We start from the raw sequence: 70,356 nt of genomic DNA, 5'->3' as shown, positions 1-70,356 counted from the left end.
ATGAGATAGCTATGTAATGTAACCACATCTTAAAGTTGAAATTTGCCAATTAATTATGTACATATTCGTTCCAATGAATAGGGCGAGGGAGACTAGTATGGGATCTACCCTTTAAGTATGATCGTAGGATCAGCCTCAAAACTTCATATTTAGACAATCCAAAAAACTCTAAAATTGTTTGACAACTTACCTGTGGGGTGTGTCTACAACTCCAAAAAAAAATCAGCTCAAAACTCGATTTACAGTTAGACAAATCCGACTATGAATAGTGTCAACTTTGGGTGAATAGTATTTGACACTATTCACATCAGTTTTTCTCTTTTTTTGTTTCTCTAAGTGTAGTTCAAATTAGGAGCTGAAACTTTTTAATGTTGTACATCAAACATGGGTTTGTGTGTGCAAATATTTTCAGAATTTTCAAATATGTTTTGTATCTTCAATACGATTGATCTCACCTAGGTGCAGATCCTATATTAGTCTCCCCATGAATAAGGTTGTCCGCATTGTTAGTATCATAGCAAGTATCATACATGGCAACTAGGTAATTTGGGTGAGGTGTCATGACATTAAATAAAAAAATAGAAGATTAGATATCACATCATGATACCGTGTCATATTAAATATTGTACTGCATTGTGTCATACATGATAATAAATAAGGCAATCTAAAGTATTCTAGTAGCCTATGATGTTATGCATGATGGAAGTAGGATCATACTTTCTACTGCAGGCAGCCTAATAAGATGCACACTTATTTCGGACAACTTTAGCCATCAATTCCGCCAATAATAAAATGTTATGTGACTTACTAGAAATTATGCCACTGGAAACATTTTTCGGTTATGAATTCAATGATATAACTACTGCTGCATACTATTGGTTAAATTGACTATCAAAGTTAAATCTCAAAATATGCATGCCCTCTGGTGGGAGTATAGAGATGTCGATTTTGTATGTGAAGGTGATACGCTGTAGGAACATACGAGAGTCCATCAAGCCGAAGTGTATCTCTTTCCTCCTCCACAAGAAAAGCCCCCTCTCCTCCCGTCAGCGCCGCCGCCGGTCCGCCCCATCTCCGATGGCCTTTGGGCCATGGAGGTGCGGAGGCTCGGGGCCCCGCCGGCGGGAGGGACCCCGTTTCCGTTCTTGTTAGATTTAACGTCTTGGTTAGAGTTGTGTGGCGACGGCGATGTCCCTTAGTAGGAATAATGCCTCCCACGTTCTATCCCCGTCCCAGTGATGCATCTAGCATCGTCGAAGGGTGTGTGAAGGTCCGTCGGATCTCGCGGATTCGGTCGGTGCTAGTCTTCGATGGATTTGTTTCGATCCGGTCTTCGTTCGTCTTCGCTTGAGTGTTTATAGGTTTGATCTTTCTGATCTACGACTTTCTTCATCGGCGATGATTGTTGCTCTGGTGCGCTGGTCCTACGACTTCCCGGCTGTCTACTACCACAAGATTTGCCCCGCTCCAGTGAGGAAGGGATGATGACGGTGGCGCGCCTTCGGCTCACTCCAATGCTTGTAGTCATCGCTAGGTGGTCCACGAGCATGGTTGTATTTTTTATTATCTCTGTCGTTCTTTATACTGTCATGATTAAAGATAAATAGATTGAAAGTTTCTTGAGGAAAAAACTGATAATATTCAGGTCATCGGTCGTCACCCACACATCAGGTGCAACTTTACCCGCTTAATTAGAACACTCCATTAACTTGTGCATGTAGTATACTGCAGACTTTGTCAAAAAAGAAGATATAATAGCAACCATTAATTCGCCATCCACGCGCCGGAGAAGAAATAAAGCAGAGTTGACAATTTGACATTTATCCAGCATCGCATATGCATGCATGTACATGAGAAAAAGTGGACATTTAGCGTGTAATGTAAAAAAGGGCAGCGACTCGACTGGTAACCACCGAGTCTACCCAGAGATGGTAAGCCACCTAGTGCTAGTGGAGGTCGCAGTACCGTGTGGTGTGGATGTATAGACCCGTAGACCGGGAAAAACAGCCAGCGAGCCGGCCGGCGACCGGTCCAGCGAGCAATAGGTCAAACTCGCGTCCACGATGAGATGGAGACGCATGCGTGTGGGCGCGGCCGGGCTCGCGATTAAACCCAGCTTGACCGACCGGACGGAAGCTGTACTCGCCGCTAGGTGGCTAGGGTAATCATCACATCGAACGGGCGGATCAAACACGACGAGTAGGACCGGTGGTGGATCGATCGGTCCCGCACGCATTGACGGACGACGCGGTTCGCGACTCGGGGTCGTACCCCGGCAGCGGTAGGGTACCCCTCTCGCTAGGTGGTACTACTACTAGGCACGTAGTACGCGCGTGGTCGACCCGGCCGGTGCATACGCGCGGACCTCACATGCATGCATGGTGGGGACTGGGGAGTGGTACGGCCGCGTGCTGGTCTCGGGCATGTGCCGGCCGGTGGACCGCGCGCCGCGCGCGCTCTTGTCTCCGGGCCACTGAGCGGAGGAACGTGGAGAAACCGAAGCCGAAAACATGGGGATGGGGTCGACGTGTGGAACGGAGATAGTGGGGAGCCCTTCCGAAACGGCCGTGCCGCGGCCGGCGGATGGAGTTGCCGGGAGACACCCAGTTCTGCTACTAGTATTTGTGTTTTTTAGGGGTTGCTATCTTTGCCAGATCCTATTTGACGTGTTTTAGCCCCAGGCCATTCGCGCACAGTGGTTTGGCGAATCTACTTTTTAAGGGTTAATGTGGCCGCTTTATCTAAGTAAAGTAGCTCGAAATGTCATTCGAGATTACATCCAACACACAGTCCGAGGAACCCCGACCCAAACTCTGCATAGTTCATCTAATACATCAACTTTACCTCATTTATGTGCGGCAACATTCGCAGTTCCACTAACCCACAAACTTTAAACTCGCTTCTCGTAAGCAGCATTTGTATATGGTTTGGCGAATCTTCTGGTGGTTACTGTATTGCCTTTTATCGGTTTTTGCCATTTAGGTTGTTGTATATGGTCTTCTATCGGTTAGCACCATTTTTTTGTTTGATTTTTTTTCATGTTTTCTGATTTTTTGGTTTTAATCAGTTTTCAAAAATGTGCACTTTTCTGAAAAGAAGTTTGGATTTTAAAAAATGTTCATACTTTCAGAGTATTCGCGTTTACAAAATGTTTCACAATTTTAACTAATGTCCATGCTTTCAAAAAAAGGTTCGCTTTAAAAATATTTGATCTAAAAAATGTTTGGGTTTTACAATAATGGGCAAAAGGTATATCGTTAGGATTCAAAAAATATTTGAGTTTTCAAATGTTGAAAAATTTAAATAAAAGCTAATTTAAAAAAAATTAACCTGTCATGTTCGCGTGTATGAATAAAATTGCAGGCGTTTCTAAGAAAAAGGAGCTCTCGCTATTTTTGGTAGGTTCTCTCTTCTTGGGCTGGTGACAGTTCAGGCCGTTTAGGTAGTTGGATTGGGCCAGCAAGTTAGACTTTTCTCTCTTTTTCCTGTTCAATGCTTTTCTCTGTCTTCATAGCGGGGTTTGTTCTCCGGATCTAAACTTGATGCGAGTTGCACCATGCTTGTCCGAAAAGTGCTTGCAGCTACCGGGCTCCAGGGCTCTTGATATTTGAAAATTTTGAAAAACACACTTCAGTTGCTAAAAAAAATCTTAAATCAAATACGTGAATACATACACACATTCCTAAGGCCCGGTAAAAATCTAAAAAAGAAATACTTTGTATTTTGAGAAATACAAAAAAGAGAAAATTCTGACAAAAATGGCACCCCTTTTCTCTTTTTTGTTGAAAGATAGGGCTTTCCCCCCTGCCCCAACTTTTATTAAAAAGCAAAGGTAAAGCCAACACGACCAGGACAATGTACAGCGCTCGGCAACAACCAAAGTAGCTGTCACAGAAAGGACATAGCGAACTACCCCTATTACAAGGCAAAATAAGAGTCCAGCCAACGCCAGGAGAAACCAAAACACGGTGGACTAAAGTTCTGGTAGTTCAGATCACTTCATATCTCCCAAGCTATTCTAAGCAATTCCCCTCTTCGCCGATCCAAAAGCCTTAAGCACTGGAGAAGAGGTGCACCCTGGGCATCGGAGCACAAGATCTTCCATTGTCTCATCAGCCCTCCCACCATGTCCATGATGCAGCGAATGCTTCGCCATTTTCGCCCCTGAAACACAAATTCGTTGTGCAGAAGCCATAAGCCCCACAAGGTAGCAGATGTGGGTAATGTTGATAGCTTCATATATCTTTTTCTTTTTCCACAAAGTAGACAAGGATAGAAAAGAAGATGGGACTAAGATACCCAACCCTTCAGCAATTATATTCCAGATTTGATTGGCTACCACACAATCAAAAAATAGGTGATTAATCAATTCATTTTCCCCGTAGAAAACACAGGTAGGATCTTCCACATGTCTTCTCTTGGCTAGATTATCTCTAGTCAAGCACTTATTGTTATAGGCTAGCGAGAGAAAGACATGAATATTAAGGGGGACTTTGATTTTCCAGATAGCATCTTTAATATCAGAAGATATCCCTCCAAAGTTAATCATCTTGTAAAAGGATTTAACTGTGTAGATCCCAGAAGGTTCAAGATTCCATCTAGGAGAGCCTGGGGCAATCCCAGGGGTAAAGTTACTAACTATCTCACACAACTCATACCATTTTTCCATAATGCTATCATCTACACACCTCATGAAAGTCAACTGTAAAGTATTGCCATCCCAAACCTGGGTAATGGTGGCATCCTGTTGTTGACAAATGTCAAACAGCTCCCAAAATCTAGTTTTAAGGGAGTATCCCCCAATCCAGGTATCATGCCAGAAGGCAATGTTCTCACCATTTCCAGGGATCCAACTAATGAAAGTTTTGGCTCCATCAAGAGCCTAGGTTAGGCTTTTCCAAAAGGGAGAGCCTAATCCAGGTTTTCCCTAATAGAAATTGGGTTTGTCAGTAGCATATTTGAAGTTAATGACTTTCTTCCGGTTACTATCCCTCCCATCATAGAATCTCCTTCCCCACGAGGCAAGGAGGGCCATATTGTATTCTCTAAGGTTAGGAACCCCTAGACCCCCAAATTCTTTTTTCTGAGCAATCGACCCCCAACTAGACAGATGGTATTTATGATTGTCACCCACATTGACCCAAAAGAAGTGAGACATCTGTGAGGTAATGGCATCAATGGCCCACTTAGGGAATTTCATAACAAACATCAGGTAAGCAGGAATGCTGGCTATGCATGTAGTTAGGAGGATAAGTTTGCCCCTGTAAGACAGATGTTTACCTAACCAGCCAGCAATATTTTTAATGATCCTATCAATAATATGTTGAATGTCCTCCCTCCTAAGATTTTTATAATGAAGAGATACCCCAAGATATTTGAATGGAAAATCTCCAAACTGACAACAGAAAATTTGGGCAAATTTGTTGGACATTTCCACAGGCACATTGATGGTATGGAGATCACTTTTATTAAAGTTGATTTTCATACCAGAAAGGTTTTCAAAGCAAGTCAAAATCCATTTCAGGTTCTTGGCATAAGCCATAGAGTCTTGCAAAAATAAGATAGTGTCATCAACATACTGTAGGCTGATGACACCCCCAGGAATCACCTGGGGTAGGAGACGAGCAATTAGGTCAGCTCTGGCAGCTTTGGCAATCATTTTGGTAAACACATCAGCAACCAAATTAAAGAGCAAAGGAGAGTGAGGATCCCCTTGCTTTAGCCCCTTCCCAGCCACAAAATGTGGCCCATTAGTTTCATTGATTCTGACTTGAAAGGTACCTTGATAAAGAGTACTAAAAACCCAGTTAACCCACTTGATCCCAAAACCCCTAGAAAGGAGCATCTCTCTAACGAAATCTCAATTAACCCTATCATAAGCCTTCTCATAATCCAACTTAAGAATAAGGCCACTACTCCCAGACCTGTGAACCTCATGAATCACTTCATGAGCAATCACAACACTTTCCAAAATAAACCTCCCCTTGATGAAGGCAGTCTGATTAGAGGAAATTAGTTTATCACATAAATAAGAAACTCTGGTAGTCATAGCTTTAGAAAAGATTTTAACAGCACGGTTACTAAGGCTAATAGGCCTAAAGTTTTTCATCTCCCTGGCCAAAGGAGTTTTGGGGATGAGGGTAATCAAGGCAAAATTGAGTCTGAAAATATCTAGAGTACCAGCTTCGAAATCCCTGACCATCCACATGAAGTCATTTTTGATAACATCCCAAAAAGTTTGGTAAAATAGAAAAGAAAGGCCATCAGGGCCAGGAGCCCCACATGCATATGAGCTCTTGATAGCTTGCTTAATCTCTTCTTCCAAAAAAGGTTTTTCTAAATTAACTCTGTCAAGCTCAGAAACCTTCTCTTCATCTTCCCAAAAATCAGCCTCAAGATGAATATCAGGTTTAGTCTCAAAACTAAAAAGTTTCTTATAGAAATCAGTGGCCACTTCCAACATATCAGCAGTAGAAGTCACTACCCCCTTGGGGCCATCCAGTTCTGCAAGATGGTTTTCCCTATGTCTATGGTTTTCCAGAGCTTGGAAGTAAGCATTGTTCCTATCTCCTTCCAAGATCTTTCTATCTCTAGATCTTTGCCACAAGGCAGTTTCTTCCTTTTTCCAAATCTCTTCCAATTCCTTTTTAAGATTTCCTAGTCTAGTAAAATCACTAGGGGAAAGGTTTTGTGTCTCAGGAGAGACATCTAGCTTGTCAAGCTCCTCAAGTAAGACTTTTTTCCTTTTCTTAATAGCAGCTTCAATGTTAGCACTCCACCCTTTAATTTTCTTCCTAAGGATCCTAGATTTAAGCATCCAATTTTCTACAGAAGAGATATCAGAGGAAACAGATCTCCAAGTACTCTCCACAACCTGATTGAAGTCAGGTTGGGAGAGCCACCATTTTTCAAACCTAAACATCTTAGATCCACAATGTCTCCTCCCCCCAGTATCCAATACCAAGGGAGCATGATCACTTCCTACCCTAGGGAGGGCAACCAGGGAAGACATGATCACTGCCTTTTCTCTTATACATTGTCAGAAATTTGTTTTTTTTCTATAGCCCAAAACAAAGCGAGATTTCTATCAAAACTTGCCACGGGTATTCAGAATGTGTATATGTAACCCCAGAAAAAAATCATATTTTTTTAAACTTCCAAAACACAAATTTCAAAAATGTTTAAATATAGAGAGCAGTGGAGCTCGGGTGCTGCAATCCCTCTCTCCATGCTTGTCCTCCTTTCCCCGCAGGTTCGCACCAAGTGCCCCCATGCCGGGAGTGAGCTTTTTCTGTTCTGTTCTAGGCCCCGGTCTGTGTGGTCACCATCCGTCAGGTGCAGCACGTACGCTACATTACATCTATCAGATGGGGCGAACAAGCGTGCAAACAGTAGCTGCACTAGTCTGTTCCATTCGCACAATGCCTTTGTTGAATAAAGCTCTCATGATTTCCCTAAAAAAAGCAATGTTTTATAGCACCTTTAAAGAAAAGGCCCAACTGGTTTTAGGCGTAAGTGTAGCTCTAGCTGATTCCTCCACATTTAGCCCCTCGAAAGCCTCTTCAAATTTGAACTCCTCGATTTTGACTTTTTGATGAGGAGTTAGCAAAAGGCGGTTCCTAGACAAACTCCTAAATTTACAACTTCCTAAATTACGCAAAATTTCATTGCAAACACAAATTGTAACTACTCAATCAAACAAAAATATCACATCATACATAGCATTACACAAATTTAGATTTTTTGAACAACACAAAACTACTTTTGAAACTAGATAGCGGCGTCGCCTCTGGCGCACGGGGGAAACCCTAAATGCGCCGCCAGCCGCCCCTTCCCGCTCCTCCCCCGCTTTGCCGCCGGAGGGGACACCGGCGAAGCCCGCGTGGTCCCCAGGGAAGGTGGCGGCAGGGCATCCTCGTCGTTCTCACGCAGATCTCACGGCGGCCGGTGGAGCGCGGCGCTATTCCGCCGGTGGCTGGCGCCTGCTGCCCGTGGGGCGGCGTCCCTCACGGCGGCGGGGCTGCCCCTGAACGACGCTTGGTGGTGGCCACGTGGCGGCGCGCGGGTGGGCCGGATTTGGGCTTCTGGTCTGCGTCCTCGTCGTGGCAGCGCTTGCAGTTGCCCTCGGCCATGAGGCGTGGTCCGGGACGGGCCGAGCGCCGGTGGTGCTGGCCAAGACGCACGCTGGCAGCGCCCTACTTCATCTCGCGTCATCTCACTGGCCAATGGTGGTGGTCATCTTCTTCGTCAGAGATGGCCGGCCAGAGGCTTGCTGATCGGATCTCGAGATCCATCATCTAGTCCCGGCTGTGAGTTGGGGAGACATGGTTGCCGGTGAAAACCGAGCCGTTCGCAGGCGATGGCGGCGTTCTACACCGTTACCTTGATGGAGGCATCGTCGTGTAACTACTGTTGACCTACTCGTGCTGCTCTAGGGGAAACTCTAGGATCTGGTGTTCCAGATCGGAGATGGCGGCACTGCGGTGTCGTTTATCTCTTGGGAGCATCATTTGTGAAGCAGCGCTAGAAGTCACAGGCAGGAGGTGGAGCGGCTTCGTCTTGCACGGAGCTTCGGTGGAGATGTTAAGTCATGCCTGACCGACAGGTGCTACGCTTTGTCATGCCTGGTCGGCAGGTGCTACGCACGACAGATCTTTCAAAGACTTCAAGCTGTGTCGGCTGGTGGTACTTGGCAGCATGGTGCTGAGGTGTATCAGTGGCGACCGCGACGTGCACAGCTGTTTGCGCGCAGGGAGGAGGTGCCGTTGGGCGCCGTGGTGGCGTCGACGATAGCTAGACCGAGCAAGGTTGATGCATCGGTACAGTTCTGAAGATGGAGCGGTGACAGTTGGCGCCGGCGGCCTCTGAGAGCACGCAGGACCGGCGAGACCCATGCCCGGCAGGCGTCCTGGATGGGTCCTCAGGTCTTAGATGTTAAGTTTGGCTGCAATGTCTGTTTGGTATTAGGCCCAGGCTATCTACGCCCCTTCATCAACTGGATAGGTGTAGCGACAGTTTGTTGCTTAGACGGCGGTTTCAGTCTTACTGTGGTATTACTTGTAAGGTCTTGTGAGAATAATTAATAAAATGACCATATGCATCGCTCAGATGCAGAGACCGGAGTCATCCTTCTTTTTCTTAAAAAAAATTGAAACTAGATAGCATGCTAAACTAATCAAATTCCTCCGCTAGCTTGTCCCAATCCACCTCATCGTCGCCAGAGCCGCCGGAGTTAGAGGAGACGGGTAGGCCTCGTACCATGCAAGTTCCTCAGCGACGTGCTCCATGTGCTTCGCTCTGAGCCCAGACATATAGGCCCCATCCATGCGCTCGCCTCAAGTTGCTCAAAGGCATCATGACTCTCCCTCACCTCGCGATAGGAGATCACTTGAGGATTGACGATGACGGTGTCCATGACGCCGCGACTGCCAAGGGGGGAGTTCACATTCGCCCGACTGCCGGCTCATTTACCTAACTGTGGTTTGGCGAACCTTCTAGAGGTTACGGTATGGTCTTTTTCGGTTTCGGCCATTTAGGTTACTGTATGGTCTTTTATCAGTTATCGCAAATTCCATCTTTTTTTTATCTCTTTTGGCTTTTTTGTTTTTCTTGTTTTCTACCCCCTCCGTTCCTAAATATTTGACTTTTTAGAGATTTCAACAAGTGACTACATATAGAGCAAAATGGGTGAATCTACATTCTAAAATATGTCTATATACATCCGTATATGATAGTCCATTTAAAATATCTAAAAAGACAAATATTTAGGTACGGAGGAAGTAGTTTTTAGTTTTAATTAAAAAATTAAATGTTCATGTTTTTCATAAAAAAATAGAAATCTAGAACTTAAAAAAATCAGTACTTTTAAAAATATTCACATTTATGAAACATTTCACAATTATTTTAAAAAATTGTTGCTTTAAAAAATGTTCGCTATTCCAAAAATAGTTAAAATCTCAAAAAATGCTCATTTTTTTAATAAATGTTCAAATAAATGAATTATTGGAATTCAAAAAATGTTCAATTTATTTTATTAAATACTCAAGTTTTTTTAAATAGTACCTGTAATGTTTGCGAGTATGAATGAAATTGCGGGCGTTTCTGAAGAATAAAGAAGGAGCTGTCACTATTTTTGGTAGGTTCTCTCTTCTCGGGTTGGTGACTGTTAAGGCCGTTTAGGGTATTTTTTTAGGCAATTCAGGCCGTTTAGGTAGTTAGATTAGACTCGGCCAGCAAGGCAAGCCCATGAGTTCTCACCTTTGTGGAGTCCGGGTGCAGGAGGGGAAAAAATTCTGATCTGAAAAAGGCTTTTCTGTGTCTTTTTAGCGGGGTTTGTTCTCCGGATCTGAACTTGACGCGAGTTTCAGCATGCCGCGCCTTTCCCCGCAGGTTCACATCGAGCGCCCCCCTGGATCAAGACCATGCCGGGAGTAAGCCCCTAAGCTTTGTTCTGCCCTTGTGGGTGGTTACCATCCGTCGGGTCGGGTGCAGCACGCCTAGCTACATCCATCAGGTGGGCCGAACGAGCGTGCAAACAGTAGCTGCACTTGATACAGACACTGAGACACAGCACAGAGCTGGCATGCACGGCCAAGGGTTCTTATTGAGCAATGTTTTCTAGCACCTTTACAGAAAAGGAGCAGCTCATTTTTCAGGCATAACCATAATCCCCGGATAATTTTGTCCTGGCCTCAACGCAAGTTGCAATATCGGGAAGAAAAAGTTGCAACATCGTAAATCAGGTAATGGTTTATTTTAGTGAGGGGACAAATTAGGTAACGGCTGGTTTATCTGACCGTGTCGTTTTGGCAAATGATCGGATCAGATTACTTGTTTATTCCTCCGCCCATTTCTCAAATGGAATGGCCTACTCTACTGATAATCATACAAACTTAACCCACGTCCACGTCCCTCACACCGGCCCTTGCCTTTTCCTAATCCCCCTCTACGCTTTGCACCAAATTTCCTGCAAAGGTGCTAACCCCTCCCTTGGTGCAGTTCAAGAGCCATAGGAACATCACAGGCGATGAGCCAGGCCAGTTAGTTTCTTGCCCTTGGCCGGCCTACTTTCTGCTCCTTTTCCCTAGCTAGTGATATGATATTCCCCTTTCCCAATATCTTAACGACGACGATGGAACAATGCTGCAGCCTCCTCGCGTTTTTTGTTGGCGGAATTTGTGCGATGCTTCAGAGGCCGGAGAACTGGTTTTGCTGAGGCTGCTGGTGAACGGACTGGAACTCTGTTGCTGTAGAGCTGACATTCTCTGGCATCATGAAGTTCCTGCAATTGAGAGAGTGTACGCCGAGGGTGAGATGTGATTCTGAGTATTATGCTGTTGCTGAGCGAGATCGTCGTGTTTGTCTTACTCGCGAGGGCGTGAAGCCCAGATGGAGCTGAGGGCGCGGAGGCGGCGATGGTACTCTCCGAGGGAGACGAAGCACCGGGCCGTCTGCCTGGTGGTGAGGATCCGCCGCATGTGATGCAGGGTCTGCTGTCTCAGATTGTCGGCCTTCACTTGCAATGCCATGTTGAGATATTAGGCCAGTGAAACGGGTTAACTGGCAACCGAGCTGACAGGAAATCTAACGTTTGTTGCACTATCTACATGATAATACACTTCAGAATGCAATGATTGGTGGCGGCAGCATCAGATGACAATGAAAGATGATGCAAAGCCAATGTTCCTGCTTGAGACATGGGCTAGTTGGAAGCTTCCTGCCGGTTGCATATTCTACAACTCTAGGGTGTGTGATGCCATTTCTCTCCGTGATCTACAATCTATGCTATGTAGTAGGATCTTAACGCAGATTATAATAAGAATATATAAAGGTAGTTTCGTGTTTCTTTTTAAAGCCTTTGGATGTCTAAACTGCTCCAAATATCTACTCCACCAAAGTAAAGTTTATCCACAAACCCCGGCCTAGATATCTCAAGTGGAGCAATTGGATGTCTCGATCTCCTTTTATTCAGATACGGGGGGAGAAGAGAACCTACAGAACGACAACGCCACTTATTTTTCTACTATCTCGTGGAGCAGCATGATCCTACTTTAATTCAAGGCTCCTCTGCTTCATCTCTAAGTGCTCAAGTTTAGGTTGTTGTGTCTCTTTCTCTATTACAACTCATGGACTGAACCCTTGCGATTTTACAAGTGCAACAAACATATATGGCATGCATGATCCAAACTGTTCTATATATATTTGTGCATCTGTTGAACAACCAGCAAAGATAGGTCGGGCCGGAGTGGATGCACAGACGTGGCCAGAAATGGGAGTAGGACACACGGAATAATTTATACAAGGCAAGAAGGTGAACGTCATATTCTGATATTCCTACTTGGGCTTTATGAAGAAAGTGATAGGTGTTTATGTCTCTTAAGACATTCGGTTTATATGTAATAATAAATAAAGAACCTTGTCCAAGACTCAACCAATTGCTCAAAATATTGGTCCACAAACATCAGTCAATATACTAGTTTATAAGAGACTAATTATGCAATCTGAAAAGTGCTAATGATGTTTATCTGCATGATCTAGCCAGTTGCTCAAACAAAGTTGACCATGGTGCACAACCACATCTTATATATCATTAGTACTCCCTCCGTTCCAAAATAGATGACTCAACTTTGTATTAACTTTAGTACAAAGTTGAGTCATCTATTCTGGAACAGAGGGAGTACCTTTTATTTATCCGAAAAGTTAGACAACATTCTGTAGGACCAGAATTTCAACAATAATAAATTAAGTGATTCAGCTTAATGGTAAATATACTTCCCATATTCAGTTTTCAGTTCCAACTATTTTAGTTTGCTCTGTTGAATTATTGTTCAGAAAATCAAAGGAATGTATTTCTCTTTGTAAGTTCAGCAAATGGTTAATCATGCAAGAACATGGGATTTTAACGGCAGAGTGCATGAACTGCAACGAAGAGAAAAATACTGACCTGACGATAAAAGCTCTCAAGGTTGTCGAGCCTGTCAAGAGCTAGAGCCATGAGACCGGTATAGTTGGCAACATCTGCACCGTCATTGAGAGGGCCAGCGCCCACCGCGTCGGCCAGTGACTGGTGCAGCTGCTTTAGCCCCTGCTCGAGCGCCTCCTCGGCCTGCTCTGATGACTGCTGCAGGTTGCACATCCCCAGCAGCTGCTGCTTCGTCGACGGATCAAGCTGAGGTATCAGCATCTGATGAAAAGAAAAGGCAAGACTCAGCATGTAACATTGCCTTAATCATCAAACAAAGGTCAGATAAATTAAAAGCACTACTGTGCATTCTTGTAACAACTTCGCGCTAGACCTTGAGGATTTCAGAAGGCCGGAAGCCGGCCATCCAGAGGAAGCACCGCTCGGACTGCGTCGCCCACATGCCGGTCATGAGGTGGAAGACGTCGGACCTGGCGAGCACGGCCCTCAGGTGGAACAGCTCGTCGTGGTGCCGCATGCAGTCTTCGACAATGGTGCCGAGGTTCGCGTCGAGGACCTGGGCCTGCAGAGCGCCCTGAATCTCCGCCATGTACTTGTTGTCTTCGTCTAACCATCGGGCGTACTCCATGTCGAACATCACAGCGGCTGTAATAGCAAATCAAGAAGTTGTTGAACCTGACGTGATAACGTTGTAAAGCTTGTAAATTGTAATGCTGCAAGGGATGAGATGCTTACCGGAACTCATCTCTCCGGGCGCGCTACATCCTCCCGTGAGCAGACCCTGAAACGATATATTAAAAGCGTTACAGCATATGGCAACGATAGTGGTGAATACTGTTAGCGGTTCTAGAGAAATGGAACCTGTGAGCGCCCTCTCTGAATCTCTTGCTCGATCTGCTGAAGCCTAATCCGGCCTGTTTCTAACTGCTGAACATAAGCCTGCAAAATAAGTGCAACTGTTTTTGTGAGAATGTGTTTTTTTTTCATCCAGTGATTTTTTCACTGATCGTAACTGTTTTGCACCTTTTTTCTCAGCCTGCTCTTCCTCGCAGCTTCTCTGTTCTGCGCCAATCGCCTTTCAGTCTAAGAAATAATAGATGTGCAAGTAAGAAGAGTATGGCACAATAATGAAATGCGGGGCCATGCAAGCAACAAACTGAAACCAAATGAATCTCACCTTGGGATCTACCAACTTGCCATCTTTTCTTGTGGATCCATGCTTTCTCTGCATCAGAGTGGTAGACTTGGAAGTTAGAACAGTGTGCAATGCTAGGTAGTTAACTAGTTATACAGTAAGATACCTGGAGCTAAAATTCCTGTAGGGTGTTGCTGCCCACCTATAATATAACCTATTCACTAGGAGCTTTTTTACCTGCACGTCTCTCTCTTAAAACAGTAGCAGTGTCTATAATAGTTCATCTTTGTGAACTATTGAAAGAGAATGTGCTACTACTATTGTGGTTGTTTTATGTTCCAAGGAACAGTTCAGGTGGTTATCATGTTGCTTCTATCCATCAAAAGGAGGGACATAAGATCACTATGATGTCGCCAATCATCTTTTTGGCGACTTATTTTTTTTGTCTTGGACCAGCCTTGACCATATGATATTGCCTACTCTCCAGCGCTTCTAGAAATATGCCATTTCCCAGTGCCCACCCAACGACCACCATGAACTCGGTTTTTCTATTCAAAGGCATATCTAGAACTGAAAGGATGCTCAAGCTCAAAGCACAGACTGAAGTTTATGCTTCTGAAAGCAAACCGCTTGAGGATGCATTGAAACGCTTAACGAAGAACTTGTCCAAAAACGTAAACAACCATAATGAAGACGACAAAGTATTGCATATATCAACGTTGACACTGTTACGTACCTTATCTTGGGCTCCTGCATGTTGCTGAAAGCTTGGTGCAGTGGCTGGTGCAGCCCCAAGTCCTTGACTGTAGTTGTAATCATCAATGGTCACCATCAACGCCTCCTGCTGGTCCTGCTGCTGCTGCCCAGAGTCGGTCCTCATGCTCACTGGGGACACCAACTCGGCCTGTGACATTGTGTTCTGCGCGGAGCTGGAGTCAGTGCTCCCTACTGACTGCGAGTTCCCCTGTGAAGCAATTAATCCAAGAAACAAGAGGAGGCCGGCAGGCAGACGAAGACAGTGAGCTAGCATGCAAGCAGTTAATTAACCAAGAGCAACTTCCCCCCCCCCCCCCCCCCCCCCCCCCCCCGCTGCTGCGGTCAGAAAGGAACTGTAGGAGCCTGCGAATGATCTAGAGAAGCAGTGCTTACACTGTATGGCTGCTGTAGATGACTCATTGGCCAAGAAGGGAAGATCTCCAGCGTGGGGGGCCTAGCCGCGAGATATCCTGCCGCTGCTGCATACATACAAACGGAATTAAAGGCCTTGTCAATCGCCCTCTCCCACAAGAGGTTGCGAAAATGTAGGCAAAGAGAGGAGAGAGAGAGGCGAGGCGTGGGGGGTCGCGGGATCACACCATTTTTGCTGTTGCCGCACCTTGCCCAAATTACATGTGGTTAGGGCTCATGGCTGTGTTTGGCAAGGCAAAAGCCAGGGCGTGGTGTGCCTATCTATCTATGCCGTGTGCTGTGGGAAGGGAGAGGGGGGCAAGCCTTTCTCGCATGCAGGCGGTTAAGGTTCAGAGAAAGGGGGAGAAGAGATCGATCGGAAAGGCAGTTATAGTCTCTTACACTTGGTGTGGGCATCACTTTCGATCATGACAGGATCGATACCGGCAGCGCAGGTGCCATGGATAAGGGCCTCCTCCAACTCGCCAAAGTAAGCAGCGGCTGCCGGTTGCAACTCCCTCCTGGATCACAAAGCAGCAGGCGCACAGAATTTAGAGCCAGTGATACGGTGGTATATAGATAGGCATATGCAATATATGACAGAGCAGATAAAAACTAGTGAAGCTTTTTCAAGAATGTAAAGGCAACATGAAAGATTAGAGAGGTGGATAGATAAGGATGAGAGCCAAAAAAGAGGGAGGGTAAGAGGAAATCACTCACAGGATCCAGGCCTTAGGCATTAAGAAACTATTTGGTTCGTGGGAAGAGGTGTAACCCAATAAGCACAAGAGTTGGATATATATAGCAGCAGAGTTGGTTATAAAGGTGGTTAAAAAGAGGTGATGGGGGGGGGGGGGGGGGGGGGGGGGGGGGGGGGGGGGGGGGGGGAGAGGAGGCCTATATTTTATAGCAAGCAAGAGCCGGAGTTGAAAACTAGTAGATGCAAAAAGGAGCAACTTTAGCTTGTGTGTTGTCTTCGCAAGTACACTAGCGGTTGAAGAAACAGCAGAGAGAGAGAGAGAGATAGACTAGAGAGCGAAGGAGGAGCAGTACAGGAAGTTGGCAGGGGGAGGAGCATGGCCTTGGATTCCATATCCAAGAGCTTGGCCGAGTGGTACAGCTCTACCACGATCACTGGCCATCCCCCAAGAACTCTCTCCTTCACCCTGCTGCAGCATGGCAATGAGTGGAAGAACTCTACTCTGCAACAAGTGAACAGTAGGCCAGTGAGAGCTATGCATGTACGTAGGAAGTACGATGTATTCAAGTATACAGCGAAACTATAGATAGATTGGAGAAAGAAGAGGAGCATACTATATGATAGGATGTTGCCTCCTCTCCTGTCTGTCTTCTCCCACACTGTCAAATCGAATCGCCCTTGGAGTTTCACCTACCACTGTACCGCGAAGAAGATATTGTGTCCTTTTGAACATGCCCTACGAGCATGTGTCTCTTTTCAGATTCCACAGGCTAGAGAGAGACGGTGAGAGGAGAGTGGAGATAGGGGAAGGATGTGGTGGGGCTTTCTCTGTCAGGAGACCTGTCTCCTACTATACTGCCCCGTAACTGTAACAGCACTTCATCTCTCATTGGGCGCCCTCTGGCCTCGCTGCTGCGACGGCAAGTACTCCCAGCAAAAAGATCATTGAGGAGAGAGAAACAGAGAGACAGAGAGATAAGAGGAGGGAGTACACAAGACTTCTTTTTCTAAGTGCAAAGTAGGGGGTTTGAGCAGTTCTACAAATGCGTAAAAAGAATGTATATTTTGGGGGCGCATGAAATGTGCTCATTTGAGATTATCCTTACTTCCAGCTAACAGGTCAGCATCACTGCCTTGTCACGCGCCAAATACTAAAAGGATTTCCCCCTTGAATAGAAATTTAGTTTTAACGTTGCCGTTTTGCTCTGTTTGCAAATGCTTATGGATCGCTATCGATTACGAGAATATGTTTTATTGAGAAAGTTGCCCCTTAATTAATACTGCCTATTAGTGCTTAACCCTTTGGATAAAGTAGGGGCCACGAGTATATATGAAAGCAAGTGCGGTGAAGCGAAAGTGCATTTATACTCACTGGAAAGCTCTTGGCGTCTGAGTTCTGCGCAGATTTGCTTAATCCTTTGGCCACGGAGAGGCCGGGAAGATCATTTTGCGTGCCTTCCACCCCCTCAACCTCCGAGGACACGGTTCCTGTCTGATGCACTTGGGGCAGAAGAGAGAAATTTGCAAAGAACAATCAAGTTAGGAACAGATTGCTTGAAGCGCAAAGATGAAAAGAAATGGCAAATTCATGGCACAATCCTTGACCATTAACTTTATACTGTTCACTTCCACAATATGTTCTGTAACCAGGAACCATAGGCATCACATCACAGGAACAGAGCAAGTGATCCACACTTGATTTATATGGATATTACTGGTTATCTGGTCACGAATGTATACAAAAAGAATATCTGAATACCTATTTTCCATGAACAATCAACCAGTCATTTCTGTAAATGTGCAGCAGCCCTCTCCTTTTGGGGGGTCAAATACAGCAAATGCAACAGTCAGTTTGCAACTTTTCAAAAAAAAAGGCTCAGAATTTTTTTGCACAAAAGGTCAAACCTTGGAAGTGCATTTGGTTCTGAAATCATGGTACAAAGTACAAACAGAAATCACTGGTAGGTTAAATAATGGTAGCTGAACCGTGAGCACTGTGGCAGGCAACTGGAAGCAACCACAGTCCTCATCAAATCACAGGTTCAGATTTCAGAACTGCAAGTTGGGTATCATCATTAATAACAACATAAAACAAGACAGATAAAGGGATTGAACACAAAATTAAGAAGAAAATGGAGAATTTCAACTGCTTGCAACTTGTTGATGCCAATTCAGATTTCCTTCTTTTAGGAATCCAATTCAGATTTCTTATGCCAATAACATTTTCCTCAAAAGGACCGTTAAAAGTAAAGCCAGAGAAATCACGGCTACATGAGAATCGTCCTAGTGGAGGCTCATGTGGCTGGGTTAATAAACTCAACTAAGGTCGCAGTGATGATTTACTTTAAACATTCCGTTATGTTAGATAATTATAACCTTTTATGTGCTGACTTCTGGATGTATATTACTCCCTCTGTAAACAAATACTTGTATTTGTTTATGGAGGGAGTATACTAATTAAGATTGCTCCAGTGTTCCAGACTCTGTATCTGTAGCTCAGCTCGACACCTGTGATCATGTTATTAATAGACATATAAGACAAATCCAACATCTCCAGCTTCTGCCTCCTGTTATGCAAACTGCCGAGGCCACCATCGCATCATGTCATGTGCAGCATCTTGATGTGACTATGTGAGAGTAACACAGAGACAGACGATACCTATACGATTTTGTCATGTCACCCAATTCTGCATCACCGAACTTGTGCGGTTCTTCAGGTAAGTCAAACAGACAAACAGTTACGGTGCGATTTCCACGGTACTAAGAGGCCCAATGCATGCATCAACATTTGGTTCTACCCATTCGTTCACGGCCAATAAACCTAGTTCATCGGCTCATCCACCAGCCCGGCACTACGGATTCCGCACAAATAATTCGAAATTAAACAGCGGACACGCGGACAAAACGTGTGAGCCGCGCTGGCTACAAATCAGAGTATGGGAACCACGCTGATCCGCCTTCGACCAGGGCACCCCAGAAAAAATTGCTGCGCCGTGGGGAGTAGGAGGAGGAAGCCAATACCTTCCCGGGTGGGCGATGTGACGCGATCGGCGGCGAGATTATGGCTCGCATGCGGCGAGGAGCGGAAGCGCGATGATGAGGCAGACGATTTTTGCGGGGCTCGGCTATGCTGCGGGGCTGGCGGAGGCGCATACCGGCGTGTGGCTTTTGCGGGCGGCGCGGGGAGGGGGAGGCGGGGAGGAGAGAGACGCCGCCTACGGGGACAGTTGGCGGAGAGCCGGAGACGGAGCAGAGAGACATGTTTGGGCGGCGCCGTTTGGCCGTAGTGGTTTGTGGCTGCAATCTTGGGCCTCTTTGTTTCGTACGGCGTTGCTGTACTGGGCTCTTGGGGCACAACCGAGCCGCTATATCGGCCGCAAATTTTAACTTGTTATTACTTCTTTGAATTCAGATGTCTCAGAAAAAAAACTTCTTTGAATTCATTCTAAAAAAAACTTATTTGAATTCAATCTCTCTCCTTCTTCCTGTTCTCACAAAAAAAATACCCACCTTCCACTTTGCTGACTGCTCCAGCAACCATGTATTTTCCCTTAAAAAACTTTTTGATAGAAACACCAATATAGCATAGCCACACACCATCACACGCACGGACTCCGCAACACCTATTGAATAATGAAATCACAAAGCTTCAAGATTGAGATTTTGACCTCCTTTTAATCGCAATTGCAAAGGAGTACTTCGTTGTTACTTGATACCAGGTTTGAAAGGATTGATATAGTTGACTAAAGGGAGGGAGGGGGGTGAATAGGCAACTAACAATTTTTAGCTTTTCTTTACCAATTTAAACTTTGCATCAAAGTAGGTTGTCTAGGTATGCAACTAGGTGAGCAACCTATATGATGCAACAATAACGAGCACTCAAGAAAGCAAGAGATGCAACACAATATAAGCTTGCACAAGTAACGGTACAAGATAACTAAGAATGGAGCCGGTGAAGACGAGGATGTGTTACCGAAATTCCTTTCTTTTGAGGGGAAGTACGTCTCCGTTGGAGTGGTGTGGAGGCACAATGCTCCCCAAGAATCCACTAGAGCCACCGTATTCTCCTCACGCCCTCATACAATGCGAGATGGCGTGATTCCACTATTGGTGTCCATGGAGGCGGTGACCGGATCTTTACAAACAAGGTTGAGGCTCTCTCCACAACTGAATTGGAGGCTCCCAACGAAACCATGGAGCTTCACCACAACGGAATGTGGCTCTGAGGTGACCTCAACCGTCTAGGGTGTTCAAACACCCAAGAGTAACAAAATCCACATGAGAAAGTATGGGGGTAGCAAATATCCTTTGGTGGAAGTGTAGATCTAGGTATCCTCCTTCAATTCCTAGCAAATCAACAAGTTTGAGTGGCTAGAGAGAGATCGGGCAAGAGAGCTTGAGTGTCATTAATGGTGGAGTGAGAGAGGCAAGAGGTAAATGTGGTAGGTGGAAGAACCACCCTTATATACCAAACCCTAAAATCCAACTGTTACTGCGAAAACAGCCCCGCAGCGGTACAACCGCTCCTTGTCCTGGTACAACCGGGACTCACGGGTATGCTGCAGAAACCCTATCAAGCGGTATAACCGGGTAGACGAGCGATAGTACCGGTTGTGGAGAACAACCGGAACAACCGCCCAGCCACTGCTCAACCACCACTTTGAAACAGTAGGGTGTCACCCCTGTGTGTGGTGATCGAGCGGTATAGCACCGGTGCAACCACCTGGCCCTGGTCACTTGGGTGGCTAAGTCCCAAGCGGTAGAACCGCTTGGGGCACCGGTGGTACCGGTGTGCGGGGCACAACCGAGCCACTATCGCCCAAGTACCGCATCAAAACAAGAACCAGACCAGTTGTTGGGCGGTACTTGGCCTGTACAACCGCCAGAGACACGCCCCAGTCAAATTTAAGCACGGTGGCGGTACCACCGCCCGGGAGCAGCGGCACAACCGCTTGGTCATGACTGATGTCGTGGAATTGTCACGGCAGATGTCCTAGTGAAAGGACTTAGTCATGGAGCCATCGCAACTAGGTTAGCTTAAAGGGGTTAAACGGGATAAAGGACACAGGAGTTTATGCTTATAATATTATCAATTTGAGTTTATTCCTGCATACAAAGAAATCACAAGTGCCATGGCGGTTTACCGCAGGACAGGTCATAATATCCCATATAATACCACTGGTGACTAAAACAGTCCATAACCAGGGTCGGTTTAATCATAACCATATATAATCATAATAAAAATAGAATACCTGTGATATTTGCTCACACTATCGGCTTATCATACCAGCGCAATAAGGGTGACAACCCAAAAGATTGAGCATATAATACCTTGCTCAATTATCATATATTGTCGGCTTACAACGCCATGTACAGCAAGAGGTAATATCCCAAAACTTGGAGCACAGTGCTTCCAGGTATATAAGATCTTTATATACTGGCGACTTATAGTTCAAAGCCAGGCCGGGTAAATAAACACCGGATAATGTCATCATAAGGCATCATAACCTTCATTGATTTTCAACCATGTATTAACATGTCACAAGAGATGAACCTCAAAAAACTTTTCAAATATAAATAAAAAAACAAGGCTTTTCATAGGCTGCCAAGCCTAAAAATCAAGTGCTTTCAAAGGGCCGCACAGCCGCTGAGTTAAACCTTCATGCAAACCTTATAAGCCTGTCCTCACATGACCAATCATCGTTTTAACTTTGACAAGTTCAGGGTCTGTATAAGATTGACTTGTCAAAAGTATGGCGAGTCATTCCAGTCAATCTGGGCGGAGTGACATACTTAAAAAAGGCAGGTCAACCCGGGTTTTTAGGTGAATACACCTGGCTTCCAAGCCTATTACAAGGGTCATAAAAACTCTTGTCCGTTGAACAAAGAGCCCCCAAGTAACAATTTATTCCAGGTATATAAGCCGGATCCACAAGGATAGTCATAGCTATACTCAATGAGTAGGAAGCCCCCAAGTGTTTTATAATCATGGCATACAAGCCGGACCAAAAGGGTAGTCATAGCTATGCTCCATGAGAAGGAAGGCCCCCAAGTGTTTTATAATCATGGCATACAAGCCGGACCAAAAGGGTAGTCATAGCTATGCTCCATGAGCAGGAAGCTCCCAAGTGATCATGACAATAAAGACTCATTATTCTCAAGAATGAAACAATAGAGGCCCTGAATTATCAGGGATGTCGGCTTTATTATATTCATCATAATATATACATTATCATAATATGTGCATCATAAGAGCCAGTGGCTCATGTGTAGTAAGGCCGAAGATGAGCAACATTCCATGGCCGGCGGGTCTCCTCCTCCGACGTGCGTGAGTCCTTGTGGTCTCGAACATCGATAAGGTAATATGACCCATTGTTCAGATTTTTGCTGACCACAAAGGGCCCTTCCCAAGATGGGGATAGCTTGTGCATATCAAATTGATCCTAGATAAGCCGGAGCACCAAGTCACCTTCCTGAAAGGTTCTTGTTTTAACCCGGCGGCTGTGATAACGGCGCAGATCTTGTTGGTAAATCGCCGAACGAGCCGCCGCAAGGTCACGCTCCTTATCTAACAGGTCAAGTGCATCCTGAAGTGCTTTTTCATTGTCAGCTTCAACATAAGCCGCCACATGGGGCGAGTCGTGACGGATGTCACTAGGGAGAACCGCCTCTGCTTCGTAAACCATGAAGAAAGTCGTGTAACCCATAGATCTGTTGGGGGTAGTATTGATACTCCATAACACTGAGGGTAACTCCTCCACCCAACAACCCGGCGTCCTCTACAAAGGAACCATAAGCCGGGGCTTGATGTCTCTCAGGATCTCTTGATTGGCTCTCTCAGCTTAACCATTAGACTGGGGGTGAGCCACTGATGATATGTCAAGCCGGATATGCTCACGTTGACAAAATTCTTTCATAACACCCTTGGATAAATTAGGGCCATTATTAGTTATAATGCTATGGGGAAAGCCAAAACGGAAAATCACCTTTTTGATGAATTGAACCGTCGTCTCCACGTCACACTTGATAACCGGCTTTGCTTCAACCCATTTTGTAAACTTGTCAGCCGCCACCAAAAGGTGAGTCTTTTTATCTTTGGACCTCTTGAAAGGCCCAACCATATCAAGCCCCCAGACTGCAAATGACCAAGCAATCGGAATCATCCTCAATTCTTGAGCCGGCACATGAGCTCGTCGTGAAAACTTCTGACAACCATCACATTTACCACTAGATGCTCAGCATCAGTATGAGCCGTCAACCAATAAAACCCATGACGGAAAGCCTTGGCTACGAGAGACTTAGAACCGGCATGATGACCGCAATCTCCTTCATGAATCTCTCGTAAAATTTCACAGCCTTCTTCATGGGAAACACAACGTTGAAACGCCCCTGTGACACTGCGGTGATGCAACTCTTCATTTACAATAGTCATTGACTTAGACCGTCGGGTAATCTGACTGGCAAAAGTTTCATCCTCAGGTAACTCGCCCCGGGTCATATAAGAAAAATATGGAACCGTCCCAGTCGGGAATAGCATGGAGAGCCGCCACCAATTGCGCTTCTGGGTCAGGAATAGCAAGATCCTCTTCTGTAGGCAATTTGACAGAAGGGTTATGCAGAATATCCAAGAAAGTATTAGGTGGCACCGGCTTATGCTGAGACCCTAACCAGCTTAAAGTGTTATCCGCCTCATTTTTCCTGCGATCAACATGTTCAACTTGATAACCCTTGAAGTGACCTGCGACAGCTTCAACCTCTCGACGATAAGCCGCCATGAGTGGATCCTTGGAGTCCCACGTGCTAGAAACTTGCTGAGCTACAAGATCTGAGTCGTCGAAACACCTCACCCGGCTCAAGTTCATCTCCTTAGTCATCCGAAGACCATGGAGCAAAGCCTCGTACTCAGTTGCGTTGTTAGTACAAGGGAACATCAACCGGAGAACATAAGAAAACTTATCACCTCATGGGGAAGTCAAGACAACTCCAGCCCCCGAGCCCTCCAATTGCCTAGATCCATCAAAGTGAATAGTCCAATATGTGTTATCCAGATTCTCTTCAGGCATCTGCAACTCTGTCCAATCATTTATGAAACCGCAAGTGCTTGAGACTTAATGGTTGTTTGAGGCATATACTTCAAACCATGAGGTCCAAGCTCAATGGCCCACTTGGCTACCCGACATGTGGCTTCCCTGTTCTGAATAATATCCCCTAAAGGAGCAAAACTAACCACAGTGATAGGATGGCCCAAAAAATATTGCTTGAGTTTTCGACTAGCCATGAACACCCCATACACAAGCTTCTGCCAATGTGGATACCTCTGCTTGGACTCAATAAGCACCTCACTGATGTAGTAAACCGGCCGCTGAACCGGATGCTCCTTGCCTAATTCCTTCCTTTCCACCACAATGGCTACACTAACAACTCTTCTATTGGCAGCCACATATAACAACAAAGGCTCCTTATCAATGGGAGCAGCAAGAACCAGCGGCTCAACCAATTGTTTCTTCAAGGCCTCAAATACTTGATCAGCAGCATCACTCACTACTAGAAAAAAGCCCTATTAGTGGTGCACCTATTTTCGTTAGTAATGGCGCACTATAGGTGTGCCACTATTAACACGCCACTAGTAACAGATAGTAATGGCGCACCTCTTGTGCCCCACTACTAACCCTTACGTGCTCCACTGGTATTCCCTCTAGGTGCGCCACTAATAGCCTTATAGGTGCGCCACTAGTAATAAAGAAAGGTGCGCCACTAATAAGGGCTGAAATGCGCCACTAGTAATGTATTTGGAAAACAAAAAAATCCAAATTTACAGAAAACAACCTATAAGGAAAAATAATTTAAAACAAAAAATGAAATAGAATCATAATTTTTATTATAGTAAGAATATTACAATGTCTTTACAAGTATCCAATAAAAGAAAATTTACAAGGAAATAAAAGAAATTCTAAAATTAATCTTCTAGTAATCTTTTCTTCTTTTTCTTTACTTTATCCCTGCAAAGAATGATAGAAATATGTGAGAATGAACATTGCAGAGAAGTGAAATTGAGCAATTATTTGCATTCGACATCGAAGATCTAAGATACCTTGAATCATAGACATGGGTCATTTCATGAAGCCAAGAGTCTTCCATTCAGGATGCATAGTTCCCTGTCAGAAGAACTTAATTATTCAGTAAACACAGTCCTAAGCTTTTTACATGAGACAAAACATAAGGTACATGCTTGACCTAAGCTACGACCACGCTAATCCTGCTAACAACACAAATGCAACTAGCTAATCAAGATTACTACTAACATAATTCACCGAAAAGAGTAACAGGTGATGCATCAAAAGGAATCTGGCCAGATCCGATCACATTAGACAAGCCTAGGTATGTGGATCCAAAACAAAGTGTGCGGATCTTTGATAAATGAAAGTTAAGGTTAATAATCTAAACTTTAATATTCTGAACTTTGTTATAGTTTAGCCCAAGGAGACATGTTCTATTCCTAAGAAATTAACTATTTAGTGACATAAACGTTGTGATTGATGTGACGATGAAGGTGAAGGAAATATGCCCTAGAGGCAATAATAAAGTTATTATTTATTTCCTTATATCATGATAAATGTTTATTATTCATGCTAGAATTGTATTAACCGGAAACGCAATACTTGTGTGAATACATAGACAAAGAAAGTGTCACTAGTATGCCTCTACTTGACTAGCTCGTTAATCGAAGATGGTTATGTTTCCTAACCATAGACATGAGTTGTCATTTGATTAATGGGATCACATCATTAGGAGAATGATGTGATTGACATGACCCATTCCATTAGCTTAGCACCCGATCGTTTAGTATGTTGCTATTGCTTTCTTCATGACTTATACATGTTCCTATGACTATGAGATTATGCAACTCCCGTTTACCGGAGGAACACTTTGTGTGCTACCAAACGTCACAACATAACTGGGTGATTATAAAGGTGCTCTACAGGTGTCTCCAAAGGTACATGTTGGGTTGGCGTATTTCGAGATTAGGATTTGTCGCTCCGATTGTCGGAGAGGTATCTCTGGGCCCTCTCGGTAATACACATCACTTAAGCCTTGCAAGCAATGCAACTAATAAGTTAGTTGCAAGATGATGTATTACGAAACGAGTAAAGGGACTTGCCGGTAACGAGATTGAACTAGGTATTGAGATACCGACGATCGAATCTCAGGCAAGTAACATACCGATGACAAAGGGAACAACGTATGTTGTTATGCGGTCTGACCGATAAAGATCTTCATAGAATATGTAGGAGCCAATATGAGCATCCAGGTTCCGCTATTGGTTATTGACCGGAGACGTGTCTCGGTCATGTCTACATTGTTCTCGAACCCGTAGGGTCCGCACGCTTAATGTTACGATGACAGTTTCATTATGAGTTTATATATTTTGATGTACCGAAGGTTGTTCGGAGTCCCGGATGTGATCACGGACTTGATGAGGAGTCTTGAAATGGTCGAGACATAAAGATCGATATATTGGACGACTATATTTGGACACCGAAAAGGTTCCGGGTAAGATTGGGACAATACCGAATCACCGGGAGGTTATCGGAATCCCCCGGGAGATATATGGGCCTTATTGGGCCTTAGTGGAAAGGAGGGGAAAGGAGCAAGGGAGGGGGCGCCCCCCCCAAGCCCAATCCGAATTGGGAGGGGGGCCGGGCCCCCCTTTCCTTCCTCCCTCCTTCCTCTTCCTTCCCTCTCCTACTCCTAATAGGAAAAAGGGGAGTCCTACTCCCGGTGGGAGTTGGACTTCCCCCCTTGGGCGCGCCACCCTCCTTGGCCGGCCCCCTCCTCCACTCCTTTATATACGGGGGCAGGGGGCATCCCAGAGACACAACAATTGATCATTGATCTCTTAGCCGTGTGCGGTGCCCCCCTCCACCATAATCCTCGATAATATTGTAGCGGTGCTTAGGCGAAGCCCTGCGACGGTAGAACATCAAGATCGTCACCACGCCGTCGTGCTGACGGAACTCATCCCCGACACTTTGCTGGATCGGAGTCCAGGGATCGTCATCGAGCTGAACGTGTGCAAAAACCCGGAGGTGCCGTAGTTTCGGTGCTTGATCGGTCGGGCCATGAAGACGTATGACTACATCAACCGCGTTGTTATAACGCTTCCGCTTCCGGTCTACGAGGGTACGTAGACAACACTCTCCCCTCTCGTTGTTGTGCATCACCATGATCTTGCGTGTGCGTATGAATTTTTTTTGAAATTACTACGTTCCCCAACAGTGGCATCCGAGCCTAGGTTTTATGTGTTGATGTTATATGCACGAGTAGAACACAAGTGAGTTGTGGGCGATATAAGTCATACTGCTTACCAGCATGTCATACTTTGGTTCAACGGTATTGTTGGATGAAGCGGCCCGACCGACATTACGCATACGCTTACGCAAGACTGGTTCTACCGACGTGCTTTGCACATAGGTGGCTGGCGGGTGTCAGTTTCTCCAACTTTAGTTGAACCGAGTGTGGCTATGCCCAGTCCTTGCGAAGGTTAAAACAGCACCAACTTGACAAACTATCGTTGTGGTTTTTGATGCATAGGTAAGATTGGTTCTTGCTAAGCCCGTAGCAGCCACGTAAAACTTGCAACAAACAAAGTAGAGGACGTCTTACTTGTTTTTGCAGGGCATGTTGTGATGTGATATGGTCAAGGCATGATGCTAAATTTTATTGTATGAGATGATCATGTTTCGTAACCAAGTTATCGGCAACTGGCAGGAGCCATATGGTTGTCGCTTTATTGTATGCAATGCAATCGCCCTGTAATGCTTTACTTTATCACTAAGCGGTAGCGATAGTCGTAGAAGCATAAGATTGGCGAGACGACAACGATGCTACGATGGAGATCAAGGTGTCGCGCCGGTGACGATGGTGATCATGACGATGCTTCGGAGATGGAGATCACAAGCACAAGATGATGATGGCCATATCATATCACTTATATTTATTGCATGTGATGTTTATCTTTTATGCATCTTATCTTGCTTTGATTGATGGTAGCATTATAAGATGATCTCTCACTAAATTTGAAGATAAAAGTGTTCTCCCTGAGTATGCACCGTTGCCAAAGTTCGTCGTGCCCAGACACCACATGATGATCGGGTGTGATAAGCTCTACGTTCATCTACAACGGGTGCAAGCCAGTTTTGCACACGCAAAATACTCAGGTTAAACTTGACGAGCCTAGCATATGCAGATATGGCCTCGGAACACTGAGACCGAAAGGTCGAGCGTGAATCATATAGTAGATATGATCAACATAGTGATGTTCACCATTGAAAACTACTCCATTTCACGTGATGATCGGTTATGGTTTAGTTGATTTGGATCACGTGATCACTTAAAAGATTAGATGGATGTATTTCTAAGTGGGAGTTCTTAAGTAATATGATTAATTGAACTTAAATTTATCATGAACTTAGTACCTGATAGTATCTTGCTTGTTTATGTTTGATTGTAGATAGATGGCCCGTGCTGTTGTTCCGTTGAATTTTAATGCGTTCCTTGAGAAAGCAAAGTTGAAAGATGATGGTAGCAATTATACGGACTGGGTCCGTAACTTGAGGATTATCCTCATTGCTGCACAGAAGAATTACGTCCCAGAAGCACCGCTGGGTGCTAGGCCTGCTGCTGATGCAACCGACGACGTTAAGAACGTCTGGCAGAGCAAAGCTGATGACTACTCGATAGTTCAATGTGCCATGCTTTACGGCTTAGAACCGGGTCTTCAACGACGTTTTAAACGTCATGGAGCATATGAGATGTTCCAGGAGTTGAAGTTAATATTTCAAGAAAATGCCCGGATTGAGAGATATGAAGTCTCCAATAAGTTCTATAGCTGCAAGATGGAGGAGAACAGTTCTGTCAGTGAGCATATACTCAAAATGTCTGGGTATAATAATCACTTGATTCAACTGGGAGTTAATCTTCCGGATGATTGCGTCATTGACAGAATTCTCCAATCACTTCCACCTAGCTACAAGAGCTTCGTGATGAACTATAATATGCAAGGGATGGATAAGACAATTCCCGAGCTCTTTGCAATGCTAAAAGCTGCGGAGGTAGAAATCAAGAAGGAGCATCAAGTGTTGATGGTCAACAAGTCCACTAGTTTCAAGAAAAAGGGCAAGGGGAAGAAGAAGGGGAACTTCAAGAAGAACAGCAAGCAAGTTGCTGCTCAGGAGAAGAAACCCAAGTCTGGACCTAAGCCTGAAACTGAGTGCTTCTACTGCAAGCAGACTGGTCACTGGAAGCGGAACTGCCCCAAGTATTTGGCGGATAAGAAGGATGGCAAGGTGAACAAAGGTATATGTGATATACATGTTATTGATGTGTACCTTACTAGAGCTCGCAGTAGCACCTGGGTATTTGATACTGGTTCTGTTGCTAATATTTGCAACTCGAAACAGGGACTACGGATTAAGCGAACACTGGCGAAGGACGAGGTGACGATGTGCGTGGGAAATGGTTCCAAAGTCGATGTGATCGAGGTCGGCACACTACCTCTACATCTACCATCGGGATTAGTATTAGACCTAAATAATTGTTATTTGGTGCCAGCGTTGAGCATGAACATTATATCTGGATCTTGTTTGATGCGAGACGGTTATTCATTTAAATCAGAGAATAATGGTTGTTCTATTTATATGAGTAATATCTTTTATGGTCATGCACCCTTGAAGAGTGGTCTATTTTTTATGAATCTCGATAGTAGTGATACACATATTCATAATGTTGAAGCCAAAAGATGCAGAGTTGATAATGATAGTGCAACTTATTTATGGCACTGCCGTTTAGGTCATATCGGTGTAAAGCGCATGAAGAAACTCCATACTGATGGACTTTTGGAACCACTTGATTATGAATCACTTGGTACTTGCGAACCGTGCCTCATGGGCAAGATGACTAAAACGCCGTTCTCCGGTACTATGGAGAGAGCAACAGATTTGTTGGAAATCATACATACAGATGTTTGTAGTCCAATGAATGTTGAAGCTTGTGGTGGATATCGTTATTTTCTCACCTTCACAGATGATTTAAGCAGATATGGGTATATCTACTTGATGAAACATAAGTCTGAAACATTTGAAAAGTTTAGAGAATTTCAGAGTGAAGTTGAAAATCATCGTAACAAGAAAATAAAGTTTCTACGATCTGATCGTGGAAGAGAATATTTGAGTTACGAGTTTGGTTTACATTTGAAACAATGCGGAATAGTTTCGCAACTCACGCCACCCGGAACACCACAGCGTAATGGTGTGTCCGAACGTCGTAATCGTACTTTACTTGATATGGTGCGATCTATGATGTCTCTTACTGATTTACCGCTATCGTTTTGGGGTTATGCTTTAGAGACGACCGCATTCACGTTAAATAGGGCACCATCAAAATCCGTTGAGACGACGTCTTATGAACTATGGTTTGGCAAGAAACCAAAGTTGTCGTTTCTGAAAGTTTGGGGCTGCGATGCTTATGTGAAAAAGCTTCAACCTGATAAGCTCGAACCCAAATCGGAGAAATGTGTCTTCATAGGATACCCGAAGGAGACTGTTGGGTAAACCTTCTATCACAGATCCGATGGCAAGACATTTGTTGCTAAGAATGGATCCTTTCTAGAGAAGGAGTTTCTCTCGAAAGAAGTGAGTGGGAGGAAAGTAGAACTTGATGAGGTAATTGTACCTGCTCCCTTATTGGGAAGTAGTACATCACAGAAACCAGTTTCTATGACACCTACACCAATTAGTGAGGAAGCTAATGATGATGATCATGAAACTTCAGAACAAGTTACTACTGAACCTCGTAGATCAACCAGAGTAAGATCCGCACCAGAGTGGTACAGTAATCCTGTTCTGGAATTCATGCTACTAGATCATGATGAACCTACGAACTATGAAGAAGCAATGGTGAGCCCAGATTCCGCAAAATGATGTTTTGGACCAAAGAGATCCATGTGAAGTAGCTCGAGTGGTCTTCTTGTGGTCATGATGTTCTTCGCGCGGTGACTTCCTCCAACTTGTTTCCCTGCTTGACAAGCACTACAAAGTCTATCCTTGTCAAATATGACATCTTTTATTCTAAGGATATGATCACCTTTAATAAGCTTATCAAGATTTCGCATACCAACATGACCTAGTCTTCTATGCCACAACCAGCCTTTAGAAGATTTGGTAATTAAGCAAGTTCTAGGTTGAGCCTTTTTAGTGAAATCAACAATGTAAAGATCTCCTCTACGTATACCGGTAAAGACCATTTTATGATTGTCTCTACGAAACACTTGGCAATCTACTTCAGTGAATAAGACATTGGAACCGAAATCCACAAGTCTAGAAACTGAAAGTAAATTGTATCCAAGGGATTCAACGAGCATGACATTTTGTATGGAGCTATCATGTGAGATGGCCACCTTACCAAGGCCAACCACCTTACCCTTTGAATTATCACCAAAAGTGACATATTTTCGAGGGCCGTCGTTTTCAGCAAGCTCACGGAACATATCTTTATCTCCGGTCATATGATCAGTACATCCACTATCAAGGACCCATTCCTTTCCTCCAGCCATGTAGCCACGAAGATTTGCCATAAGACCAAAATGCCTCATTGCATCATCAAGATCATAGTCACTATCATCATCTTCATCATAGTATCCATGTTCAGCATCATCTTGTGATTGATTAATTCCTAGAGAGGGTAATTCATTAGATAAATGATCATCACAATGGTTACCTTTATGAATTCTAATAGCTTCGGATATGATATCGCTAATGATTCCAACATTTCCTTTAGCACGCATGAGATTGGTAAGCTCAAATAGACAATCACCAAAGCTAGGATCACTAGAGTTCATCTTACTCAAGGCAATAGACTTATGGAGAATTTCGTCTAAATTTTTCAAGGAATAATCTGGAAATCGTTCCTCAAGAAATCTCCATATGGTGTAGGCACACTTGAGAGTAGGCAAACATCTAATCAAGTTTCTAGGCAAGCCTCTAATGATGAGCTCAACAGTTCTAAGATTGCGAATCATGTCAATATCTTCATCTAGGGTAGGGTGCAAAGGATCAACATGAGGTGCACAAGGGCTAGTAATGTACTTATTCAAATGATATTCATTGAAAATCTCAAGCATTTCATTTTTCCACTCATGAAAATACTCTCCATCAAGAATAAACACTCTATGTCTAAGACTCCCCAAAGTAGACACATCCATCTTCCTCCAATGGTGTTTAAACCAAGGCAATGGAGTCCAAAGCTCTGATACCAATTGAAAGGATCGAGAAGAGGTGTCTAGAAGGGGGTGATTAGACACTAAGTGCCAAAAGTTGCAGTTTTTAATATTCTTAATTTTAAGTGGAGTTTAAGCACAAGTTTAACAAACACAATACATATCAAGCAAGCATGCAATGAGTATATGAGCAGCAAAAAGTAAAGCATGCAACTTGCAAGAATGTAAAGAGAAGGGTTTGGAGTATTCAAACGCAATTGGAGACACGGATGTTTTTGTCGTGGTTCCGATAGGTGGTGCTATCGTACATCCACGTTGATGGAGACTTCAACCCACGGAGGGTAACGGTTGCGCGAGTCCATGGAGGGCTCCACCCACGAAGGGTCCACGAAGAAGCAACCTTGTCTATTCCATCACGGCCGTCGCCCACGAAGGACTTGCCTCACTAGCGGTAGATCTTCACGAAGTAGGCGATCTCCTTGCCCTTACAAACTCATTGGTTCAACTCCACAATCTTGTTGGAGGCTCCCAAGTGACACCTATCCAATCTAGGAGACACCACTCTCCAAGAGGTAACAAATGGTGTGTTGATGATGAACCCCTTGCTCTTGTGCTTCAAATGATAGTCTCCCCAACACTCAACTCTCTCTCACAGGATTTGAATTTGGTGGAAAGCAACTTGGGAAAGGTTAGAGATCAAGATTCATATGGTTGGAATGGAATATCTTGACCTCAACACAAGTGTAGGTGGTTCTCTCTCAGAAAATGTGTATTGGAAGTGTAGGTATGTTCTGATGGCTCTCTCCACGAATGAAGAGTGGGTGGAGGGGTATATATAGCCGCCACACAAAATCTAACCGTTACCCACAATTTGCCAAACTCGGTGGGACCGAATGGTTAAACTCGGTCGGACCGATTCATCAAACCTAGTGACCGTTAGGATTTTCGATGGGACTGAGATGCAACTCGGTAGGACCGATATGGTTAGGGTTAGGGCATAACGTAATCTCGGTGTGACCGATTACACAAACTCGGTGGGACCGATTTTGGTAATAAGCTAACCAGAGAGTTGGTCTGGCAAACTCGGTGAGACCGATTACACAAACTCGGTGGGACCGATTTTGGTAATAAGCTAACCAGAGGGTTTGCATTGTAATCTCGGTAGTACCGATTGCTCAAACTCGGTGAGACCGATTTTGGTAATGGACATACACAGAGAGATTACAATCCCATCTCGGTGAGACCGAGATCCCTATCGGTGAAACCGATTTGCTAGGGTTTGTGGCAGTGGCTATGACATCTGAAACTCGGTGGCGCCGGATAGATAGAATCGGTGGGGCCGAGTTTGACTTTTGGTTTAGGTCATATGTGGATGTGGGAAGGTAGTTGAGGGTTTTGGAGCATATCACTAAGCACTTTGAGCAAGCAAGCCATTGAGCAACACCTCATCCCCTCTTGATAGTATTGGCTTTTCCTATAGACTCAATGTGATCTTGGATCACTAAAATAGAAAATGTAGAGTCTTGATCTTGAAGCTTGAGCCAATCCTTTGTCCTTAGCATCTTGAAGGGGTTCCACATCCTCTAGTCCATGCCACTCCATTGTTGAACTTATCTGAAACATACTAGGTAAAATTGTTAGTCCAACAAGAGATATGTTGACATTAATTTCCAAAACCACCCAGGGAGCACTTGTGCTTTCAGCCACCTTCCTAGCTATTCTGGTATCAGATACAATATTGATCTTGGTTGCTCTGAGCCCTTTTCACACTCTGGTTTAGACATCGAACGATTACTTACCCATTCGAAACTTTTTGTACCATCTTATATTGCTCTCGACGATTTCCCCGAGTTTCAACTAGAGAGATACCTTGTGCCTTATTTCCTGAGATAACTACCGAAGATCAGTACTTGCAGACATCCTCCCTATAGTTTTCCCAATATGCATTTTGTAAGTATGATGGAGTTCCCGAAGAAAAGATGATGGCTTCATCATAATGACCTGGAGTAGAGAAATGAATCCATCAACGTAATGGATCAACCTCTTCGAGAAGAGCAACCAATAAAGAGAAGATCCATTAGAATTTCACAACCAAAACTTTCCCCCTTGCTCCCCCTCTTAAATCTCGGGACGAGATTTCTTGTAGTAGAGGAGACTTGTAACACCCCGAGAATCATGCTACAGTAACTCCACACTAATGATGCCAAGTCATCGTCATCATGCCCTCAGAAAAAAAATTAAGAATACTTCAACATCAATTTAAAATTTAAAATGCAAGTCAAATATTTATTTCTTCAAGTAGTAAAACAAAAATGTTCACATTGTCCTATAAATTCCCCTGACCATTTTCATGTTGGAACCAGCCTCATTTGAATTCCCAAAATCCCCCTGGGAATTAATTCAGTGCTTCAGCAACAATTCAATTGGCCTTTTCAATTTCTAAAAACGGTTAGACAACTCCTTTTGACTCCAAACTTTTTGTTCCATATCAAGATATTGTGCTAGAATTATGTGTCAAGTTTTGTTCAAAAAACAACTCAATTGAAAAAGAAAACAAAAAGAAAAGGGAAAATGCAGAGGAGAGAGAGAGAGAGAGAGAGAGAGAGAGAAGCCCTCCTGTCCCCTTTGGGCCTCGTCCCACATCCATCAGCCGGCCCGCCCCCCGCACCGGACACCCCCGCCTCCCTATTCCTTGGTTGCGCATCGCTACAGGCGCGGTTGCCACCAGACTCCCTCACCGGTGATGCCCCGGCGCGGATAAGGTAGCCCCCGCGCCCCCTCGAGCTCCCCCTCCCGATCTCATCCACTCGCCCACTCGTCCCCACGCCGTCTCCTCTCCGCCCTCGCCCCAGATCCCCTTCTTCCCCCCTCACCTGAACGCCGCCATTGCCACGGCCTCGCCGTGCGCGTGGCTACCGGCCGCCGCCCTTCATTCGACCGCGTCCGGGAGCTTCCTTATCGTCGCCTACGCCGACTGCGTACACTTCCCTGAGCTCGGAGCCCCTACCCCGTCTGCTTCGCGGTCATCTTCAACCTCCGCCCGCCTCGGGCCACCGCACGCCGACGCCGTCCGAGCCACCTCGACTCTTCCCCGGGCCTTCCCTACAACGACAGTGAGCCACCTCCCCTCCTCCTCCCCTTTAGCTCTCCCGCACGCTGTAGGTCGCTCCCACCATGGCGCCCGAGCTCCCGAGGAGCTCGCGGTTTGCCGCGCCCTGCCTTCCCTGCGCTGCTGCTGGCCCTCCGTGCGCGCTCTCCCAGACCCGCGCGCCCGAGGCCGCGCCTCGCCTGCAGTCGCTGTGCCCGGGCGCCGCCTCGCTCGCAGCCGCCGCGCTCTGCTACTTTGCTAGTTGTTGTTGCGCGGCCATAGCTGCTGCTGCTCCCTTCTCTCATTCCCCGCTTCTGCTCCCGATGTGCACCGCTAGCCCTGCCACCCCAGCGACCGCTCCTCGCTGTGCCGACGAGGGCCCGCTTGCAAATGGCCTCGCCTGCTGTCTGCCAGGGCCGCTGCTGCTCCCCCCGGCTACGCCTGCCCGCGCGAGCCCCACGTGCATGACGCGCCCTGCGCCGCCGCTCGCCGGCCATCCGTGCTGCGGCTTGTGCTGGCCGCCGGCGCCTGTGTGCGCTCGTGCGTGCCCGAGCACAGCCGTGGCTACAGTGGCTTAGCCTACTACCATATGGGGCCGACCCCATTTAGTTTAGGTTAGGTTTTAATTAGAGGCTAATTGTTAGGTGTATCCATGACAGGTGGACCCCACATATTTGGGTTAGGGAAAATATTTTTTGGAAAATAACAAAATGCTGACATGTGGGACCAGTGGCTGGTTTGACTTAGTCAGCCATGCTGACATCATCTTTGACTCTGCTGATGCAGTAATAGGAATTATGTATGTTAAATGATTCTAGAAATTCAGAAAATGTTTTAAACTTTAGAAATTCATAGAAAATAAACCGTAACTCGGATGAAAATATTTTCTACATGAAAGTTGCTCAGAAAAACGAGACGAATCTGAATATGCGGTCTGTTTACCTGTTGGATGCCACTAACTATCTGAACATGGAGCATTCCCCCTCCGGTCATCTGTTTGACACAGGTCTGGAACCGGGAATATATTCCCGGTTGAATTCCCCATTCACCTATTTCATGCAGCACTATGTTAGGTCGACCCTAGTTATGCATATCGTCTTGTTATGCTTTATGATGCTCTGCTTGCTTATATTTACTGTTTCTTCCCCCTCTTCTCTCTGGTAGACCCCGAGACCGATGCTACCCCTGTGACCAACTACGTCTCCGACGACCCTTCTTCCTTTACAGCAGAGCTTCCAGGCAAGCAAACCCCCCTTGAGCATTCCTATATCGCCCATTTCTTTCCCTCTCATGCTTGCATTAGAACTACTACTGCTTTCTGTATGATCCTATTCTGATGCATAGCCTGTTTTGTTACCTGCTTTCATACTTTACCTGCTTATTCTAAACTGCTTAGTATAGGTTGGTTAGAGATCCATCAGTGACCCCCACCTTGTCCCAGTTGCCCCTGCTTTTATGTTCCATGACTCGATCAACGTGATCGACGTCCAGGCCCCGACACTGCACATCACCCCCTTAGTTGTACGACTCTGCAGAGTTACTATCGAGTGCCGAGGGTGATACCTCATCAGCACTTCTGATGTTAACCCTGTAGTGTAGCTATTCGGTTGTGGTAATCGAGGGTGATTCCTCCTTCACCACTCCTGAAAATGACTCTGTCGTGCAACCCCTCAAGTGTGGACCTCGAGTGTGATTCTTCGATAACATCAGGTGGAATTCCATCGAGGGTGATTCCTCAGGGTTCCCCTTGGTGTTAGACACACGGTTACTATGGTTACTATGACTTTACACTGAACCATGTTACTAAAGACGGGTCGACCCCGAGAGGTACCCGCGCGAGCTTAATTGCGAGTGATGTGGAGTCGGGTTGACCTAGAAGGTGCCCGCGAGATAATTATGAGGTGTGGCCAGGCATTCTTAGCCCTTGGCGCGAGTCCTCGAGACGGGGCGACGGGGTCACATGTTTCGTGAGTCTCTGCTTGTTACCACGCATTCATAATCCACTATGATTTGGATATTTGATCCGAGGGGCCTCTGGCCTGATAGCACTAACCATCACGTGGGCATAGTATGAGCGTTCTGCGTCGTATTCATCAGCCGAAGCTTAATAGACGTCATGCGACTGAGCGGCACGCGCCGGGTTGGACTACGTAAGCACCTGCCTTTTTAAGGAGGTAGCTAGGTCTGCTCACCGGCCGCCCAGGCAACGTGCAGGAGTTCTCGGGGCGATGGCCCAAGACCCCTGGGGGCATAGGTTTAGTCCGGCGTGCTGGCCTCTCTATTAAGCCTAGGTCGGGTTGCGACGTATTGTTTGGCCAAGGCCGGGCATGACCCAGGAAAGTGTTGGGGATCGTAGCAGAAATTTAAAATTTTCTACGCATCACCAAGATCAATCTATGGAGTAATCTAGCAACGAGGGGAAGTAGAGTGCATCTACATACCCTTGTAGATCGCTAAGCGGAAGCGTTCAAGTGAACGGGGTTGATGGAGTCGTACTCGTCGTGATCCAAATCACCGATGATCCTAGCGCCGAACGGACGGCACCTCCGTGTTCAACACACGTACGGAACGGAGACGTCTCCCACGCCTTGATCCAGCAAGGAGGAGGGAGAGGTTGAGGAAGAGATTCCAACAGCAGCACGACGACGTGGTGGTGATGGACCTCATGGTTCTCCAGCAGGGCTTCGCCAAGCACTATGGAGGAGGAGGAGGTGTAGGAGGAGGGAGGGCTGTGCCAGAACTTGGGTGCGGCTGACCTCCCACCTCCCACATATATATAGGGGCAAGGGAGAGGGGGGCCGGCCCCCTCAAATCCAATCTGAGGAGGGGGCGGCGGCCAAGGGGGGTTGCCTTGCCCCCCAGGGCAAGGGGGCGCCCCCCCGTTTAGGGTTCCCCCAAACCCTAGGCGCATGGGCCCTAGGGGGGAGGCACCCAGCCCACTAAGGGGCTGGTCCCTTCTCCACACACAGCCCATAAGGCCCTCCGGGGCAGGTGGACCCTCCCGGTGGACCCCCGGAACCCCTCCAGTGGTCCCGGTACAATACCGGTAACCCCCGAATTATTCCGGTGACCGTATGATGACTTCCCATATATAAATCTTTACCTCCGGACCATTCCGGAACTCCTCGTGCCGTCCGGGATCTCATCCGGGACTCCGAACAACATTCGGTAACCACGTATATCTATTCCCTATAACCCTAGCGTCATCGAACCTTAAGTGTGTAGACCCTACGGGCTCGGGAGTCATGCAGACATGGCCGAGACAACTCTCCGGTCAATAACCAACAGCGGGATCTGGATACCCATGTTGGCTCCCACATGCTCCACGATGATCTCATCGGATGAACCACGATGTCAAGGATTCAATCAATCTCGTATACAATTCCCTTTGTCCATCGGTATGATACTTGCCCGAGATTCGATCGTCGGTATCCCGATACCTTGTTCAATCTCGTTACCGGCAAGTCTCTTTACTCGTTCCGTAACACATCATCCCGTGATCAACTCCTTGATCACATTGTGCACATTATGATGATGTCCTACCGAGTGGGCCCAGAGATACCTCTCCGTTTACACAGAGTGACAAATCCCAGTCTCGATTCGTGCCAGCCCAACAGACACTTTCGGAGATACCTGTAGTGAACCTTTATAGCCACCCAGTTACGTTGTGACGTTTGGTACACCCAAAGCATTCCTACGGTATCCTGGAGTTGCACAATCTCATGGTCTAAGGAAATGGTACTTGACATTAGAAAAGCTTTAGCATACGAACTACACGATCTTTGTGCTAGGCTTAGGATTGGGTCTTGTCCATCACATCATTCTCCTAATGATGTGATCCTGTTATCAACGACATCCAATGTCCATGGTCAGGAAATCGTAACCATCTATTGATCAACGAGCTAGTCAACTAGAGGCTTACTAGGGACATGGTGTTGTCTATGTATCCACACATGTATCTGAGTTTCCTATCAATACAATTCTAGCATGGATAATAAACGATTATCATGAACAAGGAAATATAATAATAACCAATTTATTATTGCCTCCAGGGCATATTTCCAACAGAAAGTGTGTCCGGACGGAGCTAATTGAGCGTGGTGGGTAAGTTGGTGCACCCCTGTAGGGAAGAAAACATCTATCGATAGCTTGTCTACGGTAAAGGACGCTCATAGTTGTATCCCGATCGATACAACTAGACTGGATACTTGTGATGAGAAATGGATAGTATGGCTCTGGGATTGCTTTCTCGCAGGGGGTCGAGGAAGGATCTCTGGGCGAGGTTGATAACACTACTACTACTTTACATTATGTTGATCTGTACTCTTCTAAATGCTGCAAGATGCTTGAAGATGCTAGTCTTTCCCCTTCTCTTCTGGCATTCTATAGCTTAGTCCACAGATACAACCCATTCCTTTGATACAGATGCATACTTAGTTTAGATCTGATGTAAGTCTTGCGAGTACTTTGGATGGGTACTCACGGTTGCTTTGCTGCCTCCTTTTCCCCCATATCCGATTGTTGCGACCAGATGACGGATCCCAGGAGCCAGACAACACCACTGATGACTACTACTACCCTGAGGGTGCCTACTACTACGTGACAGCCGCTGACGACCTGGAGTAGTTAGGTGGCTCCCAGGCAGGAGGCCTTGCCTTTTCGATCGATGTTGCTTTTGTGCTAGCCTTCTTAAGGCAGACTTGTTTAACTTATGTCTGTACTCAGATATTGTTGCTTCCGCTGACTCTTGTGTATTCGAGCTTATGTATTCGAGCCCTCGAGGCCCCTGGCTTGTAATAGAAAGCTTGTATTATTTTAATTTGTGTCTAGAGTTGTGTTGTGATATCTTCCCGTGAGTCCTTGATCTTGATCGTACACATTTGCGTGTATGATTAGTGTACGATTGAATCGAGGGCGTCACAAGTTGATCAGAGCCGACTGCTTGGAAAACTTTTACTAACTTTGTTGTGTGGCTTACGAGCCCACATCACATTGGGGTGGTATTAGGATCTTTTTTTCCTTGTCTTTACTCTGGGAATCTGATCCCTCTTCTATTCAGGTTAAATCATTTTGCTAAACTCTAACTCTAGGTTCTCGTAAATACTTTCTCCCGGAGAGCCCCTTGCTTCAGATGATTGCTTGGTGTACCAGAAGATTCTGAAGATACTCTCTGGTGTTTTCCTGAGACCCTTGTACCCTTCGCCATTGCGATCCCTACCACCGATAAATCCTTATGGGTAACTACCTACATTTTCGTTCATACCTTCATCCCTAGTTGCTCTTGTTATTACAAGATGTCCTAAAATACTCTCTACCAAGTGTTTTTGGGCCCTAGGGCCCGATAACACTCCACCACTTGGCCTTTTTAGAACCTATTATTATTAAGTTCAAAGCTATTATTATTAATTTAACATATTCGAAAACATTTTTCACCTATATATCAATTCCTGGTATTACCCAGTAAGCCCCAAAACTCTTTCGATAACCGTGGACGTCCATATTGATCTCTTTGAATACACGAATGATATTCGAGTGAACATTTGATTAGCATGTGATATTCTCTTTGCTTCATGGCACTTTACAAAACCCGAGGTGAGATATATCGGTATCCTCTTGAGTCATTCTCATGCTCACTATACCGGTCTCCTCGTTACCTTTTGTTCTTCTTTCTCGTTGACATGTTTCGTCATCCCTGTGACCTAGCCACCTGTGTCTGGAAAGACGATGATGGACGTCCTCACACCGAGAGGGCCCTAAGAATGTATCTTCATCGTCGGAGAAGAAAATCCCACTCTTAAGCTATCTAGCGCCTTGTCAAACTTTCTGATGTACCTGTAAGTTGCCATTATAATCACCATGTTACAGGTGATGTTTGAGAAACCCCAAAGTCCATCATATAGTATGAAGTGACTACGATACTCTCATGGGCTAAGGAATTAAAGCATATGTTAACTCTCTGTGTTATAACAATTGGCTTGTGATGATAGTATCTCAAAGTATAACAAACAAGTTGGGTCAATTCAATATGATTGTTCTTCCAACGTCATATTCTCAAAGTTGTTTTGGGAGCCAGAAAACATGGTCACAAACAACACTTGAGCTAGTCCTAGAGGCAAGACTATGAATCAGGTTTTGTCGTTTATCACTCCACATGTGCATATGAGTTTCCACTGAATCGCATATCCCAGGATCATAGCAGTTATAACATATAATATAAACTCTTAATTATAAACGCGGAAGTAAATAATGCAATATTATTGCATCTAGGGCATATTTCCAACACTCCCTTACTATTCGCTCTAGTAGCTTTACTCCCCACTTTAGCTCCATTTGATCGTCCTTTTTGTATGTAGAATCGACCAAGAAAGTTTTTATAATAAGTACCTTGTAATAGGCAGTTTGAACTATTGCTTGGAGACTTTATATTTTGGTAGCATGTTAGCTTGATAGCTTTGCCAGATTTCGCTACAAGTAGTGCCAGTAGGCGCTCGTTTCTAGAACTCAAATTAGTGGTTGAAAGTGCAATCATGCCCTTAATTATATTCTGATGTTGATGAAAATAATATACATACATGACACTAATCATGTTTGTTAAGTATATCACATGTTTTAGTCCCTGTGGAAACATATTTGTGTGGATCATGGCCCCACTTGATTTGATATTGCTCAAGAACAGAGAAACAAATATATGAAACAGAGGCTTTTTGGTGTGTTCTTGGTGATAGAGATCCCGCACTATTAAGAGAGAATCATCGGGGCTTGTGAAAGATTTGCTCAAACCCATGGTTCCTTGCAAATATTCTCCACGCACATCATACACTTGTAACACACGGACACATGCATGCAATAGTGCCCTAGGATAGATGTTTACAATATACACTCATAAGGTTGCTTACAAAATATACTGGTCTTCACTGCTTCACCGGATATCCGATACCCACCAGACATCTGATATACCTACACATAACCAAAATCAATAAATATTACCGGACTTTTGGTGACTGCCGGATGTTCGGTGGCACCATACCACCAGATGTCCGATCAGTACCGGATGTCCAGTATACCAATACAAAGCCAAAACCCATGGACTTCTTGTAACCACCGAACATCTGGTACTCCTTGAGCCACCGGATGTCCGTTGGATCTATACATAAGCTTTTAAATTGAATATTACTGAACTTCTGGCATCTACGGGATGTTCGATGCTCTATGAGTCACCGGATGTCTGGTATGTACCAGATGTCCGGTACATCTCACACTTGGCCATTTGCTCTAGTTTCTTCATGGTGCACTTGCTTCAGCAACCGGGTGTCTGGTACTTGCAGTACACTGATAGTTCCAACAATACTCCCATCCCACTCCGGGAGAGGGTTGACCACTTCATTTGAAAACACCCAAGAACCCTGAAGTGCTCCCTCTCACTCTCCTCTACACCAAATCCTAGATCTCAGAGGCGTTTGTAAGAGTTCTTGAGAGAAACTCCGCTAAGTGATAGATCCACTCCCTTTCCCTCTTTTGACCAAAGAAAATCATGATTTGAGCAAGTCTTGATCATTTTCCCCTTGATCTTGCTACTCTTGGAGGTTGGACACTCCTAGGTGGTAGGAGTTCTTTAGAGATAAATCATTCATTGTGATTACCCTTGGAAAGTTTGTGAAGGTTTGGAGACCACCTCAAGGTCTGCCACTTAACGCCTTCGTGGTGTTGCCTCAAGAAGAATAGAGTGAGCCTTCGTGGCATCGATGTGCCTTCGTGGTAACATTCGCCCCTCCAACGGTGACTAACGGTGACTAGCTGCCCTCCAAGAAAGTGAACATGGGGATACATTATTCTCTTTGGAGTTTAGGTTATCCTTAACCCTAACTCTGTACTCATGGTTATTTGTCTATTGTCTTTACTTATATGATTTGTGCTTGCTATCAACTACTTCCGTAGGAGTTGTTGGTTTTTTCCGAAGAGAAATGGTGATGTAGCACAACACCACAAAAAAACATCCCTCAATTAAGAATCAATGTTTAATCGAACCAGTAAAGCCTTGAACGGAAATTAACCACACCCATGATAATCAATCACATAACGTAAGTTTTCTCAAAAGAAATGATGCATGAAAAATATCTTTTTTGAACACAATACAATTGGAGACACTCATATATACTAATCCTTATGAATGCACGCACGCACATCCATCCCTATGAGCACCTTCGAAATACTGAGACGACACAACATTTTAAGATTGAAGAAGTCATCATAGGCTTCTCGTAGTCGACAAAAAAACCTCCTCCCATCGAACGAACATCACAGGAAAGTCTGAAATAAATCCAAAAAATATGCACAACAGTGTCAAATCTAGTCTAGAATTTAAACTCTGGTGGCATGGTTCCATCACAAGGAACCTATTCATTCATCTCAGCTAGTACGAGCTATGCTCAGTTCGCATCAAAAACATCTCTTGACATCGATTCGTTTTAGATGTCTTTGAATCGGATTTGGTATGCTGTTAGGGCATCCATCCCCATGGACTCGGTAATCACGTTTTTCCTTGGTTCCATCCGAAATCATCAAATCTGCGCCCTCCGTTCACCCAGCCAACGAATCCGAACCATCAAAACCTATCGCTTCCGCCGGCCACCCTCTCCATTTTTTTCGCTGAAAACAGCAGAGGGTTTTCCGCCCCCACCACCATCACCTTTGCTCCTCTGACCTACCCAAAGCTGCCGGCCGACCCAAAGGCGGCCCGTGCCCTAGAGCCGCCGGCCTACCACAGCACCGCCCCCTTACCCCCCGCGCCGCCGCCTCCATCGCCGTCCGCGTTCCACCTCTCCGCGTCCCCGCGTCCCCGCCGTCTCCACCCCGTCCGCAATCTCGGACATCCGTTCCGAGGTATGAGCTTCTCCACAAGTTTCGGGTGTGCCGGTGCACACCCCGCACGCCATCTGGATCCGCCGCCGGCCGGGAAGACATTTCGCGGTGTCAATGCGACGCACTTCCTGAGGAAGAGGCGGTTCGCTGGTCGCCCTAGTCGATTCGAATGCTCCGCAAACTCGCGCCAATCTGGGCCCCGGCGCACCCCCAAGGACACCATGTACGACCTCCACCCCGAGATCTCGATGCTCTACGGAGAGGATAATGGCGCAGTTGCTGCCCCCAGCAAGGAGCAGGGTATCGGGAAAGCAATTGAGACCTTACCACTAGCAGACGCTTCCATCGCGTACCGCTACAATGAGCCCCGGATTAAAGTCATTGGGGTTGGAGGTGCCGGCTCCAACGCCGTGAACAGGATGATTGAGAGCTCCATGAAGGGGGTGGAGTTCTGGATCGTGAACACTGATTTCCAGGCTATGAGGATGTCGCCCATTGACCCGGCAAACAGGCTGCCGATTGGCCAGGAACTGACAAGAGGTCTTGGTGCTGGTGGGAACCCAGAAATCGGCATGAACGCAGCCAAGGAAAGCCAGGAGTTGGTAGAAAAGGCAGTGTCTGGAGCTGATATGGTTTTTGTCACGGTACGTCCAGCTGCTTGTGCAAGTTGCGCTTTTGCTGTTGCTTAATTGATGTACAATTTGTGAATTGCAACACCTTGCTTGTCACCCAATATAGAGATTTTAGAACACATCAGGAATTGATCATATTTGAGAGTAACAATATCCTAGATAGACATGTTAAGTTAAGAGTACTTATTCATTTACCCAAATATAATCATTTATGTGCTTTGACTGAAAGGAATATGATAATTGATATGCTCTATTGGTCGCCTTTGAACCTTCAAATTCATTTTACAGGCTGGAATGGGAGGTGGAACAGGCACTGGCGGGGCGCCCGTTATAGCAGGGATCGCAAAGTCTATGGGTATATTAACTGTTGGAATCGTGACGACCCCGTTTTCATTTGAGGGAAGAAGGCGGGCACTCCAGGCACAAGAAGGAATTGCGGCCTTGAGGAGCAATGTTGATACACTGATCGTAATCCCAAATGATAAGTTACTGACTGCTGTTTCTCCAAATACTCCTGTGACAGAAGCCTTTAATTTGGCAGATGATATTCTCCGGCAGGGTGTCCGTGGAATCTCAGATATCATCACTGTAAGATAATATGCTGCTATGCTATACCTTGTGTTAGCTATTTTATTACATTTGCCAAGTATGATTTCAAAGAAGTGGCATGCGATGTGTTCAGAAAACCAAGTTCGGTTTACAGTTTACACACTCATGTAACTATGGATCAACAATCTCCTCTGACCATTTCCTTGTTTAGCCTTTTTTTATGTTCCAAAATCATCACCTTCACACTATGCAGCGGGTTTAAATTGTTACTGATTCCTAGTTCTTTCCTGATCCAACATTGTATACACTTCTTTGGAATATCCAAACTACATCATTGTATCTTAATTTTTACCATTATGTATACCCAGTTAGCTGGAACAGGATAAAAATAGAATCCCATTGTCAACTATTGCACTTCGTTCCTCCATTGTTTCTAGCTATTATCTTTACACAACATTCACGGCCTGTCTGCTTGTTATGCCATTTGCACGAGTCTGAAAGTTCATATATCTTTAGCCCATGTTTTTGTCAACATATTTACTCTGACTACAGTTGGCTGATATATGCAGCTAAACATGTGATTTGCTGCTACCTTTTTTTGCTTGCAGGTGCCAGGTTTGGTCAATGTTGACTTTGCTGATGTACGATCAGTTATGTCAGATGCAGGTTCATCCTTGATGGGAATTGGAACAGCAACAGGTTAAATTTCAGGGAACCTTATTTGTTCAACATCAAATGCCGCATGCACATGTATACTGCCTTGCATTCATATAGAGTTAATGCTTGTTGTGAAACTCCTAAGGATATTGTGCTAATAATATAAATGGAATGTAGTTAATTACTTGATTTTCTCCGTCGAAAGTCATGTAACTAACCACAAGTTTCACTATTACTTCTGTGTGGCTTTATGCAGTTATATTGACTCCTAATCATGCTTAGATTGCATTTCTGGACATCATAGCATGCCAACAGCCACACCAACAACCGCTTACCCTCTCTCTTTTGTCTTGCTGTTTCTGTTGGCCTATCTGCAGGTAAGACACGAGCAAGAGATGCTGCACTCAATGCCATTCAGTCTCCTCTACTTGATATTGGTATTGAAAGAGCAACAGGAATTGTGTGGAATATCACCGGAGGGAGTGACCTAACATTGACAGAGGTATCATATACACAATCTCTGTTAGACAGAACGGCTCGTAAAAGTTATATGCATTCTAGTTTATATCGTGACCAACATAGCAAGCTAATCAAATTTATTTGGTTTTTAGTGGACAACTTTGGCAGCTAAGTTAGTTTAGAAGGCCTCATTCATTTGTAACTTTGAGCTTGCACTGAGCCTGCTGCTAACATGCAAGAACGTCACTAAATTTTTGAACTACTTTTGGCCTGAACCCCACTGGTCATCCTCTTTGTAGGTGAATGCAGCAGCTGAAGTGATATATGATCTCGTCGATCCTGGTGCAAATCTAATATTTGGGTCTGTCATAGACCCATCATATACTGGTCAGGTAAGTAATCAACGCCTGTCACAAGAGTCTTCTTGCCCAGAGAAATATATATAAATTGCATTTACTTTTAATCAAGTAAACCATATTTTATACAATTTAAAGACCATTAAAACCCACCCTGGTAAACAAACGCATGGCATCAGCGCACATGCTAATAACATGGAGCCCCTTTCAGGTGAGCATAACCTTGATTGCAACTGGATTCAAGCGCCAGGAGGAAAGTGAAGTCCGACCCGCGCAGGTACACCCTCTTGCATTCCACCGACTACTTTCTGCTCACTTCCGCGCCCAGTGTTCTAATGTAAATCCTGGATGCTCAGGCTGGAGGCGATGTGAACCGCGGCCGCAGCTCCCGGTTCTCTTCATCCTCCCAGGACGAAGGCCCGAAGCTGCAGATTCCCGAGTTCCTACAGCGGAAAGGGCGTTCGGGGTTTTCCAGAGGCTGAAGGCCCCCCAAGTAGTCTAGCTCATCTTTGCAGTGTCATAAGCTTCCCAGTTCTTGCAGTAGACTCTTAGTTATGCCTTTCTGCTTTGTTTCCTTCCGTTGCAAAAGCTTTAGGTGATAGACCGTGTGTGTGATAGCATTAGAGTGCATATGAAATCGTATCTTTTCATAGTGTAAACCATTCATGGCGGTCTCTTCTCAGCCATCATATGGCCCTGTTTGGTGCTTTGCTCGTTCCTGCGGGAAATAAGCCGATTCTTGTGAAATTCTCGTGTTCGCCCGGATGGCTGGGTTACATCGAGCCTTGATCTCGTGTTGTGTTCAAATAAGATCAGATGAAGAATTCAGGACAAGAGGTTCGTCTTGAACCACTGTATGTAGCATTGTCTCGACATTTTCTCTTGCTTTGTCACGGCCCAAGTGTGCCTGAATCGTGAATCACATGGAAGGTGGTCGAGGCAGCTCAGCCCAGGCCAGGTGCCTATTTTAAGCCGCAACTGACGCGCACGCAACACGCGCAACTCATTGGTCCTTGCAAACGCGCAATTTTGCGCTGTCACGGGGGCTCATCCGCAAAGCGGCCACCCGTTAGACGGCGCACGAAAGAGGAAAAGGGGAAGGGGGGAGCAGGAGGAACGCTACAGAAAACCAGTCCAGAGCCAGAAATCCACCAACCGGAGAAGAGAATCTCTCCCTCCCCTCGCGCTCCAGCGCCCGCGTCGTCGTCCCCTTCCCCGCTCCAGCGGATTCGAATCCGCTCGGGGCCGGCCGGATCCCGCTCGCCCCATGGCGGAGGGCTTCGGGCGCTGGGAGTCGGATCCGCTCTTCCCCGCGGCCGAGTGCGTGCAGGACTCCGCCGACAGGTTCGGCTCCTTCTCCTTGTCTCCTTTCGTGATCTGCTGCCCGCTGGTGGAAATTCCGCGCGTAGGAGCTTCGGTTGCTTGTCTCGCGGGATTCGCCGCCGCATTGCGGAGAATTCGGTGCGTGTTCAGAGCTCGTGGCGCCAGTTCCCGAGCTTGGGAACCTCTCGGCGTGATTGTTTCTGCCTGGATTGGCATTTGCGACCAATAGGCTAGGTCCATGTTTTTGGTGAATTCCCAAAGTGTCATGGCTGCCTTCGATGAGGAAATTACTGTCAGGTTTCTGTAGGCTGTAGCTTATCTATTGAGTTAGATGCGCCTGCAGAAGTTTATTGCTGTCAAATTAGGCTTTGGGGTGCGCCTTCTGTTCGATAGTATATATAGCTTACCTTATTATAACAGAAAGCGAAACAGCTTTGCTACTTTGCTAATGTGGTACGAACTAGCCATCAGCATGTATCTCCACGTTTACAGAGGTTCAGTAATGTTCTCTAGTATCTTTAGGATTTCTCTTGATAAGTACTCCCTTTGTAAGGTCTTATATTCCTGTTCAGAGGAAGTACTTCTTTCTCCATAATTCATATGCTTCTTGTACCCTGCAATTACTGTATATCGCACCGATCTAAAGGAATTAATAATAAACTAGTACGTAGTTACATTTTTCTTGTTATTCTCCCAACTAACATGATATTTTAAGTACGGACTCTTCAAATACAATCTCTGAATTTCCATGGATGGTCTGTTCCAGTTAGCATGAGAGCAGCTGGCAATCCTACAATTAGCATGGATGGTCTGTTCCACTTAGCATGGGAGCAGCCGGCAATCCTACAATTAGAAATCTCTTGTGAGAAAAGGTTATAGCAGTAAGTATAAGCACAGAAAAACACCAAGCCTTGACCCAGTCATCATACCTGAGAATATTATGTTTTCTTATAAAGATGTACTTATATTTTTTTTAATGCTGCCTCAGAATTATGTACTAGTATGCAAGCACGTACAGTATTAAGAGTTCCCCCAGTTTCCTAGAAGTTATGTAGTATGCAAGCACGTACAGCGTTAAGAGTTCCTCCAGTGTACTTATATTTTTTAATTAGGATGGAGCGTGTGTTGTGCAGTTTGCTGACTGTACTTGTTGGATTTAATTTTGGGTGGGTTGCTGTACAGGATGGACGGTGTCTACCGCTTGCTTTTGCATGAAAAGAAAGTTATACAAGATGACACTTCAGATGCAAAACTTCATGCACCGATACAGTATGAGAGAGATGTGGCTACTGCTCTCGGAACTACCAAGTGGCAGGTTCAAACAATCAAGCTTTCCATTGACCATGCTAGTCCATTTATCCATGTTTCTGAGTTATCTGCTTCTTTCTGGATTTCTTCTAAGACTTTTATTTTCCTAACTCTGGCAGTTAGAGCAATTTGAGAGGGAGGTGAATGCAGCTGCATTCTCTGATAAGTCAACTTCAAGGGAAAATGCAATCTTAAAGTTCAGGCAATTCATTAGAGCTATAGCTGAGCAAATTTCTGAGGTGGAAGAAAGCTTGAAGACTCTTAGGACAGATTTCAGTAGAACTCCGAAATCTCCATACTCCTCAAGTGAACAGGATGGAGATGGGCTGGCATCTTTCCTTTCTGGTGGCAACAGTCATAGTCATGCATACTACTCCACTGATACAAATGAAATTACTGAACTTAAGCTCGACAGTGCACCTATGGTAAATGGTTATCATTCTGCCCAAGAACATACAACACGTGAACTCAGGTATTCAGGAAATGATGTGGAAGGGGCATCAAAATTGCAATGTTCACGTGGAGAAAGTGCATCCGAAGGAGATCATAACGGTAGCACTTTGTGTAGTTTGGATGCTGATGATTCGTTAGGTACAAGCCATCATTACAAGAACAAACTGAGCAGTCAGTACCGCAGTTTTATGAGAAACTTATGGTTTACGAATAGAGACCATCAGAGCTTTACAAAGAGGAGGAAAGATGGAGAAGTTGTTGATGGCTTGAGAAATGGAAATATATTACCTCCCTTCAACCTACGTACATCAGGAAGGGTATGCTATGATCTACTATATTCTCTGTTTGTTTGCATATTACAATCCAGGCATTGTTTCAGGTTCTTAGTTCTTTGAATATGATCTTGCAGATTAAATTCCCCAGTAATGACCTTCTATTGTTACTCCTTGCAGACTACGTATTGCTGGCCTGAACTTATCAAGAGAACATTAAGTAGATCTGAATATTCTACATGCTACAATCACCCTCAACTTTTTGTAGCAACATCACTACTAGTTGCACTTGCTGTCCTTGGTGAGTATTTCTGTGCATGCTGCTATGTTTCATATATCTTTTTACACGTTCAGAACTTCAGATCAATCGACCATATCCCTTAGGAACAAGCAGATATTTGATTCATGTAAGCATACTATATTTGCAGCTGTCACATCAAAGACTTGTGTAGGAATGAAACAGTTTTTTAGTTTGTGTATTCTTCTTCTGTTGGCATCCATTATGTTCCATCACAAATAATACCTCCGTTCCTAAATATGAGTCTTTTTAGAGATTTCAACATGGATCACATACAAATGTATATGGACCTAGTTTAGAGTGTAGATTCACTCATTTTGCTCCGTATGTAGCCCATATTGGAATATCTAAAAAGACCTATATTTAGAAACAGAGGGAGTACTTGACTAGTGTTAAAAAACACCTGTGAAAGCACCAAGGTTGTATACTCTTTAATAGTTTAATATCCTTAACATTCACTCTCCTTTTTATTTACCATTGCATTATGTCAATTAAGACAACACAGAAGATAAGCTGCATTATACAAACTAAAAAAACTCGACCAATAGGCATTAGCACCCAGGGTGTTTTTTAATAGAAGCAAAGCACCCTGTGAAGGCTGCACCTCAAACGTGGGTGGGCAAGTTTTTTTTGTTTTGAGAAAACGCAAAGACTTTGCGTTTCATTCATTGAACAGAAAGAGAGTTTAGCAGTTCAGTTCTCCGAGCAGGAGAATTACAGGGAAATGGTGCAATGAATTAGTGGACGTCCCATGTCCTTTGGAGGATCAGTCCCAGGCCGGTGGCGCCTGCCCTGACCCAGAGCGCCGCCTCATCTTTGATTCTTGCCATGAGCTGGGTGGCGGAGGGTTGCGCGCCGTCAAACACGCAGGCGTTCCGTTCCTTCCAGATCATCCAGGCCGTCAAGTGGATCACCGATGCCAGCCCTTTTCGCATTGGTTGAGGCGTGGCTTGCTTGGCTTGGGTGGGCAAGCTCACAAACGCGCGCTCTCGCTCTATGTGAATCAAGACAATAGAAAAGATTGGACCAAAGCATCCATGATGATGGCAACGTTCTTTTTTAGGCGACGCATGTTGTTGCTCACAGACTGTTGATCGGTCAAGTTTATCAATTTAACGTTCTTTGGTAGGCAACATACATTGTTGTTAGCTGTTACTACTGTTCTCATATCTTATATATATTTACATAACCTAACGGGCAGCAGTTCTTTAACTGCATCAAACCAAGCTAGTATTGACGTGTCTCTCTAAACTTCTTCAGCTGATATGATTTCGTCCATGTTGCAGGCTTGCTGGTTTTGCATGTCAAGTGAGGTGAATGCTGCGACATGTATCTAATTTTGGTCCCTGTGTATGTAACAATCACTGCGCTCGGAGTACCCTCATGTATGTATGTATCAGCCGCTGCGTTGCATCGCACAAAGCAGTCTGTCTGATGGATGGTTCCCTATGAAGAAGGATCCATAGGCTTCTGATCGCCAGACGATGCAGACAGAGGTTTGCCTACGTTTTTGCGCAGTTGATAACTGTGGTTGGCTCCTCGGTGGCGCGACCCAGCACCGGAGGAGGCTGTGATACTCCCGCTAATTGTCATTTTCTGGGTCCAAAACCACTGTACCATGCTGATGCCATTGTGCTAATCAACGATTGCCAGATCGGTGAGATGAACAGTTACTGCAGATTTTGATTGATTGTGGCAACCTCAATGTTAATATATTTCTCGCGAAATGAAAAGTCCGCTTGAACCGAGCTGATTCATTGTACCATATGCTGAGTTGTAAACTGCCTGTCTCTACCTGGTGATTGAATAAAATAAATCTGCTTTGCTCATGGTGCCCAATCTCTGTTGTGCTATGTTATTATTCCTGGTTTGCGTGATTTGACCCGGATCAGATGCTGCATGCACCGAACACAAGCCTGATGTGCGGCGGCACTGCGCTAGACCGCTAGTCCGCTTTGAGTTTGTCTGCTGGATGCGCCTTTGCTTCTCCTTTTTTACTGGAAGCGGCTGGTGGGTCCGCGGTGTCAGTAGGGGCTGCGTGCTCGTGCCCTGCCCACCTACCCGCTTGCCCGATCCGGCCCCTGAGCCCTGCAAGCGGCGCGCCTGATCTAATCAGAGCCGTGAACTAAACTACTCCAGCGATGATCCCTCTCGAAATAAGAAGCAGAGGAAAATTTGGCCTAGGTCGCCCTGGCGCGATGCTTTGGCACTCCACACCGGTCAGCCGCGGCCTTTCGCCCAAGCCGCCAGCCGGGGCGAGGCGACCCACGGCCCACCCAGCGCGAGGGCGGAAGAGGCGCGTGCCCCGGCAGCCAGGGCCAGCGGGCAGACTGGCAGAGCCGAGCACTGCAGCAGAGAGTCTGCCTCCCCTCCCCTATTAATAAGGCGCCGTGCGCGTGCTGGCCACCTCACCACCCCCGCACACACCGCACCAACCCGCGATCCCAAAGTCCAACCGGCCGCCGCCGCCTCTCCTCGCCTGCGAGATCAGCGCCGCCTTCTCCCCCGTCTGTTTCGTCGGAGGAGGTACGCGCCCCGCCCGTCGATCCGCCACCCTCTTCGCTTCCCTGATTATTGGTCGATCGCACGCCGCGCCCCCCGGTCGGCTGCCCCGTTGTTTGTAGCCGTAGATCGCCGCCTTGGTTGTGATGCGCCCGGCTCCAGTGTCATCCTGTCATGTCGCGGCGAGCCGGCGACCGGCGAGTCCATGCGCTCGCCGGATCTGTGCCCGGTCGATAGGTTTTTGGCCCGTGGCGCTATACCACTGTCCATATCATGGTGGACTGTGGGGAGTGGGGACAGAACTGGCTTTTGTACAAGAAATCCACCTGCTAAGTTGTTAGGGGCTTCTAATTTGAACTGGTTTCAATTGGGACAGTGATTTGGTGTTGGTGTTGGTCTACCAGAGTACCAGACAATGACATCTGTACTGCCTGTGGGTGTTCCATACGGGAAATGGATCACTCTTAAGCTTTGCAGATAGGACTATTGTTGATCATACGCATGATTACGAGCTAAAAGTTTTGCAGCGAGGAATTTTGGTGACCATAATATATGATTACAAATTTAAAAAGTTGTGATACTTTTAATTTTGCTGTTGTACTGTATTTTGACACATAATTTTGTTCTTTCTTCAGCATCAGCAAAATGTCAACTGCCACTGCTCCAGGAGTGTCCTTTGCTAAATCCGGGGCTGGTTCCCGGGCCGTTGCTCCGGCGATCAGGAGCGCTTTCTTCGTTGGTTACACCAAGCAAACACCAAACTTGTCAGGCCTAAGGATGTCAAACAAGTTCAGGGTGTCTGCCACGGCCGTGCACAAGGTGAAGCTCATAGGCCCGGACGGAGAAGAGCACGAGTTTGAGGCCCCTGAAGACACCTACATTCTCGAGGCAGCTGAAACTGCCGGAGTGGAGCTGCCATTCTCTTGCCGCGCCGGATCGTGCTCCACATGCGCGGGCAAGATGACGACCGGGGAGGTCGATCAGTCGGAGGGCTCCTTCCTCGATGAGAGCCAGATGGGTGAGGGATACCTTCTGACCTGCATTTCATACCCCAAGGCGGATTGCGTCATTCAAACCCACCAAGAGGAGGAACTCTACTAATTGGCTCACATGTGCTTGTGTGGCGCAATTGTTGAAGTTCATGGTGAATTCGTTGTTCGGTTGCCTTCTGTTATTATCTAGAGAGATGGCTAGGTGGGTGCATCTTCCTGGCAATCAGTCCGGTCTTTTGATGAGATCGTTCTATATGAGTTGTGACAATAATTGATGTAAAATGGTTTGTCAATCCAAACTGCATCTGTTCAGATTGCAGCAATTCGAACTACCATACACTGTTGGAAGTCTTGAAAACATGTTGTACTTGTGGGCCACTTCCTTTCAGAATTATTTGGCCACTCCCCTGTTTGCATTTTGTTTTGGTTACTTGAATGGATGTCAGGAGTTCAGAAGTCTGAACTTTTTAGTCTTTGCATTTTACTCCCTCCGTTCCTAAATATTTGTCTTTCTAGACATTTCAAATGACTACTACATACAGATGTATGTAGACATATTTTAGAGTGTAGATTCACTCATTTTGCTCCGTATGTAGTCACTTGTTGAAATGCCTAGAAAGACAAGTATTTAGGAACGGAGGGAGTAGATAACTAAATAGCTTGGTCCTAGAGCGGGAAACCATGAGACAATACTCCATAAGAAGGCATCTTATGAATTTTGATATTGTATTACCTCGTTAAAATGGAAAATGGTACGAGTAGCATTGTTTTATTAGCCTTTCTCTGGCCTCTGCCCCACCTCATTGTTCTTTAGCTTGTCTTTGCCAATTCTGACTTTCCAAGTCAGGTTGGTCAGTTCAGTTAACACAGTGATTCAGGCTAAGGTGGCTCTGCTCATGCTCTATCTTTCAGTATAAACTACTACTAACTGAAACGGTTTGATGAAGGTTCCTTCCAGTAATCCAGCTCACATAATTTATACTAGAGGCTAACTCGTGCTTTGTCACGCCGTTCCTCATTCATGGGATCAACTCTTTTTTCTCTAGCAGGTTATTTTGTTGGTTGTTACATTTTGGTTTATCTATGCTAGCTTGGGTTTTATTATGTTTTGACGATGTCTTCTTTTCATTCGTATACCAAGCTGGGCTTCTGAGAGAAGAGTGGAGTAATTAGGTGCATGGTTGTGGATTCCTTACATGTGTTCGGCCTTGATGTGAGTCGTTATTGATTATGTGAGCCACTTGGGAGCTCTTATTTCACGTTGAAACCATGAAACCATGGTCGGCACATGAAGCTCTCGCTTCTCAGCTCAACTGCCTCCCCACTCACTCGCTTAGCTTTTTTTTTGCTTGCTTCACTGCTGGCTCAGACAAAATTGGCTATGGTATTTTTATAAAATGACGTGTGCATTAATTGGTGCAGACGCGGGGTTCCAACCTCCTTTTTGGAAAAGAAAAAGGAAACAAAACAGCATGGATTATCTTTTTTTGGGGGGGTCATGCACTATCTTAGACTCTCTCCGACCAAAATAAGTATCTCAACTTTAGTGTAACTTCAAAATAAGTATCTCAACTCTAGTATAACTTTGTGTTAAAATTAGTACTTCCTCTGTTCCATAATGTATAACATTGTGGGACGGAGGAAGTATAAAGTTGAGAACTTATTTTGAAACGGAGGGAGTACAAGAGACCGGAAACTCAAAAGGGAGGAGCGGATGATTGTTGCTGCTCCCAATTTTTTGTAAGCTCTAAATAAATGGAACAACGTCCGTTGATGCAGAACAAACGAAGACCAACGGTCAGGAGCGCGTAACCTGAAGCCGGAGAGAGCAAGGGTACTTGCTGCTATTTGTTTTTTCTTGAGAAAACATTTTATTTGATAGGGGTTATTTGTTTTAGAAATTTTTAACAGAGGTTTTTAGGGGTATTTTTGACAGAGATAGCTTTTTTTAAGGGGAAAACTAAGTTTTTATTCAGCAAAATCCACAGTTTGTGGGATACATCTCTGGTCGTAGGGTTGGCTCAACCAAATGTGCCGACCAGGACCTAAAGAGAAAGCAAACTTGGCTAATCTATGTGCATCGACATTGGCTGCACGATCTTCAAAAGTAAATTTACAGTTTAGGGTATTAGCTATACTGTTGATCTCCATGACGATGGCGCCATTAGCTCCTCTGCTGCTGTTGTTGATAGCCCCAACAACGCCCTTCGAGTCGGAAGCCACGACAAAGTTGAGAGCGTTAAGATCTTGCGCCAAAGCCAGTGCCTCCCTGCATGCTATCGTTTCAAGAATATCAGGATCATCCACTCCTTGGATCACAAGAGCTGAACTACCCAGGAAATTACCATTAGCATCTCGACACACAGTAGCCGAAGCACCCCCCCCCCCCCCCCCCCCCCCCCCCCCGTCCCTTGCGACATGCTGCATCGACGTGGATTTTTACATGCCCGGGGGGAGGCGCTTTTGGGCGCGTGGCGTGCATATCGCTGCTCGTTCTGGGGCCGAGCAGGCTCAGCTATCATCTTTAGTTCTTGCAGGTATCTATTGATAAAACCGTTGATGGTTTGAGGACTCTGGAAAACCCTCATGAATAGCTTTCCTTTTCGCTGCCCAGATGGCCCATAAGGTAACTGAGAGCTTCACAAATAGATCATGTGATAACGTGCTCATGAGAGTGAATAGCCACTGTTTAGCTTTCGCTTCAGTGATGGTTGCTAAGTTTTGCGCCAATTCCTCATCCACAAGGGCCCAGGTGCACCTTGACATGGTGCATTCTAGTAGTGAATATATGTCTCCATGAATCTGGGGAGCCGCAGATACCACACGCGCTAGATGTCGCCATATGTCTGTGTGCTCTTACATCATTTGTCGGAATGGACTGCTTAGATAATCTTCATAGGAACATTCGGACCTTCCCTGGCACTTCTGTCTTCCATAATCTTTTCCACTCCCCTTCTTTTGTATTTGAGCTGGAAGGACCGGGCCTATTTTCGAGCCAAGCCTCTCTTCTCTGGCGTGTGCTTACAAGCATACGGTAAGCGGATTTGACTGAGAATACCCCATTCTTTTCCTGGCTCCAACTCCAGAAATCTTCAACATTCATCGTACACAACGGAATGCCCAGTATGACATTTGACAGAGGTTTTTTTTTTTGAGGATCAACATTTGACACAGGTAACTGAACACAATTCGCAAGGGTCTAAAACAGCCCATTAAGCCCGATCAACAGAAGCCCATAAAAAAAGCCCGATCAACAGATGCATCCCAAGGCAGTCTGTTCTCACCGTCGGATGGCCCAGAATAGTCCAGTCAACCAGGAAAAAAAAATATGCAGATTTGCTAATTGGGCTGGGAGAAAAAGGCCTAGTTAACCAGACGGCTCAGATTTTTCTCCAGGAGTAGCGGCCCTATAGGACATTCGGCCCATGCGGAAGTGCACTCAGATCTGATGGTCTAGGACGGCCAACCAGGAGATCAGACGGCTAGCGTGAGAGGGTTGCGTTTAGGTTCAGTTTTATTGTCGTAAATATTAAAGAAGTTCATTAAATTAAAAGAGTTCATGTATTTTAATAACTCCTGAATTTTAAAAAATGATGTGAAAACACGAATTTTGAAAAAATGCTCATGAATTTAAAATATGTTCATGGATTTGAAATAATGTTTGTGAATTAGATTTTTTATTAAAAAATGTTCATAGATTTTTAAAAATCTTCATTAATTTTAAATATTAATGAATTTTACAAATATCCTGGATTCAAAAAAAATTCATGATTTCCAAAAAAACATAGTATTTTAAAATGGTTGAAACTTTAATAAATATTCATGAATTAGCATGTGAAAAAATAAAATAAAAAATAAAAAGAGAAGAAAAAAAATACCATGAAGAACATTGCCATAACCATATTGCATAGATCAAATATCTTATTGCACTATGTTCATAGAAATACTAGGGTTCCTCAATATCACCGAGAACTAAAAAACTACTCAGGCATGGGGACACTAGACATCATCAAGGTGTTCATATTAATAGCAGATGAACGATTTATAGTGATACATGTATGAATCCACAATAGGTTTTTGGATTACAGTGATATTGATGGAAGAGTCGATGATGAGCGTGGATGGTGACATGAGGATGGATGTCGGTGTCGTGGCCCCGTGATCGAAGCAATGGCGAGTTGGATGCCCTTCTATCGATTCCACTGTTGGATCACTTTCAGAGATGATCTCAGACGACCACTACTACCACCAGAACGAGCCGCCGATGTGCCGCTGTCGTCACTCCCTTACCGGAGCCGACTTGACCTGTCGATGACAGTCTGAAAGTCTTCGTGCACATGTCCCTGACAGCGGGACACTTGATAGGCTCACTATTAAAGTCCATGAAAATTATACGTCTATAAGGCAAAACCAATAAGTAAAATATGATGCATGATGCACTCATCACCGAACAGTGGGACTGCTCAATGCCGACCGGCCCGAGCAACCACGTTGGAGTTGTCCCAATCAAGCTAGTAGAGTTTTTTCCTCTTATGTAGCATAAAATGGCATGGTTATTAAAGATTAAAAAAACATTGAGAGCATCAAGGGCACTCCAATTTTGTCTCCTCATATCAAATTTTTAGAAAACAAATCAAACTCAGAAATTCCTTCGCCAACGAAGGAATCCAATGAACCTTTCCATGTATGGAGTTCTTTTTTTTTCAAAACGGAGGCAAAAGATTTGCCTTATCCATTAAATAAGAGGAGAATAGAGTTCTCATCCAAGAAAATCATGCCACTATTCCGGCTCTGAACTTTCTGCAAGAGGCAAGTGATCAAACTCAATATGAAAAGATAGTTAGGTCGGTTTGGTTCCATCCAAAACTGTAGTCTCATTGACGACCGATCTCTCCTACCTTCTGGGGCCATGAAGCTCCCAGCCCCCTACCTGGTGTGACGTGCTGACGCGCAAGTTTTAATACTGTTCAGCGACTTTCACCGGCCGACTTGTTTCTGTCGCCAGCTCCAGCGAGGCTGCCGTGCGATCGACGAGCGGCCGCAGCACGAACGGCGGTTCTCACATAAGTTAGGGGAGTTTCTGCACTTCAAAAATATTCAGACATCACTTGGAGCATATTTGTTTTGAAAGAGAAAAACTGGATTTTGCCCGTCTATAACCTTACCTTGTCTGGCTAGTAGTCGTTTGGGAAGGAGTGGCCGTCTGAGAGACGGATGTTTCGTTGGCCTATCGCGATTTGGACTTTGGAAGCTAGCGCTTGCAGGAGGATAGTACGTCGCGTGCGTAATCTGACCTGCCGCCCCGAGCCTGCAACTGCTCCCATATAAACGCGCGGGGAAACGGGGGCGGCCGGAGGCCTTCCTTCCCTTCTTCCTTCCGTGTCGCTCTGAAGGACAGAGCGGACACGAAGGAGAGAAAGAGATGCGAGCAAGGGACGACGCGCCAATGGAGAGGAGGATGATCGCTGCCGCCCGTCGCTTCTTATTCTTCGACCCGTCTTCTTCCTCGCTTCTGCTCTGCCTCCTGCTCTCGCTCCTCTCAGGTACGGCCGGCGATGCCTCCGTCTCTCGCTTCCCTTCCATCTTTCGCGCGTGATTAACTGCATGTGATTGCATGGTAGCTTCTGTTTTTTTAGTTGTGCTTCTGTTTTTTTTTCTTTCGGTACGCTTAAGCCCTTGAAAGCTGTTTCTCAAATTTTTGTGTTTCCAGTTTTGAACATTGATGCGGAAAACATACTTCATCCGATCCAAATTAACTGACGCTGCTGTAGTACAAATTTGCGAGCAAGAGCATGGAGAAAATGAGACACGTTGACCGTATATACCGTATCATGCAAAACAGCTGTCTTGGTATTATTCAAAATGAATTGTGGCTAGCGATAGTTCTTCACTTCTTCTTTGAGGTCGGCTGTCCAATGTGTCTTTGATAGGGAAGACGGCGAGTTTTCCACGTTGTCCTGTGCAAACAATAAATTTTCCACATCATCCTTGTGACCCTTCTGTTGAAAGCATGCACATTGTATCGATATTGACACTCCGTTTAATATTTTTCATCAAATTGTGTTGCGTGCATCGCTATTTTTGTGTGTTTGGTCGAGTACGACCTCTTAGCCGAAAGCATTGTTACGAGCCAGTTTACATGACAAAGGAACTTGTTTCAGTTTTCTATATAACTTTTTTTATGTTGTCATCAGTGGATATTTTCTTGCCAATCATATTGACCTTCTCTTTTGGACGTGTCGCCGCACCTACGCTGACGGCAGCCAACAATGGCATTGTATCGGCGGCGAATGCGCCACTCAAGTTCGGCATCAATTACGGCCAGATAGCGAACAACCTCCCGCACCCGGCGCAGGTGTCCGGCCTCATCCGGTCGCTCAACGTCAATAGGGTCAAGCTCTATGACGCCGACCCGGCCGTCCTCACGGCCTTCGCCGGCACAGGCGTCGAGTTCACCATCAGCAACGGGGACCTCCTCAACATGTCCGACGCCGGCAACGCGCGCGCATGGGTGGCGCAGAACGTCCAGCCCTTCCTCCCGGACACCCGCATCACCTGCGTCATCCTCGGCAACGAGGTGCTCTCCGGCACAGACGCGGCCGCCATGCAGAGCCTCCTCCCCGCCATGCAGGCCGTGCACCAGGCGCTGGTGGACCTGGGCCTCGACGGCCAGGTGAACGTGTCGACGTCCCAGTCCGTCAACGTGCTCGCCAGCAGCTACCCGCCGTCGGCCGGCGCGTTCCGGGAGGAGGTCGTGCAGTACATGCGGCCGCTGCTGGACTTCCTCGCCGAGGTCGGCTCGCCGTTCCTGATCAACGCGTACCCGTTCTTCGCCTACAAGGCCAGCCCCGGGAGCGTGTCGCTGCCGTATGTGCTGTTCGAGCCCAACCCCGGTGCGCACGACCCCGGCACCAACCTCACCTACGACAACATGCTCTACGCCCAGATCGACGCCGTGTACGCGGCCATGGAGGCCATGGGGCACAAGGACATCGCCGTGAGGATCTCCGAGACCGGGTGGCCGTCCGCCGGGGACGCCGACGAGGTGGGCGCCACCGTGCAGAACGCCGCCACGTACAACGGGAACCTCATGAAGAGGGTCGCGGCGGGCCAGGGGACGCCGCTGAGGCCGGACGTGCCCGTGGACGTGCTCGTCTTCGCCCTGTTCAACGAGAACATGAAGCACGGGCAGGCGTCCGAGAGGAACTACGGGCTGTTCTACCCCAACGGCACGTCGGTGTACGACCTCGGGTTCGACACGGCGTCGTTCAGCCCGTCGCCGAGGGCATCGGGGTTTTCCTCTTCTTCCAAGCCGACGGTAAGTATGAAAGCTCTGGACCGATTATCTTACTTACGCTTGAATGCAAATTTCACTTGCAAATCGATCGGGACTAAAACTGTTCCAAAAAGACATTATTTTCTCAACTACATTGATGTCGAAAAAGAAAACTTTACAAAACCTAACAAGGTGGAAAAACTGCAAGTACTTTGAGCTGTTGAGAAGAACTGTAGGTACATCACCGTGACCTTGGTTCTGTCGCTGTTTCTAAGCTCACAATTTTCTTTGCGTCTGTTTGCTGTTGCAGATGCAGATGTCTTTTCCGGTGGGGGTGGTTGTCCTGCTTGCAGCATTTCTCTTGTAATCACCATCGACAAGTATATTTAGGCATTTAGCTATTGTGATTGGTCACTAACCGATAGTTCAGTTTGTGCCAACATGCATGGCACATGAGATCAGCTGATCGTACATTGTTCTCGCACTAGGTAAGCTTATCTTGATTCTTGACCATACCACTGTTTGTAATTCAGCTGTTCTAGTTCTTTTTTCAAGGGGGAAACCAGTTTTCTTTGCGGATAAAAACACATTTTTTAGAAGTACCGTATAAACGCATGCATCCACAACATGCAACACACTCATCCGCTATGAAAGCGCACATGAACACACTATCCCTATAAGCACCTTCAAGAAATTGAGCCGACATGATCTTGTTATTGACGAAGTCGACACAGACATCTCGAAGCCGATGAACATGTCATACAAGTGAATGAATAGTGCCGAAAACCTTGAAAATATGCGACCACATGTGCCAAGTCTCAAACTTGAATCCTGGTGTGCTGATTTCACCACAAGAAATCTAACCATGTACATAAAGAATTTTCATTCAATCGTCATATCAAAGTGATACAACCGCACTGAGTGAAACTGTCGTTAGCACAACTAGAAGTGCACAAACATACTTATACAGACAAAAATAGGATGAGATCACTATTCTGACCTTGTTAAAAAACTATAACACAAAATAAACTCTTCACGAAAATATTTCGCAATCTGATCCTTTTTGCAACATCACAAACCGTGGCGATGCTAATGACCATCGAAACGCCAAACCAGCCAGCGTTGCAGCCCTGACCACACCGACGTCATTGATGTGACAGGCTCAAAACGCCAAGGGCCATGTCGTTTCTAAATGGAAACGCCAAAGGCCGCGTTGCTGCCCATTAAGCTATGGGGGAATATAATGAGTACTGGTAGCACTGCTCTACTTAACGTGATGATTGCGTGCCCGGTCGGCCCTTGAGTGGTCGACGAACATCGAGCATCCATGGCCGAAAAGATAGAGGAATAACGAGCTGTGGAGCTGCTAAACAGTGGTGCTTGCATGGATGATTGATATGAGCATGAGAGACGACGTGACAAGGCCATGCTGCTGGTATGTTTAGCAGCCAATCAGTGGTACGGTGACGAACCCAGCCGTAGTACGTAGCAGCACTCTCCTAGTCCAAGGCATCAGGCTGGTCACAGGAGGGAGTAACTTATACTAATATTATGCATATGACATTAGTCCAAGTTACTATCTTTATAGTGTAAAGTAATATAGTAGTAGTGTCATAGATGACTTTATTTATTAGTTCGTAGACTCATCATTTCTCGGTAAGCGCTATGTTACAGTAATATATTAGACTAGCCACAATGAAGAGTAACATACACTAGTAACATACACGTATTTCTAGACTATGTTATTATCTTCATAATGAATAGTAACATAAGTGTGGTAACATGCATAGCTTCATTTATTAGGTTATAGACTCATGTTGCATTGGGACATGTGATGTTACAGTAACTAGCTAAGTTACTACTACTACCTCTTTCCTCATTAACTCATTGCCACATAAGCAAATTTGCTGAGTTGGACTCAATGTTACTGCTGAAGTTACTCCCACTGTGGCTAGTTTTAGGCCTCTCCCAACGCTCCAGTCTGTATCGGTGCTTAGCCGTCCACGTAAGCCAAAATCTGACGTGGTGTCTTAGTTAAAGAGGAGAGAGAAGAAACCGGTAACCCCACGAAGAAACGGCACCAAGCGCACGTACCTAGGCAGAAACGCACTTAATCGGATCCCGTATGCAGCGCCGAGCCGTTCCATCTCTTCTCCTTTTCCCCTTTCGTCCCAGTGACCTTCATCTCATCTTCTCCGTCGCCATGCGCCGCCGCTCCCAGCGCAACAGCCACTCCGTCCTCGCCCCGCCCCGCCGCACCTAGCGGACGACTACTCCGTCGTCGCCCTGCGCCGTCGCCCCCAGCGGAACGGCCACTCCGTCGTCGCCCTGCGCCTCTGCCCCAGTACAGCAGCAGCCATCCCGTCTGGTTGTGGAAGCCCAGCCCCGGCCGACCCTCCGGCCTGCATGGACCAGCGGCGGGAGATAGCTGCTCAATGATAAATCTAAGCCTTTCCCCCAAAATCGAGCTGCTAGTTTGTTTCAAAATCTGTCTTCTGTATTCAACTTCAGCTCGTGCTTGCTCCCTCCCAATCCATGCTTAGATGAGATTTTTGTCTGCAACTTTTTCTCTCATACTGAATTATATGTAATTTATAGATTGAATAGTATGTAATCTGAACCATAGGTAAATTGATGATAGTCTGAACTATGAATAGTGGAGACTCTGATATAAATATTATGTGATCTGAACCATATGCCCTGGTCCCAGGTTCTTGCTAAACTACAGTCCATGATTTGTTTTGCACATCGACTATCTAACTAGGTTACAGAAAGTACTACTAGTTGATTTTATTTTAGGCAACTGAAGCAATTTCAAAATTACCATGATTTTATTTTACTCAAGCACTCATGCAGAGTATCAGGGTCCAAACAAATTGCCACCACCACTACTGTTTTTCATTTTGGGTTTGATGGAACTGATTCGCAAAATTGTTGTCTCGTTTGTTACGTATTTGCCGAGGCGATTTTAGTAGCTACGACCATGCCACAAAGTTTACATACTACTAAGATCTCAGGACTAATTAAATGAAGAGTGCTTAGCTACAAGAAGCTAAGAACCTATGCATTGGGGATTTTGGTTGCTAAGCCCTTTAATATGCTTAGCACCTTTTCTAAGCACCCATGCATTGGAACCAGCCTTATGTTACTCTAAACACCTCTCTCCTCATTTATTAGTTCTTTTTTAAGGATAAAAACACGTTGCATGCACCCACAACATGAAACACATTCACACGCTATAAAAGCACACATGAACACCCTACCCTATGAGCACCTTTAAGAATTGAGCCGACGCGATCTTGTTATTGACGAAGTCGACGGGCACGTCATACAAGTGAATAAATAGCACCGAAAATCTTGAAAATATGCGACCACACGTGCCAAGTCTAAAACTTGAATCCTAGTGGGCTGATTTCAGCACAAGAAATCTAACCATGTGCATAAAGGATTTTCATTCAATTGTCCTATCAAAGTGAGAGCTGGTGATCCAGATTTTAGGAGTATTTAGACCTGAGAGCCAAAACAGATTTCCGCATTAAAAGTTAAGATACATTCAGTCTCTTGGGCTCTTGGCTCATAACTGGAGATTTGACTGCCAGCTCAGGTCTTGTCTATTAGAGAAAATACGTAATCCCAACCTATCTCTCTCTCTCTCTCTCTCTCCCTCTCCGTATCCTACTCAATCTCTTGTATATCTTCCTTGTACGCCAAGGCAGACTCCTGCCGATAGTCTCAATATATATCGATGCCTCTCCCCATCGAGGGAGCAGGGAGTTCGCACATAATCTTACATGGTCATTAGAGCCACCTCTTTCCATACATCTAGCCACAAACCAAAACCCTAGAATTCACATACTATCGTCTCCATGGCTTCCTCTGCCGGCGTCGCCCTTAACCTCGGTTCGCCGCCATCTGAGAAGCTCGCAAGAGGAAACTTCATCCTCTGGAAGACTCAGGTGCTTCCAGCCCTGCGAGGTGCGCAGGTGATTGGACTCCTCGACAACACAGACGCCGCTCCGCCCAGGATGGTGGAGGTCACGAAGGCGGACAAAACCACGGCCCTAGAGCCGAACCCTATGTATGGGCCTTGGATCGCCAAAGACCAGCAGGTCCTGTCTTATCTTCTGAATTCCATGTCGCCAGAGATCCTTGCGCAGGTCGTCGGGAAGGACTCCACTTTTGAACTCTGGACGACGGTGACAAACCTCTTCGCCTCGCAGTCGCAATCTCGGATCACCAATCTGAGAATCGCCATCACCAACACAAAGAAGGGCAGCATGTCAAGCTCGGCGTATATGGCAAAGATGAAAAGCCTCGGCGATGAACTAGCTGCTGCCGACCGTCCCGTCTCTGATCCGGAGATGGTGGACTACATCTTGGCCGGACTAGACCGCGACTACGACTCCGTGGTGGCGGCGATCGGCACTGTCAAGAACACCATCACCACCGATGATCTTTTTGCTCAGATCTCTGCCTTTGATCAAAGGATGGAGATGCTAGGCGACTCAGCTTCAGGCGGGTTCCACTCATCTGCTAATGTGGTCTACAGGGGCCGTGGACAGTCTCGCGGTAGATCCCGCGGGCGAGGAGGAAGGGGGCGTGGCCGCGGTGACCACGGTGACCGCCAGCCCTCGTCTTCCAATGGAGGCAGCGGCTTCAGAGGGCGCCCTCGACAGCAACAACAGCAGCAGCAGGTGCGTGAGCAACAACATGATTATCCTGAGTGCCAAATATGCTTCAAACATCATCCAGGAGGTGCTCGGGTCTGTTGGTGGCGCTATGAGGAGAACGACCCAGAAGAAAAAGAAGCGCATGTTGTCTCCTATGGCGTGGACACAAATTGGTATGCCGATAGTGCAGCAACAAACCACATTACAGGTGAACTTGACAAATTGACGATGCGGGAGAAGTACAATGGAGGCGACCAAATTCGCACGGCAAGCAGTTCTGGTATGGATATCACACACATTGGTAGTTCAATAGTTGAAAACCCCGTGAAAAATTTACATCTGAAAAATGTCTTGCATGCTCCTCAAACATCCAAAAATCTTGTTTCCGTTCATCGATTCACTCTTGATAATAATCTCCTTATAGAATTCTACCCTTATTTTTTCTTGGTCAAGGACTTGAGCACAAGGAGAATCATTCTTAGAGGACGGTGCGTGGGAGGCCTCTACCCACTCATATCATCATCATCATCATCATCATCATCATCATCTTCATGGTCAAATAAACAAGCAAATAGTGTCACCAAGCTTTCTTCATCAAGGTGGCATAGTCGCTTGGGTCATCCATCTTCAGTCATAGTTAGACATGTTCTTAGCAAAAATAAACTCTCTTATGAGCCTAGTGTTGAGTCAGTTTGTGATCCGTGTCAACAAGCAAAAAGTCATCAATTACCTTATCCTATTTCTACTAGTGTGTCCACTGCTCCCCTACAACTTATCTTTTTAGATGTATGGGGGCCAGCTCCTACTTCAGTTGGTAGATTTTCCTATTATGTAAGCTTTATTGATGACTATAGTAAATTTACTTGGATTTATTTACTAAAGAAACGATCTGATGTATTCCAAGTTTTTATCAATTTCCAAAACCTTGTTGAACGCAAACTGAACTCCAAAATCATTGCTATGCAAAGTGACTGGGGTGGTGAGTATGAAAAATTGAATTCTTTCTTCCAAAAACTTGGCATATCCCATCATGTCTCTTGCCCTCATGCTCACCAACAGAACGGGTCTGCTGAAAGAAAGCACCGTCACATAGTTGATATGGGGCTTGCATTATTAGCAAACGCATCCATGCCACTTAAATTTTGGGATGAAGTATTCTTAACTGCCACATATCTTATCAACTTGCTTCCAAGTAAAGTCATCAAATTTGAAACACCTATCACACGGCTTCTTGGTGTCACACTCAACTACACATCTCTTCGAATCTTTGGTTGTGCATGTTGGCCAAATCTTCGACCCTACAACACACGAAAACTCGCTTTCCGCTCAAAAAGGTGTGTCTTTTTAGGTTATAGCCCCATTCATAAAGGTGTCAAATGTCTTGATGTTCCCACTGGTCGGGTCTATATATCCAGAGATGTTGTCTTTGATGAGACAGTTTTTCCCTTTGCCTCGCTTCATCCAAATGCCGGTGCACTTCCGCAAAGAAATTCTCCTTCTTCCGTCACATCTACGGTCTTTTGATCATGGGGGCGACAACAATTGTACTAATCAATGTGATGATATTCCTGCTGGTACTTGTTCCTCTCTTATGCCTGTGCAGGTCCCTGGTCAAAACGGTGTTCAAAATGATCAAAATTTCGAAAATATGGCTCAATTTGACCCATTATTGCATGTGGAGGAAGAAGACGAACCTGGCACGAACAACGAAGGAGATCCGGTGGCGCCAGGAACTCCTGTGCGTGCGCAGTCCTCGGATCGCGTGAGCGGATCGTCCTCGGATCGCGCTCCAGTCGGCTCCACGCCTGACTCAAGGGGCGGCCACTCTCGTGCAGCCACGTCAACGACAAGCGCGACAGGCGGGTCCAGCGGCGGGACCGAATCCCCCTCGTCACGCGCGCGCGTCCAGCCGCGGTCGGGCGATGGATCTGCTGCATCGGGCCGCATGGGTGTCACCCGTGTGTCCGCGGGGGGTGCAGCCACACCTACAGCCACAGGATCTTCTGCGCACGTCGGGACAAATCTGTCTGGGTCAGCACATGCAGATTCGCCTGGATCTTCTGTGGCAAGTTTACCAGCGGTTCAGCCGGAGGTTTCTTCACGTGTTATGACACGGTTACAAAAAGGTATATGTCGTGGTTTTGTCATGGCAGATGTCCTAGAGAAAGGACTTAGTCGTGGAGCCATCGCGATGGGTTAGCTTGAAGGCGTTAAAGCGGACACAAGGACACAAGAGAGTTTATACTAGTTCGGCCCCTTCAATGAAGGTAAAAGCCTACGTCTAGTTGTGATGGAATTGTTGGGTGTTTCGATGACTAGGGAGCAATAAGCTTCGCCTATGTCTCGAGTTGTTGTCCGTTGTCCTTGAACCGCCGCCGGGTCGTCCCCTTATATACATGGGTGACGCCCATCGGTTTACAGAGTCCTAACACCGGCTCATGGATGTGTCCGGTTTGGTCTCTACTTATTCCAAATTTACAATACAAGTTACATATTGACGCCGGTTTACGGCTACGGGCTCTCAACCGATTATGGGTCTTGAGCCCTCATCTACCTTCATGGGCTTTAACATGCTTAACTACTGATGAAGCTAATCCGGCCCAGATAGGCCGGTTTACGCCCAGTAGTAATATCCCCAACATTAGGCCCCAGATTGATTTGAACAGGTTCATGTCAATCCTTAGCAAAAAACTTCATTTTCAACATCTTCTTGTAGTTTGGTGAACCGCCGTGATGTCATCTTCTCTGATTGCTGTAAATCGGCATGACGTCATCTTCATAAAGAAACTATCCGTGATACCTTCTTGTTTAATAGATCAACGATAATCGAGGCGACCGCTCTGTTTCCAAACTTGCGGCTCCTTGATTTTCGCGCCTGACCCATGTCCCTTGCTTTATAAATAGGACCGAAGGGTCATTCCTTTTTTCCCCTTCGTGCCCTTCTGCTTCCTCTTCCTCTCGTCGCCCAGTCTTCGGAGCTCCGCCGCCGTCGACCTCTGCACCAACCTTGGCCGCTGCATCACCCTGAACGCACCAGAGCACCGCGGCGACCTTCCGCTTCTTCCTCAGCCCCAGTAAGTCTTCTATCCTTTCCATCATAGATCTGTTCTAGGGTTTCCCTGTTCTTCCCGTGTTCATCGCTTGCTTCTTGTTCATATGATAGATCCTTAGACGAGTCTGTGTATCTTCGCTCTGTGTAGCGATAGTTTTTATCCTCCGTTTTCACTGTCCGGCATACTAAGAGCATAGATCTTATCCATACCTTTGCTTATTGATTCGGTACTGCTCCTTTTGGGCCTTGAATATTTATCTCCTTTATAAACATGTTCCAGATCCAAAGCTGTAGCATAATGTTGTGAAATCTGTTTTTGCGTACTTACTCATCTACAGTCTTGATTGTTCAATGCTTAGATCCGGCGGTTTAACTTTGTAGAAGAATTTTACAAACCGATATATACCATTAGTCCCCTTGTTGAACCGCCAGATATTGGTTGCTTCATGAAACTCCGGTTCAGATAGTTCTGCCTCCGGTTTAACAGTGCCCATACCAACATACCTTGATCAAATGTATTTTTGAACCGGGATCTTCTACCTTGTAGATTCCGTCATGGCCAAGCAAGTATATGAGTGCAATTGGGTCCCTTCCCGCGTCACAGAGGATCAACTAGAGGATTTAGTCCTTATTGGCGCCTTGGGCAGCAAAGACACCCTCCATTGGAGGGCTCCTGGCAAAGAATGCCCCCCACACCTCGAGAAGGAGAGGTTGTTGTTTTCATAGACCACTTAGCTCGGGGCTTTAAACCGCCTGGTTCTAAATTTTACCGGGATGTTCTGGCTGATTTTCAACTCCATCCGCAAGACACTGGCCCCAACTCTGTTACAAATATGTGCCACTTCCAAGTGCTCTGTGAGGTGTTCTTTCAAGAGGAGCCCACAGTAGAATTATTCAGAGATCTTTTCCATCTAAACCGCCGTACTGAGTTTACTGATGGCTCTAATACGGAATTGGGTGGCATGGCGATTCAAAAAAGGAAAGAGGTCACATACCCTCACGCCAAGCTGCACAGTCACCCCAAGGAGTGGAATCAGACATGGTTCTACTGCAAAGACACCTCCCCTGCTGGTGAGAATCCCTTGCCTGGGTTTCGTCCGGAGCGGCTCAGCAATGCCCATCCTTTTCCTCAAAGATTGACTGCTCACGAGAGAAGCAAATATGCTCCCCAGCTGTCAAAGCTTAGAGCCTTTATGGCCAACGGTTTAACAGGTGTTGACCTTGCCCACTGTTGGATATCATGGAGCATACTGCCCCTTAGTCAGCGCTCCGGTTTGATGTGCGAATATACTGATAGTGTGGATGACCCACTGCGACATTCAAGACTTCAGCTCTCCGGTGAAGAAATCACAGAGGCTGTGCGTAAGATACTGAATGAACCGGAACACATCTACGCTAGAACCGGCCTGCTTC

The 70,356-nt window shown here is 45.8% G+C and overlaps 5 protein-coding genes across 14 annotated transcripts; 4 read left to right on the top strand and 1 right to left on the bottom strand.

Moving 5' to 3' along the window:
• Window positions 1–10,723: 10,723 nt before the first annotated feature.
• Window positions 10,724–19,200, bottom strand: LOC125519996 (transcription factor TGAL5-like). 10 transcript variants are annotated; one of them, XM_048684802.1, is made up of 15 exons: window positions 18,946–19,084; window positions 17,297–17,424; window positions 16,539–16,660; window positions 16,278–16,426; window positions 15,627–15,745; window positions 15,207–15,292; window positions 14,794–15,021; window positions 14,100–14,147; window positions 13,946–14,005; window positions 13,784–13,861; window positions 13,658–13,703; window positions 13,296–13,567; window positions 12,944–13,183; window positions 11,368–11,510; window positions 10,724–11,281 (listed from the first exon to the last, which is right to left on the bottom strand). In XM_048684802.1, the coding sequence occupies exons 4-15, from the start codon at window positions 16,400–16,402 to the stop codon at window positions 11,188–11,190; spliced, it is 1,539 nt and encodes a 512-aa protein (XP_048540759.1). In that variant the 5' UTR covers window positions 16,403–16,426; window positions 16,539–16,660; window positions 17,297–17,424; window positions 18,946–19,084; the 3' UTR covers window positions 10,724–11,187. The 10 variants fall into 10 exon arrangements, with proteins under 10 accessions (XP_048540759.1, XP_048540737.1, XP_048540743.1 ...); XM_048684780.1 differs by lacking the exon at window positions 16,539–16,660 and having other exon boundaries at window positions 17,297–17,416; window positions 18,946–19,200; XM_048684786.1 differs by lacking the exon at window positions 16,539–16,660 and having other exon boundaries at window positions 15,207–15,289; window positions 17,297–17,416; window positions 18,946–19,200.
• Window positions 19,201–43,942: 24,742 nt separating this feature from the next.
• On the top strand, window positions 43,943–47,654 carry LOC125519969 (cell division protein FtsZ homolog 2-2, chloroplastic-like). Its single transcript, XM_048684749.1, has 7 exons — window positions 43,943–44,788; window positions 45,065–45,364; window positions 45,934–46,024; window positions 46,360–46,484; window positions 46,741–46,833; window positions 47,009–47,074; window positions 47,154–47,654. The coding sequence occupies exons 1-7, from the start codon at window positions 44,168–44,170 to the stop codon at window positions 47,277–47,279; spliced, it is 1,422 nt and encodes a 473-aa protein (XP_048540706.1). The 5' UTR covers window positions 43,943–44,167; the 3' UTR covers window positions 47,280–47,654.
• A 147-nt stretch (window positions 47,655–47,801) lies between these two features.
• On the top strand, window positions 47,802–52,280 carry LOC125519980. The gene is made up of 5 exons (XM_048684760.1): window positions 47,802–48,141; window positions 49,303–49,435; window positions 49,548–50,198; window positions 50,334–50,454; window positions 51,738–52,280. Exons 1-5 carry the CDS (start codon window positions 48,065–48,067, stop codon window positions 51,761–51,763), a joined length of 1,008 nt encoding a protein of 335 aa, XP_048540717.1. The 5' UTR covers window positions 47,802–48,064; the 3' UTR covers window positions 51,764–52,280.
• Window positions 52,281–52,762: 482 nt separating this feature from the next.
• Window positions 52,763–54,303, top strand: LOC125519989 (ferredoxin-6, chloroplastic-like). Its single transcript, XM_048684769.1, has 2 exons — window positions 52,763–52,977; window positions 53,589–54,303. Exon 2 carries the CDS (start codon window positions 53,599–53,601, stop codon window positions 54,052–54,054), a length of 456 nt encoding a protein of 151 aa, XP_048540726.1. The 5' UTR covers window positions 52,763–52,977; window positions 53,589–53,598; the 3' UTR covers window positions 54,055–54,303.
• A 4,916-nt stretch (window positions 54,304–59,219) lies between these two features.
• LOC125519960 (glucan endo-1,3-beta-glucosidase 14-like) lies at window positions 59,220–61,806 on the top strand. The gene is made up of 3 exons (XM_048684744.1): window positions 59,220–59,488; window positions 60,209–61,263; window positions 61,532–61,806. The coding sequence occupies exons 1-3, from the start codon at window positions 59,368–59,370 to the stop codon at window positions 61,586–61,588; spliced, it is 1,233 nt and encodes a 410-aa protein (XP_048540701.1). The 5' UTR covers window positions 59,220–59,367; the 3' UTR covers window positions 61,589–61,806.
• Window positions 61,807–70,356: the final 8,550 nt, after the last annotated feature.

The sequence above is a fragment of the Triticum urartu genome, chromosome 1 (genome assembly GCF_003073215.2).
Source record: "Triticum urartu cultivar G1812 chromosome 1, Tu2.1, whole genome shotgun sequence".
In the NCBI taxonomy this organism is placed as follows: Eukaryota; Viridiplantae; Streptophyta; class Magnoliopsida; order Poales; family Poaceae; genus Triticum; species Triticum urartu.
The sequence above is the reverse complement of the archived record's forward strand: the minus strand, read 5'-3'. Positions and strand labels throughout refer to the sequence as shown.

Bases quoted from the DNA above. Each gene is read 5' to 3' on its own strand.
- LOC125519989 (XM_048684769.1), top strand. From the start codon at position 53,599: ATGTCAACTGCCACTGCTCCAGGAGTGTCCTTTGCTAAATCCGGGGCT.
- LOC125519960 (XM_048684744.1), top strand. From the start codon at position 59,368: ATGCGAGCAAGGGACGACGCGCCAATGGAGAGGAGGATGATCGCTGCC. The intron at 59,489-60,208 runs GTACGGCCGGCG...CGCTGACGGCAG, and splicing joins CCTGCTCTCGCTCCTCTCAG to CCAACAATGGCATTGTATCG. The intron at 61,264-61,531 runs GTAAGTATGAAA...TTGCTGTTGCAG, and splicing joins CCTCTTCTTCCAAGCCGACG to ATGCAGATGTCTTTTCCGGT.
- LOC125519969 (XM_048684749.1), top strand. From the start codon at position 44,168: ATGAGCTTCTCCACAAGTTTCGGGTGTGCCGGTGCACACCCCGCACGC. The intron at 45,365-45,933 runs GTAAGATAATAT...TTTTGCTTGCAG, and splicing joins GAATCTCAGATATCATCACT to GTGCCAGGTTTGGTCAATGT. The intron at 46,485-46,740 runs GTATCATATACA...TCCTCTTTGTAG, and splicing joins GTGACCTAACATTGACAGAG to GTGAATGCAGCAGCTGAAGT.
- LOC125519980 (XM_048684760.1), top strand. From the start codon at position 48,065: ATGGCGGAGGGCTTCGGGCGCTGGGAGTCGGATCCGCTCTTCCCCGCG. The intron at 50,199-50,333 runs GTATGCTATGAT...TACTCCTTGCAG, and splicing joins ACCTACGTACATCAGGAAGG to ACTACGTATTGCTGGCCTGA. The intron at 50,455-51,737 runs GTGAGTATTTCT...TCCATGTTGCAG, and splicing joins AGTTGCACTTGCTGTCCTTG to GCTTGCTGGTTTTGCATGTC.
- LOC125519996 (XM_048684780.1), bottom strand. From the start codon at position 19,185: ATGTCTCTCTGCTCCGTCTCCGGCTCTCCGCCAACTGTCCCCGTAGGC. The intron at 16,427-17,296 runs GTGAGTATAAAT...CACTTGTTGCAG, and splicing joins CAGACGCCAAGAGCTTTCCA to AGTAGAGTTCTTCCACTCAT. The intron at 14,006-14,099 runs GTGAGATTCATT...ATTATTTCTTAG, and splicing joins GCAAGTTGGTAGATCCCAAG to ACTGAAAGGCGATTGGCGCA.